A 72,089-nucleotide genomic window follows, 5' to 3' on the forward strand; every position below is an offset into this window, starting at 1 on the left:
TGAGGCTTGGTAATGAATGGGTGATCAGCATCATTTCTCCTAACCCTTTCATTTTCCTCTTCTCCAAAGCTTGCCTCCTCTTCAAGTGGATTGTCTTCATCATATTGCATTATTGTATCGAGGCATGCCACATGAACGTGTTCAAAATCACCATCCTTTCCTCCTTCTGCTGCTTGATCTTCTGTAGAATTAGAGAAAATCTTCATGTCCAGAACATGCAGGGAACTGGTAGCAAGAAGATCAAAATCGTCCAAGTTGATGAGATTTTCGAATGGACTCATCGAATCCATGAAAGCGACTCGGCGAGTCGGAGCGTATTCCTCACATCCCACTATGTTTTCTGAATCGGTCCCTTTCAGCAGCATCTCTATCTCCTCCAAGTCTTTGTCAACATCATCAATTCCTCCAGAAGATAGCAAAAACTTACTTGGATCTTCCTCTTGAAAGAGTGCATGTTCTTTTTGTAGTATTTCATCATCCAAATTAATGAATGAGACTTCTTCTTTTCTTCCTTCTTCTTGCTTAATCTCTGGAAGAGCTTTAAACATTGCTGACTCATCTCCTACCCTCAATGTTAGTGTGGACTCGCATACATCTATCAATGCGCATGTGGTATTCAAAAATGATCCCCCCAAAATAATTGGAATTTCGGGGTCTTCTTCCATATCAAGTACCACAAAGTCCACGGGGAATATAAATTTATCCACCTTAATGAGGAGATCTTCACAAACACCTCTTGGACTAATAATTGTCTTATCCGCCAAATGGATCTTCATATTCACAGGCCTTGGCTTCGGTAAATTCAGCTTCTTGAAGAAAGAAAAAGGTATTAAGTTAATACTTGCACCCGAATCGCTCAACGCTTGAGTAGCAAGTACATTTCCAAATTGACAAGGAATTATGATGCTTCCCGGATCGCCCTTCTTTTCAGGTAGCTCACTCATTACTATCTCTTCGAGTTCAGCTAAATCTTTTCTAGTAGCAAAGAGACCCTTTAGCAAGTTAAAATACCTGAGTATTTGAAGCATTGTTTCCACAAATGGAATGTTGACTTGAAGGGCTCTAACATGCTCCATGAAAGCTCTGTATGCTTTAACCTTTTCAGCGGGTATGGCTCTGATCAAGAATGGCAGAGGAGGGTTGTAAGGCCTTAAGGAAACAGCAGATTTGTCATCAGGGCATGGACTCGTCGAGTCCATTAGACGGACTCGGCGAGTCTGGTCGGGTTTAGCTGGACCCGACTCTTCTGTCTTTTCTGTATGCACCTTGGAAATCTTCTGTGCAGGGGTGAAAATTTCTCCATGGCTGGAGGTCACAGCATTCACATTCTCCATTCTCGGATTATTCTCGGTTTTACTTGGAAGTTGACCCGGTCTTCTCTCGTTCACTTGATGTGCAAGTTGTCCTAGCTGTTTCTTAATGTTGAGAATAGATGCTTGTTGATTCCTTAGCATAATCTGGTCTCTTGTATTGCAGCATCATGATCATTGTGTCTTTTCTCGGATGCGGCTACAAATCTAGTGAACATTTCTTCTAAATCGGCCTTCTTTTCCATAACCGGTTCTTCCTTTTGATAAAACCCCTCTCCTTCTGCTTATATTTATCCTCCTTCGCCTTTTTGTATTCTTCATACGGGAGCCATTCTTTCTTCGGTTTCTGCCAATTCTCATCGTATCGATCGCCGCTTGAGTAGAACACTTGCGCCTTCTTGTTTCCATTTTCATCCAAGTCACAATCCTTTGTGAGATGAGGCCCTCTACAGTTCTCGCATCCAACTCGAATAGCATGGATTGTTTGATCCATTTTTGTCATCCTTCTATCTAAACTATCGAGCTTATCCATCATCGCCGCCATGCCATCATTGGCCGAGTTCACTACCCCCCGACTTACTTCATTTCTTGGGTTGTGGTATTCACTAGAATGCCTAGAGAATTCTTCAATTAATTCCTTGATTACTGGGGGTGCCTTCTTTGTGAGTGGGCCTTGCGAGTCGAGCAATTGCCTTGTGGTGACATTGACTCCATCATAGAAGATGGAGACCTCTTGTTGGCTATTAAGGTCATGATGTGGGCAATTTCTGAGAAGACCTTTGTTGGCTATTAAGGTCATGATGTACCTTTCACACGCCTCATAAAGAGACTCTCTGGGTTGTTGCTCGAAGTTGGCAATGGCTTTCTTCAACTTGGCTATTTTGGAAGGCGGGCAAAAATGGTCTATGAACTCTTCTTTCATTTTAGCCCATGTGGTGACCGACCCAGGAGGAATTGACTTGAGCCAATCCTTTGCAACACCCTTGAATGTGACTACAAGCATACGAAGTAGCTGGGTCTTGTGTGGCACATTTGGTACATTGAAGTAGTCAACCACATCATTTACTTCATCCAAGTGCTTGTAGGCGTCTTCATGGTCTTTTCCATAGTAGGGAATCTCCTTGAGTTGAGCGAGGATATGACCCTTAAGCTAAAAAGTAGAAGTTGCGGGAATTGCGGGCTGCACAAGTCCCGGGCCAATGTCATCGCGCATCGTCTTCTTCCATTCCCCCATGGGGACTTCATCGATATTAGCCATAGTGATAGCTAAATCGTCCTCAAACTCGGATTTGTGCTCGTATGTAGTTTCTTCTTCTTCCTCGGTTTCATACTAGGTGTCTTCTTTAATCGGGTCTTCAATTGTCAAAGAAGCGTTGGATGCTCCTGATTTGCTGCACTTCTTTTTTCTGAAAACGAACTTGAGGTTCTTTAGTGGCGAATTCTTTGAAGAAATGGATTCTCCAACGGCTTTTCCTTTGGTCCTCCTTATTGCGGATTCCGGATCTTTGAGAGGAGTGACTAGAGGTGTATCAGATCCTTGGGTCATGAAACAACTGTAAATAAAACAAGAAAAACGCGTTAAAAGAACAAAAATAAAATAAAAATTAAAACTGTGAACAGCGATGGACTCGCCGAGTTGTCACGAGTGCACTCGGCGAGTTCAAGGTAAAAACAGAAAAACTTTTTATTAAAAATTATACTAATTATTAAATTACCTATGAATTAACTTTGTGTAAGAGAAATCTTACACAAAGGATCGATAAAAATAGAATTTAATGCTAATTTAGAACCGTTCCCCGGCAACGGCGCCAAAAACTTGATGTGTGTAAACTCACATAATTTTAAACCTACTTTTTAATTAGAAAATGAACACACAAAGGCAGTGGACCTATCAATTGTGGTATAGAAAAATAAGTAGGGTATCGAACACAGGGAACGGTAAATTAGAACTAAAGACTAATTTTATCTAAATTAATTAATAAGTAGGGGTTTTCTCTAGCTTTACAAGACTAGAAACTTACTAACTATCACTTAAACAAAAAACTAGAAAAACAAAGATTTAACTAAATTCAATAATGGGAAGGACTTCTGTTTAGTTCAACTGAATTGATCCTATGGTTGATATTAAGGTAATAGTGCAATGGATTAATTCTTCTATTGGTTACCGATTCAAGTGATTAGATTCACGTTCGCTGCACTAATCCTTAGAGAACAAACTAACTCAAACAGTGATCAGTTGTCTAATTTAATTTAATTCACTAGATTATTTATTCGGGTTAATTTAGACTTGTAATGGCTAACTAATTTTTTCCTTTAGTTAACTTCTTGTTGATGGTCATCACAGAAGCTCATACATGAATTTACCCATTTTTCTTATTAATTCTAGTTTCATATTCATTAATCCTAGTCATATGATGAAGTGGTCAGATAAGCATATGAGGTTGACAATTAAAAGATGTTCATACTATTTAATTATCTTCCAATTAATAGAAAAATAGTTATCATTCACACACAAGGTTCTTTGACAAGCTAAAATCAATAAAATCACCAACGTTGAATTAATCCTACCATAAATCAAACCATAGTATCAATATTGTATCCCCAAACAGAAGTTTAAGAGTTTTAGCTCATGATTAAGGTAGTTAATAGCAATAAAACGAATTCTAATTGTCTAGCCATAATGGAAAACAAAAGATTAAGTAGAATGATTAGAATTTGCCTCAAATCTCCTTCGGGATTGAATTCTAGGTTGTATCTTTGTTCTTCAGATCTCTCCTGGCTCTGATTCGTAGCTTGCTTCTCCTCAAAGGTTCTAGAATATCAAATGGTGATCTGGGCAGTTGTTTTTATAGATGCGAAATGACTCGTCGAGTCCATTGCCGACTTGCCAAGTCCATCCCTTCATTCCCATACATGATAAGTCACGGAGTCTTTATCTTCTCGATTCTTCGATTGGACTCACCGAGTAGTCGACCCTACTCGCCGAGTAGGTGTTGTTTTTGGTGGTTTTCTTCTTTGTTCAATTCCCGAGCTCCCACCCGCTTCTCCTGCTTCCTTTTGCTTCCAAGCATCACTTTTGGACTGAAAACACAATTCAAGCATTATTAACTACCTTTTGTCCATGATATGCGATAAATTAGCTAATAAATGATAAAAATCTATACTTATTATGAGGTTAAATATGCAAATATCAATTCTTTGTCTAGTATTCCCTGTTATAGTATTCTCTGTTATAGTATTTATATATGATAGTATTCTCCTAAACTATACCTATTATAGTTTACTAGTAATTCCTGTAGTTTGAATGAATAAATGTATACCTTTGCTACCCAAAGGTACTGAACTAATTGAATAGTACTTTTATATCTACATATATATAGATAATGAATAACTAGTATTTAGACGACCTTCGGACAAATAACAGATACCCTAAGTCCATATTCAAATAAGGAAAAGGAAGTAAAGCGAGTTATCAATCGTAAGCCCTTTAAACACTACTTATATAACTATACATATATAGACATGCTTTTGGACAATTTATAAGTTTAAAATAAGTTTAATAATAAATTTGAAGAGTAAAACAGTTTGAAGAATTATTGACGACTTGATGTCAGTTTAAAAAAGGATTTGAAAACAATTGTTTGATAACACAGTTTGAAATATATGAAATCCTTTTTTTGAAACACAGTTATAAATCACATGTGATTGATTATATAACTACATGTTTTCTACTTGTATTCGCCCCCCCCCCCCCCCTTCCCCTTTAGTAAAAGCATTTAGAATAATTTAAAAGATAGATTAAGGGGTATGAACTCACCTGTAGTGAGTGACGCGAATGTATGATCGGTAACGGATGCTAATTGTCAAGTGAAGACTTGAGCACACACGGATCCTATTTAACATATAATGACACATATATGTATCTAATTAGTGTTTATAACAACAAACTATGAAACGGAACAACCTTAGGGCCTAGGAAACGCTTGTAATGATGTGTTAAACCACATAGGGTTGCATATAAGGGGTGTAGGGCCACACATTGGTATTTATGGCCCAATGGTAAGTCCCCCATGAGTTTACGGCCCATGGGTTTATGGCCCAATGAGTTTACGGTCGTAAACACATGGTAAATTGTGCTTAAGTGTGTTTTAAATATATACAATCGAGAAGGAAGGTGTTCTAGCCTTAAGTCCAAGCCTTAGGAAGAAGTTAGGGCTCATTTGCACCACTAACTAGGGTTTACGGCCAAGCGAGATGCTCTTGGCTGTAAACACACCTTTTGTTCTTGTTTTTTGGATGATTTCTAAGTGTTTAACTTGTGATCCAAGCATATATCAAGATAAGGAAGGAGTACTTACAATATAGAAGCTTGAAAGGGTGTTTAAGGTCCAAAAACACTAGTGTGTTCTTGATGATCTTGGTGTTTCTTGAAGATCTAGCCAAAATGGATGATTTCATGGATGAAATCAAAGGGATGTACTAGATAAAGCATTGTATCAACTAATCAAATAGAAAGCATTCTTACATTATTGAAGATCAAGGTGAAGATCCTATGATACTTGAGAGAGAAATCAGGTTCTTTGGCTTGGTATTGTAAGAAATGACTAGAAATGAACAAGACACTCATATATGGGCATGAGTTTACGGACCAATGAGTTTACGGCCATAAACTCATTGACATGGTGGCCGTAAACTCCATATAATGAGGTTAAGGCATGATTTGTGCACTATGGTCTCAAACAGATAGTTCCTAACACCCGGTTCTTGAATGCACTATGCTTAGAACACTCTAACAGACTCTAAACAGTGCTAAATGATAGCAGAAGTAAGATTGACTTTGATTGAATTGAATGGTTGTAAGATAGAAATTTTGGGTTGTCACATCATCCCCCAGTTACAGAGAATTTTGTCCCGAAATTAGAGTTTAAGCAAAAGTAGTTACACATAACTAAGAAAACGGATGAGGATATTTCAATTTCATTTGATCCTCGCGCTCCCAAGTGAATACATGTCCTCGCTTGGCATTCCAGTGAACCTTTACTATTGGGATACGGTTTTTCTTCGTTCGATTGACTTCACTAGGATGATAACTCTTCCTGGTCGAATGTGTGTTGAATGTGTTAGTGTTTTGCAGTGATGGCGCTTTCTGTTCCATATAGGTAGCATCTTCCGATCTTCCGAGCAATTACTACTACTCTTAACCCAAGATCCGGTGCGATGAAATTGACTTCGTGCGTATTAAGTTGGTGTGAGGCGTAGGTGATGACCTTTCCTCTTCGCTTAAGAACACAACCAATACCTTGGTTAGATTTCATCGTCATACATGGCGATACCTTCTATCCCTTCTGGGAGAAATAACATCGGTGCGGTGTTCAAGTTTTGTTTCTATGTTTGGAACGTCTTTTCTTGTTTCTCATCCCAATCGAAGGTCACACCTTTCTGGGTCAATATTGTAAGTGGCTTCATGATCTTTCATAAGTTCTGAATAACCTACGATAGTATTCAGCGAGACCTAGAAATTGACGAATTCATGTAGGTGTCTACGGTGTTGACCAGCTCTCAATAGCCTTGATTTTGGAAGGGTCCACGTGAATTCCTGCTTCGCTAACAACGTGACCCAAGAATTCGACTCCTCGAATCCAAAATAATAGCCCAAACGATACTTATATTACTATTATACCACTTGAGTTTAGTCTATTATGCGTCGAGACTAATTAATAGTCTAGCTATTATTACTATTATATAAGCGTCAAACAATACTTATATAACCCATAATAATAGCCCAAGTACTTATTATAAGTTCTTAATAACGTTACTATAATTAAATAAACGATATATTAAAAATAGCATAGGCGTAGCTCACTTACAGCGGGTTGTATAGAAAATCGGGCTTTTCTTGGAGAAGCGTTCCCGAGCCGAAAAGCTCTTCTTCTCGGAGCCGTCGAGCACTATGGGGCTTCCGCCTTGTGCTAGGGAGGTTCCCTAGGCTTTTCGGAGGGTTTCGGGGGGTTTCGGGCTAGAGAGAGGTTCTAGAGAGAGAGTAAAGAGAAGAAAGAATGAGAAAGGTGTGAAGAAAATGAGGATGGGTGAGGTTCTATTTATAGGGTGAAAATTGGCTGATCTTGGTGCCACATGTCACCATCTAGTGGCAAGACTTGGGGAAAAAGGAATGGCCAAGATTGTGGCTTAAAGTCTTCCCCAAGGTATTCCACCAACGTATTCCACCAACGTATTCCACCAAGATTGTGGCTTAAAGTCTTCCCCAAGGTATTCCACCATTGGCCAAGATTGCAGGGGCTCGTTGGGGCTTAAAGTCTTCCCCAAGGTATTCCACCAACGTATAGCGCCTCCTCGAAACTGACGCACTGCAAACGTGGTCTGTAGTTTTCCTCTGCAACCGCACGTCATGAAAGATAACTCCATCTCCGAGATCCAATCCATGATGCCGATCGGATCTTCTTTTCAAGTGAAAGTCGATGGCTTGCAAGTCAGAAAATCCTTGTACTTGCATCCATTTCTCTCGACTCCGTCATCTTGGTTGTTTTGTTGAACTATTGGTGGGTTGACTTGACCAACGGTTCCACTGTAGTTTCCCTCCTCAGTCTGCTCTTCGTTCAACTCAGGCTGTTCGATTTGTATGGTCGCTTCCTCTCGATTTGGCTGGAGCAAACGTCTGGCTTCCTCCATTTGACGATCCAACAAAGCATGGATCATCGCTTGCACTCCGGCCATCGTTATTGGCTCAGCAACGGCTTCCACAACCGGTATTTGCTCAACCACTAGGGGTTGGTTTCTGTTTCCATTTGTATTCACATTTCCGCTACGGGTCCTTGCCATCTTGATCTATACACCGAATAAGGTGAATTTAGATCTTTATTTAAGAGTGATGTTCAAATCATCATTATCTCTCCGAAATGTTTACATGCTAGTTCTAATATCGTAGTCGTACGTTTAGAATCCTAAACACATAAGGTTTCCAGATCCGGTCGGCAACAGACCATAGATCCGAATAATTAATAGCATATAAGGCAAAAAGCATTTAGCACATAAAAGCATTTTAGGCATAATTCCTAAAATAAGCTAGTGCTCACTTCTCACAATCATCGCTTAGCATTCTAAGTTTAAGTCTAGAAATCCTACAAATTCCTAGTTCGCTTAAACTAATGCTCTGATACCAACTGTGACATCCCCATTTTCATTGCCAGAAAAGACTGATTTTGTTTATGCTTTGTTTAAAAATCAGAGTAACATTTTAAATAAAAGTGTTGCGGAATTTGTCCCAAAACAAAATATGATAAAGATTTATCAAAAGCATTTCCGGAGAAATGTATTTCATTAAAAAGACTCGGGATGTCATGTTCGATACATATCATAAGCATAAACAATACAACATAGACCTTACTACATTATTCCGTATTTACAGGCCTAAAATTTCTTAATCTCTCATCCCAATACATCACATCTATGCTCATGCGCCATTACCTGTAATACAAGAAAATGAGTGGGTCAGGCTTGGGAGCCTGGTGAGCACATAGGGTTTTCAACCCACAATAAATAAGTTTATTAACTTTATCAAACCAAACAACCCGATTACCCGTTCCCGTTATCCTCACTTTACATCCCTAAAACATCTAACACAAGGGACCTAGTCTAAGGACTTTCATCGGGATGGACACTACTGCTAAGGGGATTCCTCAGCAATAAATGTCCTTAAGGCAACCATGTGGGGGATGGAGTACACTTGGTGAGCACACAGTTCAAATAGAAACACAGTTCAAATAAACACCTACAGGTTGTGAGTCTGCTAGCGTTCCACTGGACTATCTAGAATAGTCCGTGGTCGTCATCTATACTCCGCTAGATGACTAGATCATCAATAACATCTATAACGAGGCCTCTCATTATTTATTTTGTCACATAGCAACTATTACATCTACCCATGTTTTACCCAACACATTTTGTAGATATAAAATACATATACAGTTTATATCATTTTAAAAAAATGTATAAAATACTTCACAGCATGTAATTTATATAAAATACTTCATATCTATGTGTAAGCTGAAAGTAACTATGCACTCACCTGAAAAGGTGGTGAATCCGAACTCAGACAGCGTTTCGCTTATTAAAAATAATTTCCTTCGGCAAATCCTAGTATTATTACCACTAGACTTTAGTCTATTATTCGCCGAGACTAATTAATAGTCTAGCTATTATTACTATTATATAAGCGTCAAACAATACTTATATAACCCATAATAATAACCCAAGTACTTATTATAAGTTCCTAATAACGTTACTATAATTAAATAAACGATATATAAAAAATAGCGTAGGTGTTGCTCACTTACAGCGGGTTTTATAGAAAATCGGGCTTCACTTGGAGCGGCGGTCCCGAGCCGAAAACCTCTCCTTCTCGGAGCCTTCGAGCACTCCGGGGCTTCCGCTTTGTGCTAGGAGGTTCCCTAGGCTTTTCGGGGGGGGGTCTAGAGAGAGGTTCTAGAGAGATTAAAGAAAAGAAAGAATGAGAAATGTGTGAAGAAAATGAGGGTGGGTGAGGTTCTATTTATAGGGTGAAAATTGGCTGATCTTGGTGCCACATGTCACCATCTAGTGGCAAGACTTAGGGAGAAAGCAATGGCCAAGATTGTGCCACATCACCCATTTTCACACAACACACTTCCGAATTCTAAAATCCGTAACTTTCACATACGACCTACGTTTTTTACGTTCTTTATATCCACGTGTAGTTAAAAATAATATCTACAACTTTCATTTTGACTCCGTCGGCTAATTCTCGACCAATCTTAAATTTAACAGTACAAGGAGATTATACTATTAAACGTCTGCGTAAAATTCATAACTTCTACATACGGACTCTGTTTTTGTCTGTATTTTTACCGTTCAGTTCCTATTAATGAGATCTTCAACTCTCATTTAGGTCGCATAAGCCAAAACCCACTCGAACTAAAATTCGAGTTTTCGGGTCTTGCACTACTAAGTCGAATCTTAGAAAAATCATAAGTTCCTCATACAAAGTCAGATTTGGGCGTTCTTTTTATGGATGTTCTCGGTTTAACATATACTACAAATTTTGTTTAGATCATTAAGGCTAAAAATTCATCCATCATAAATTCATTATTTACTTCTCCCGGTGACGTGCCGGTTTTGCCGTAAAGATCTAGGACTTATCTCACACTTTAATTTTGACGCTTATTTTTATTCTTTATTAACTATATATTTATAAGACACATAATTCACATAAAATTCAAATATTTTATCTTTATTACTTCAAAAAGAGTTACAATAGTTGACCTAGTCTATTACATCGTCCAAAAATGCTAAGCCCTGAAACCCGGGCGTTACAATTGTCTCCCTCATAGGATGATTCCGTCCCGGAATCATGCATCAACAAGCAGATGTGGGTCGCGACTCATCATGTCACTTTCTGTTTCCCAAGTAAGATTCGGCCCATTCGAATGTTTCCATCGGACTAGCACTAAGTTGACCATCTTGCATCGTAACTTGTTAGTCTTACGGTCAACAATTGCCTCAGGCTCTTCGATCAGCCTCTTATTCTCATCCATTCTTAACTCTGAGATTGGAATTATATCGGGAACTTCTCCTGTGAATTTCCTCAAATAACACACATGAAAAGTCTTATGAATACCATCGAGTTCTTCAGGCAATTCCAGTTTGTAAGCTTTGTTCCCAATATTCTGAAGAACTTTGAACGGTCCAATAAACCTTGGACTCAACTTTCCTCGTTTCCCGAATCTTATAAGTCCCTTCCATGGTGAGACTTTAAGCAAAACTGAATCCCCAACTTCAAAATTCATTGGTCGTCTTTTCTTGTCAGCATAGCTCTTCTGACGATCCTGAGTTGCTAACAACCTTTCCCTAATCACTTTCAACTTCTCAACAGTCTCATGGACTATCTCGGGGCCCATAAACTGCTTCTCTCCGGCTTCAAGCCAACAAGACAGCGTACGACACTTCTGTCCATACAAGGCTTGATAAGGTACCATCTTGATGCTCGAGTGGAAACTATTGTTGTAGGAGAATTCTACCAGAGGTAAGTGCTCGTCCCAGTTCCCTTGGAACTCAAGGGTACATGCTTTCAGTATATCTTCCAGTGTTTGAATCGTTCTTTCGCTCTGACCATCAGTTTGCGGATGGTAAGCAGTACTCAAACAAAACTTTGTACCCAACTCCTCTTGTAGACTCCTCCAAAACCTCGACGTGAAACGACTATCACGATCTGACACGATTGTAAGAGGAACACCATGAAGTCTTACAATTTCCTTCACGTAAGCATTTGTGAGCTTATCCATAGACCACTTCTCGTTGGCTGCTATAAAGTGTGCACTCTTGGTGAAACGATCCATGACTACCCAAATCATGTCGTGTCCAGTCTTCGTCTTAGGCAGTTTAGTCACAAAATCCATGGTGATGTCTTCCCATTTACCCATGGGTACAGGTAAAGGTTCTAAACTCCCATACGATTTCTGATGTTGTGCCTTAACTCTTGCACATGTCACGCACTCGGCCACATACTTTGCAACATCGAGCTTCATCGTCGGCCACCAGCAGTAGGGTTTTAGGTCCCTATACATTTTAGTGCTACCGGGATGAATCGAATACATGGTCTTGTGTGCTTCTTCCATCAAAAGATCACATATTCCTCCTGTCTTAGGTACCCAAATCCGATCTTGGAATACCTTCAGTCCTCGAGTGTTTGTACCGAACACTAACATTTTGCCTAAACGTTCTTCCTTTTGGTCATTCTTCTCTAAAGCTTCTTCTTGGGCTTTCCTGATACTTTCCACAATTGTCAAGACGACTTCAATTCTCAACGCTCTTGGCCTTTTCCTTTCAAGGTTGACTTTCCGACTTAGAGCATCAGCAACAACATTTGCTTTACCGGGGTGGTAAAGTATCTCACAGTGTTAGTCCTTAAGTAACTATAGCCAGCGTCGTTACCTCATGTTCAATTCTTTCTGATTAAAGAGATATTGGAGGCTCTTATGATCAGTGAAAAGCATGCACTTCGTGCCATAGAGATAATGCCTCCATATTTTTAAGGCAAATACTACCGCTCCCAACTCTAGATCATGAATGGGGTAGTTCTTTTCGTGCTCTTTCAATTGTCGAGATGCGTATGCTATCACCTTTTCACTTTGGGTTAGAACACAACCCAACCCGACTCCAGATGCGTCACTGTATACTGCGAAGTCTTCAACTCCATCGGGTAGAGAAAGTATCGGTGCTTCACATAACTTCTTGTTTAGCTTCTCAAATACCTCATCGTGTTGCTCTCTCCACGTATATGTAGCTCCTTTGTGGGTCAATGCTGTCAATGGAGCAGCTATCAAAGAAAAGCATTGGATAAATCGTCGGTAATACCCGGCTAATCCTAGAAAGCCTCGGATCTCCGTGGGACTTTTCGGACGTTCCCACTTCATCACAGCCTCGATCTTTGCGGGGTCAACCATTATCCCTTCTTGGTTAACCACGTGACCCAAGAACTGGACTTTTCGTATCCAAAAGTCGCATTTGGAGAACTTGGCGTAAAGCTTCTCCTTCTTTAACACTTCCAACACTTCCCGTTGGTGCTTGCCATGCTCCTCTTGGCTCTTCGAGTAGATCAGAATGTCGTCGACGAACACTATCACGAATTTATTGAGGAATGGTTTACAAACCCTATTCATCAAATCCATGAATGCTGCTGGAACATTGGTTAGTCCAAATGACATAACCAAGAACTCGTATTGTACATATCTCATTCTAAATGCAGTCTTCTAAATATCCTGCTCTCTTACCTTCAGCTGATGATATCCTGACCTAAGATCGATCTTTGAGAAGTAGCTCGAACCTTGCAGCTGATCAAATAGGTCATCAATCCTCGGTAATGGATACTTGTTCTTCATCGTTGCCTTATTCAACTCTCGTTAGTCTATACACATTCTCATACTTCCATCCTATTTCTTCACGAATAACACCGGAGCTCCCCAGGGTGATGAACTAGGTCGAATGAAACCGTTGTCCAACAGCTCTTGAAGTTGCGTCATAAGCTCCTTCATCTCCGTCGGTGCTAATCGGTAAGGTTCCTTTGCTATCGGTGTTGTACCTGGTAACAAGTCTATCCGAAACTCCACTTGCCTATCAGGCGGTAATCCGGGAAGATCTTCGGGAAAGACTTCTGCATAATCACACACAACCGGTATATTATGCACCTCTTTCTTTTCCTTCTTAGCATCGATTACGAATGCCATGTACAATGCACATCCTTTGGACAAACATTTCCTGGCTTTCATCAGGGAGATGATTCCAGAATTCACTCTGCGTTTGTCCCCATACACCATAAATGATTCCTTTCCGGGTGGGTTTACCCTTACTATCTTCTTTCGGCATGGAATCTTAGCATCGTTGGCGCTAAGCCAATCCATACCCAAAACAATGTCGAAACAATTTAACTCTATGGGTAATAGCTCCTCATGGAATTTGTTTCCATTTAGGTCAATGACTACGTTCTTAATACGATTACTAACAGGTACAAACTTGCCACTGGCAACTTCTACAATCAGGGCATTATCAAGTTTTTCTACAGGTAATGCTAGTTTTCTACCAAATTTACACGGCACAAAGGATTAGTTGGCTCCAGAATCAAATAGTATATTGGCAGGCAAACCATTTACAAGAAAGGTACCTGAAGCGACGTCTGCTGCCTCCTTTGCAGCCTCGAGCGTCATCTGCAAGGCTCTCACCTTCGGCTTTGGTGGAATGTTGGGCCTTACCGTATCTTTCTTCTTTGGGCAATCCTTAGCAATATTCCCTTCTTCACGGCACTCGTAGCACACCCTCTTGTTGATGGTGCACTCATTGGCATAGTGCCTCGTTTTCCAACACTTGTAGCAGGTTACTTCCTCGCTACATTTTCCCGAGTGCTTCTTCTTGAACTTCTCGCACCATTTCAATTCATTTCCTCCTCCCACGAACTTCTTTGAACCGAACTTGGTCTTATTTTTGTTGGGTTTAGCAAACCCTTCAGATTTCCTCTTCTCGCCAACCTCAACCTTACTGGTAGCTCTTCCCTTAATCATATCCTCCACAGAATTGGCAGCCCAGATACCTGCCTCTTGAGTATGTGCCTGACGCACTGGCACCATGTACTCCCATGGAAGTCCACTTGCGTACTTATCGATTTTCATCAGCTCATCCGGAATAAGACATAAGGCAAACTGCATCTTTTCTGTGAAGTTGTTCGTGTATTCATCGATTGACATGCTTCCCTTCTTCAGGTTTAGGAACTGGTTCTCTAGCTCGAGCATATTTTGAGCTGAGCAGTACTTTCATTTGAATTGCACCTGAAATTCTGTCCATATCAGTTGCAGGGGCTCGTTGGGGCTTAAAGTCTTCCCCAAGGTATTCCACCAACGTATAGCGCCTCCTCGAAACTGACGCACTGCAAACGTGGTCTGTAGTTTTCCTCTGCAACCGCACGACATGAAAGATAACTCCATCTCCGAGATCCAATCCATGATGCCGATCGGATCTTCTTTTCAAGTGAAAGTCGATGGCTTGCAAGTCAGAAAATCCTTGTACTTGCATCCATTTCTCTCGACTCCGTCATCTTGGTTGTTTTGTTGAACTATTGGTGGGTTGACTTGACCAACGGTTCCACTGTAGTTTCCCTCCTCAGTCTGCTCTTCGTTCAACTCAGGCTGTTCGATTTGTATGGTCGCTTCCTCTCGATTTGGCTGGAGCAAACGTCTGGCTTCCTCCATTTGACGATCCAACAAAGCATGGATCATCGCTTGCACTCCGGCCATCGTTATTGGCTCAGCAACGGCTTCCACAACCGGTATTTGCTCAACCACTAGGGGTTGGTTTCTGTTTCCATTTGTATTCACATTTCCGCTATGGGTCCTTGCCATCTTGATCTATACACCGAATAAGGTGAATTTAGATCTTTATTTAAGAGTGATGTTCAAATCATCCTTATCTCTCCGAAATGTTTACATGCTAGTTCTAATATCGTAGTCGTACGTTTAGAATCCTAAACACATAAGGTTTCCAGATCCGGTCGGCAACAGACCATAGATCCGAATAATTAATAGCATATAAGGCAAAAAGCATTTAGCACATAAAAGCATTTTAGGCATAATTCCTAAAATAAGCTAGTGCTCACTTCTCACAATCATCGCTTAGCATTCTAAGTTTAAGTCTAGAAATCCTACAAATTCCTAGTTCGCTTAAACTAATGCTCTGATACCAACTGTGACATCCCCATTTTCATTGCCAGAAAAGACTGATTTTGTTTATGCTTTGTTTAAAAATCAGAGTAACATTTTAAATAAAAGTGTTGCGGAATTTGTCCCAAAACAAAATATGATAAAGATTTATCAAAAGCATTTCCGGAGAAATGTATTTCATTAAAAAGACTCGGGATGTCATGTTCGATACAGATCATAAGCATAAACAATACAACATAGACCTTACTACATTATTCCGTATTTACAGGCCTAAAATTTCTTAATCTCTCATCCCAATACATCACATCTATGCTCATGCGCCATTACCTGTAATACAAGAAAATGAGTGGGTCAGGCTTGGGAGCCTGGTGAGCACATAGGGTTTTCAACCCACAATAAATAAGTTTATTAACTTTATCAAACCAAACAACCCGATTACCCGTTCCCGTTATCCTCACTTTACATCCCTAAAACATCTAACACAAGGGACCTAGTCTAAGGACTTTCATCGGGATGGACACTACTGCTAAGGGGATTCCTCAGCAATAAATGTCCTTAAGGCAACCATGTGGGGGATGGAGTACACTTGGTGAGCACACAGTTCAAATAGAAACACAGTTCAAATAAACACCTACAGGTTGTGAGTCTGCTAGCGTTCCACTGGACTATCTAGAATAGTCCGTGGTCGTCATCTATACTCCGCTAGATGACTAGATCATCAATAACATCTATAACGAGGCCTCTCATTATTTATTTTGTCACATAGCAACTATTACATCTACCCATGTTTTACCCAACACATTTTGTAGATATAAAATACATATACAGTTTATATCATTTTAAAAAAATGTATAAAATACTTCACAGCATGTAATTTATATAAAATACTTCATATCTATGTGTAAGCTGAAAGTAACTATGCACTCACCTGAAAAGGTGGTGAATCCGAACTCAGACAGCGTTTCGCTTATTAAAAATAATTTCCTTCGGCAAATCCTAGTATTATTACCACTAGACTTTAGTCTATTATTCGCCGAGACTAATTAATAGTCTAGCTATTATTACTATTATATAAGCGTCAAACAATACTTATATAACCCATAATAATAACCCAAGTACTTATTATAAGTTCCTAATAACGTTACTATAATTAAATAAACGATATATAAAAAATAGCGTAGGTGTTGCTCACTTACAGCGGGTTTTATAGAAAATCGGGCTTCACTTGGAGCGGCGGTCCCGAGCCGAAAAGCTCTTCTTCTCGGAGCCTTCGAGCACTCCGGGGCTTCCGCTTTGTGCTAGGATGTTCCCTAGGCTTTTCGGGGGGGGGGGGGGGGGGGGGTCTAGAGAGAGGTTCTAGAGAGATTAAAGAAAAGAAAGAATGAGAAATGTGTGAAGAAAATGAGGGTGGGTGAGGTTCTATTTATAGGGTGAAAATTGGCTGATCTTGGTGCCACATGTCACCATCTAGTGGCAAGACTTAGGGAGAAAGCAATGGCCAAGATTGTGCCACATCACCCATTTTCACACAACACACTTCCGAATTCTAAAATCCGTAACTTTCACATACGACCTACGTTTTTTACGTTCTTTATATCCACGTGTAGTTAAAAATAATATCTACAACTTTCATTTTGACTCCGTCGGCTAATTCTCGACCAATCTTAAATTTAACAGTACAAGGAGATTATACTGTTAAACGTCTGCGTAAAATTCATAACTTCTACATACGGACTCTGTTTTTGTCTGTATTTTTACCGTTCAGTTCCTATTAATGAGATCTTCAACTCTCATTTAGGTCGCATAAGCCAAAACCCACTCGAACTAAAATTCGAGTTTTCGGGTCTTGCACTACTAAGTCGAATCTTAGAAAAATCATAAGTTCCTCATACAAAGTCAGATTTGGGCGTTCTTTTTATGGATGTTCTCGGTTTAACATATACTACAAATTTTGTTTAGATCATTAAGGCTAAAAATTCATCCATCATAAATTCATTATTTACTTCTCCCGGTGACGTGCCGGTTTTGCCGTAAAGATCTAGGACTTATCTCACACTTTAATTTTGACGCTTATTTTTATTCTTTATTAACTATATATTTATAAGACACATAATTCACATAAAATTCAAATATTTTATCTTTATTACTTCAAAAAGAGTTACAATAGTTGACCTAGTCTATTACATCGTCCAAAAATGCTAAGCCCTGAAACCCGGGCGTTACAATTGTCTCCCTCATAGGATGATTCCGTCCCGGAATCATGCATCAACAAGCAGATGTGGGTCGCGACTCATCATGTCACTTTCTGTTTCCCAAGTAAGATTCGGCCCATTCGAATGTTTCCATCGGACTAGCACTAAGTTGACCATCTTGCATCGTAACTTCTTAGTCTTACGGTCAACAATTGCCTCAGGCTCTTCGATCAGCCTCTTATTCTCATCCATTCTTAACTCTGAGATTGGAATTATATCGGGAACTTCTCCTGTGAATTTCCTCAAATAACACACATGAAAAGTCTTATGAATACCATCGAGTTCTTCAGGCAATTCCAGTTTGTAAGCTTTGTTCCCAATATTCTGAAGAACTTTGAACGGTCCAATAAACCTTGGACTCAACTTTCCTCGTTTCCCGAATCTTATAAGTCCCTTCCATGGTGAGACTTTAAGCAAAACTGAATCCCCAACTTCAAAATTCATTGGTCGTCTTTTCTTGTCAGCATAGCTCTTCTGACGATCCTGAGTTGCTAACAACCTTTCCCTAATCACTTTCAACTTCTCAACAGTCTCATGGACTATCTCGGGGCCCATAAACTGCTTCTCTCCGGCTTCAAGCCAACAAGACAGCGTACGACACTTCTGTCCATACAAGGCTTGATAAGGTACCATCTTGATGCTCGAGTGGAAACTATTGTTGTAGGAGAATTCTACCAGAGGTAAGTGCTCGTCCCAGTTCCCTTGGAACTCAAGGGTACATGCTTTCAGTATATCTTCCAGTGTTTGAATCGTTCTTTCGCTCTGACCATCAGTTTGCGGATGGTAAGCAGTACTCAAACAAAACTTTGTACCCAACTCCTCTTGTAGACTCCTCCAAAACCTCGACGTGAAACGACTATCACGATCTGACACGATTGTAAGAGGAACACCATGAAGTCTTACAATTTCCTTCACGTAAGCATTTGTGAGCTTATCCATAGACCACTTCTCGTTGGCTGCTATAAAGTGTGCACTCTTGGTGAAACGATCCATGACTACCCAAATCATGTCGTGTCCAGTCTTCGTCTTAGGCAGTTTAGTCACAAAATCCATGGTGATGTCTTCCCATTTACCCATGGGTACAGGTAAAGGTTCTAAACTCCCATACGATTTCTGATGTTGTGCCTTAACTCTTGCACATGTCACGCACTCGGCCACATACTTTGCAACATAGAGCTTCATCGTCGGCCACCAGCAGTAGGGTTTTAGGTCCCTATACATTTTAGTGCTACCGGGATGAATCGAATACATGGTCTTGTGTGCTTCTTCCATCAAAAGATCACATATTCCTCCTGTCTTAGGTACCCAAATCTGATCTTGGAATACCTTCAGTCCTCGAGTGTTTGTACCGAACACTAACATTTTGCCTAAACGTTCTTCCTTTCGGTCATTCTTCTCTAAAGCTTCTTCTTGGGCTTTCCTGATACTTTCCACAATTGTCAAGACGACTTCAATTCTCAACGCTCTTGGCCTTTTCCTTTCAAGGTTGACTTTCCGACTTAGAGCATCAGCAACAACATTTGCTTTACCGGGGTGGTAAAGTATCTCACAGTGTTAGTCCTTAAGTAACTATAGCCAGCGTCGTTACCTCATGTTCAATTCTTTCTGATTAAAGAGATACTGGAGGCTCTTATGATCAGTGAAAAGCATGCACTTCGTGCCATAGAGATAATGCCTCCATATTTTTAAGGCAAATACTACCGCTCCCAACTCTAGATCATGAATGGGGTAGTTCTTTTCGTGCTCTTTCAATTGTCGAGATGCGTATGCTATCACCTTTTCTCTTTGGGTCAGAACACAACCCAACCCGACTCCAGATGCGTCATTGTATACTGCGAAGTCTTCAACTCCATCGGGTAGAGAAAATATCGGTGCTTCACATAACTTCTTGTTTAGCTTCTCAAATACCTCATCGTGTTGCTCTCTCCACGTATATGTAGCTCCTTTGTGGGTCAATGCTGTCAATGGAGCAGCTATCAAAGAAAAGCATTGGATAAATCGTCGGTAATACCCGGCTAATCCTAGAAAGCCTCGGATCTCCGTGGGACTTTTCGGACGTTCCCACTTCATCACAGCCTCGATCTTTGCGGGGTCAACCATTATCCCTTCTTGGTTAATCACGTGACCCAAGAACTGGACTTTTCGTATCCAAAAGTCGCATTTGGAGAACTTGGCGTAAAGCTTCTCCTTCTTTAACACTTCCAACACTTCCCGTTGGTGCTTGCCATGCTCCTCTTGGCTCTTCGAGTAGATCAGAATGTCGTCGACGAACACTATCACGAATTTATTGAGGAATGGTTTACAAACCCTATTCATCAAATCCATGAATGCTGCTGGAACATTGGTTAGTCCAAATGACATAACCAAGAACTCGTATTGTACATATCTCATTCTAAATGCAGTCTTCTAAATATCCTGCTCTCTTACCTTCAGCTGATGATATCCTGACCTAAGATCGATCTTTGAGAAGTAGCTCGAACCTTGCAGTTGATCAAATAGGTCATCAATCCTCGGTAATGGATACTTGTTCTTCATCGTTGCCTTATTCAACTCTCGTTAGTCTATACACATTCTCATACTTCCATCCTATTTCTTCACGAATAACACCGGAGCTCCCCAGGGTGATGAACTAGGTCGAATGAAACCGTTGTCCAACAGCTCTTGAAGTTGCGTCATAAGCTCCTTCATCTCCGTCGGTGCTAATCGGTAAGGTTCCTTTGCTATCGGTGTTGTACCTGGTAACAAGTCTATCCGAAACTCCACTTGCCTATCAGGCGGTAATCCGGGAAGATCTTCGGGAAAGACTTCTGCATAATCACACACAACCGGTATATTATGCACCTCTTTCTTTTCCTTCTTAGCATCGATTACGAATGCCATGTACAATGCACATCCTTTGGACAAACATTTCCTGGCTTTCATCAGGGAGATGATTCCAGAATTCACTCTGCGTTTGTCCCCATACACCATAAATGATTCCTTTCCGGGTGGGTTTACCCTTACTATCTTCTTTCGGCATGGAATCTTAGCATCGTTGGCGCTAAGCCAATCCATACCCAAAACGATGTCGAAACAATTTAACTCTATGGGTAATAGCTCCTCATGGAATTTGTTTCCATTTAGGTCAATGACTACGTTCTTAATACGATTACTAACAGGTACAAACTTGCCACTGGCAACTTCTACAATCAGGGCATTATCAAGTTTTTCTACAGGTAATGCTAGTTTTCTACCAAATTTACACGGCACAAAGGATTAGTTGGCTCCAGAATCAAATAGTATATTGGCAGGCAAACCATTTACAAGAAAGGTACCTGAAGCGACGTCTGCTGCCTCCTTTGCAGCCTCGAGCGTCATCTGCAAGGCTCTCACCTTCGGCTTTGGTGGAATGTTGGGCCTTACCGTATCTTTCTTCTTTGGGCAATCCTTAGCAATATTCCCTTCTTCACGGCACTCGTAGCACACCCTCTTGTTGATGGTGCACTCATTGGCATAGTGCCTCGTTTTCCAACACTTGTAGCAGGTTACTTCCTCGCTACATTTTCCCGAGTGCTTCTTCTTGAACTTCTCGCACCATTTCAATTCATTTCCTCCTCCCACGAACTTCTTTGAACCGAACTTGGTCTTATTTTTGTTGGGTTTAGCAAACCCTTCAGATTTCCTCTTCTCGCCAACCTCAACCTTACTGGTAGCTCTTCCCTTAATCATATCTTCCACAGAATTGGCAGCCCAGATACCTGCCTCTTGAGTATGTGCCTGACGCACTGGCACCATGTACTCCCATGGAAGTCCACTTGCGTACTTATCGATTTTCATCAGCTCATCCGGAATAAGACATAAGGCAAACTGCATCTTTTCTGTGAAGTTGTTCGTGTATTCATCGATTGACATGCTTCCCTTCTTCAGGTTTAGGAACTGGTTCTCTAGCTCGAGCATATTTTGAGCTGAGCAGTACTTTCATTTGAATTGCACCTGAAATTCTGTCCATGTCAGTTGCAGGGGCTCGTTGGGGCTTAAAGTCTTCCCCAAGGTATTCCACCAACGTATAGCGCCTCCTCGAAACTGACGCACTGCAAACGTGGTCTGTAGTTTTCCTCTGCAACCGCACGTCATGAAAGATAACTCCATCTCCGAGATCCAATCCATGATGCCGATCGGATCTTCTTTTCAAGTGAAAGTCGATGGCTTGCAAGTCAGAAAATCCTTGTACTTGCATCCATTTCTCTCGACTCGGTCATCTTGGTTGTTTTGTTGAACTATTGGTGGGTTGACTTGACCAACGGTTCCACTGTAGTTTCCCTCCTCAGTCTGCTCTTCGTTCAACTCAGGCTGTTCGATTTGTATGGTCGCTTCCTCTCGATTTGGCTGGAGCAAACGTCTGGCATCCTCCATTTGACGATCCAACAAAGCATGGATCATCGCTTGCACTCCGGCCATCGTTATTGGCTCAGCAACGGCTTCCACAACCGGTATTTGCTCAACCACTAGGGGTTGGTTTCTGTTTCCATTTGTATTCACATTTCCGCTACGGGTCCTTGCCATCTTGATCTATACACCGAATAAGGTGAATTTAGATCTTTATTTAAGAGTGATGTTCAAATCATCCTTATCTCTCCGAAACGTTTACATGCTAGTTCTAATATCGTAGTCGTACGTTTAGAATCCTAAACACATAAGGTTTCCAGATCCGGTCGGCAACAGACCATAGATCCGAATAATTAATAGCATATAAGGCAAAAAGCATTTAGCACATAAAAGCATTTTAGGCATAATTCCTAAAATAAGCTAGTGCTCACTTCTCACAATCATCGCTTAGCATTCTAAGTTTAAGTCTAGAAATCCTACAAATTCCTAGTTCGCTTAAACTAATGTTCTGATACCAACTGTGACATCCCCATTTTCATTGCCAGAAAAGACTGATTTTGTTTATGCTTTGTTTAAAAATCAGAGTAACATTTTAAATAAAAGTGTTGCGGAATTTGTCCCAAAACAAAATATGATAAAGATTTATCAAAAGCATTTCCAGAGAAATGTATTTCATTAAAAAGACTCGGGATGTCATGTTCGATACAGATCATAAGCATAAACAATACAACATAGACCTTACTACATTATTCCGTATTTACAGGCCTAAAATTTCTTAATCTCTCATCCCAATACATCACATCTATGCTCATGCGCCATTACCTGTAATACAAGAAAATGAGTGGGTTAGGCTTGGGAGCCTGGTGAGCACATAGGGTTTTCAACCCACAATAAATAAGTTTATTAACTTTATCAAACCAAACAACCCGATTACCCGTTCCCGTTATCCTCACTTTACATCCCTAAAACATCTAACATCCCTGAAAATGAGTTACCAGCATACAATGTAGATTGCCGGTGAAATACCGTTACCTTAAAGCCATGAATTATAAGGTAACTCGGGATACTCATAACCATACTGACTAGAGTTCCAGACGCCCTACAAGCGTCTATAAGATGTGACATTTGTCACCCGTTGGCTTGGTAGGCCGGGACTGTAGCTAGCAGTCTGGGTGCGGGGTTGTCAATCCCGTATAGATCTGTACACACAATGTCCGCTCTCCCTACAGGAGACTCTGGTTACCAACTAGACGACGGAGAAGGCCGTGTCCTGAAGATGCATCCCAAATAGTGGGTAGAGACTTCCAAATAGTGGGTTTCTAATGTAAGTGCTGAACTAGAGGTAGAGACTTCCAAATAGTGGGTAGTGTGTTTCTAATGTAAGTGTAGACTAGAGGTAGAGACTCATAACTGAACTGACTAGAGAATTCCTGTATGTCTATACTCATATACATAATATATATCTAATGAATCAAACGACCTTCGGACGGCCATCCGATCCCACCAGACCACATCTCAACGAAGAAAAGGAAATAGGGCGGACGAGCCTTCCTAAGTCTTTCAATCATTACTTATATGTACCTATATAAGCACAGACATACATCTAACTACGACTGAATGTGTATCAAGTAGAAGTGATTCTTGTGAAGTAGGAGTGTCAAACAAGTGAAGTAGGAGCGGTCGCAAGTGAAGTAGGAGTGTCGAACAAGTATAAGCGTATCACGAAGTAGAGACGACAATAAGTGAAGTAAGAGCGTCTATCAGGTATAAGCGACTACAAGTATAAGTGAAATAGAGACAATAACAGGTATAAGTGATATAGAGACAATAACATGTATAAACACATCACGAAGTGAAAGCGTTATTGAGTAGGAATTTAAAATACATGAAAGCAAAGCAGTGGTATCTAACAAGTAAAAGTATACGTCGTGAAAGGGAACTTTGATGAAAAACCTTTATTCTCGGGAAAATCATAATTTGTGTTCTTTTGTAAAATATGTTTGAAAATTTTTGGAAATCTTTCATAAACTAGTTTAGAATGAAATTTGATAAATAGTATAAGTAAGAGTTTTGAAACAATTGAAAACCATTATAGTGTCCTACTCGGTAAAACAGTGTACAGTGTGGTAAAATCTTGTGCATGCGGGTTATCAATCACATGTGATTGATATGATAACTGGCATGTTTAACTTGTATTCCCCCCCTATAAAACATGTAAAAACATTTAAAAGGTTCATTCAGGGGTATGAACTCACCTGGTGAAAGTAGGTCCGACGAAGGTGCCGGTTGGGTGTTCGTTGTCACGTAAAGACTCGAACACACTCAATGACCTATTTAACATATGTTCACATACAATTAGTATATTTAATACTAATTAAACAAATATACGCACTCAAAGGAGCGGAAAACACTTTAGGTAAGTGTTTGGGTGTCCCGGGTAGCCTCTAAAGGTGTGTAGGGCTTAGGAATGGAGTTTACTCTCCAAGAGTAAACCCTTATCTCTTAGTTTACGACCCAGGGACTACTCACCATGAGTTTACGACCGTAAACTCATGGTGAAGGGTTCTAGTGTGTTTAAGGCTTCTAGCTTGTTCCTGGAATTATTCTAAGTCCAAATCCAAAAGGCATGAGTGGTTTTAGGGTCTTTAAGGGCTCTATTAGGGAGTTTACGGCCCAGGGACAACTCCTAAGGGAGTTTACGGCCGTAAACTCCTATGCCTTGAGTTAAGTGAAGTTTCAAGCCCCTAATACCCTCCTAGCATTTTATAGAAATAGTCTAAGGCCTTTTAGGGAATAAAAACCAACATTTAGGCATGTTTGAGGGGGTTTACGGCCTTGACACATGTCTAGGCCGTAAACTCCTATTGTGCCTTCATTTCATTGTGTTTAATTGTGCTAAACCACAAATACTAAGTCCCTAAATTATGTATGAAGCCTAAAGGTGTTTTAGGAGTGTTTTTGGGGCTTTTTGACATACTTAAGAGGTGTTTACGGCCTTGGCATATGCCTGGGCCGTAAACTCTCTTTTACCCCCTAAAACCATGTGTTTTAATGTTTAAACACTCCTAGGCAAATTCCTTAATTTATTTCCAAGCCATTAGGGACAAGTTTGGGTCATTTGGCCTAGTTTAAGGGGTTTACGGCCTGAGGAGCTTAGGCCGTAAACTCCTCTTCCTTAACTTCTAAGTCCGATTTTTAAGCTATAAACACGAATCAATATGTTTAGAACAAGCTAGGGTAAGCGGACTTACGATTTGGAAGCGTTTGGTTGCGGATTTGGGGCGAAAACGGGTCTAGAGAGAGAGTATAGAGAGAGAGTGTAAAAAGTCTCCAATGGACTCCACTCACCTTTATATAGGGTTTCGAGTCGGGGCTCAATGGAATTTTACCCGATACTGCCGTTAAACGGGGCTTTTGGTCGCACCCGATTTAGTGGTCGTAATAATAAAACTTAACATTTTCCAAATAAATGGAATTGTGTATTATGTGTTTTTATTTCCTTTTATCATGACTTAACGACACATTTAATGTAAACAAATGGAATGTTTATTAAGTTGACGACCTTTAATTAACAGAACTTTTATAAACTGGAATATTCCGTTAACGGTAACGGGGAAATGTAACGGAACAACTTGGGTTGTCACAGAGTGGACTCGGCGAGTCCTTTGAGTGGACTCGGCGAGTAGCATGAAGATGAGGAGGAACTCGACGAGTGGGATGAACAGATCGTCGAGTGGGATGAAGCTGGGCATGAACTCGGCGAGTTGGAAGAACAACTCGGCGAGTTGGATAAAGATTGCCTGGTACTCGGCGAGTCTGTTCTTGGACTCGGCGAGTCAGGTCGCGAAGCCCCAAACCCTTCTAGTTGAGACTCGAATCAGTGAGTCGGGTGGAGACTCAGCGAGTTGGACAGGTCAGGACTCGGAAATCGTTGGACTCGGCGAGTCATGTCGCGAATGGAAGGACCCTGAGTATATAAACTCGGCGAGTCAGTAAGTGGACTCGATGAGTAGGGTTGATCTGGAAAGGTTGACTTTGACCAGGACTTTGACTTAGACCAGAATTGACTTGGTTAACTGTCGGTGGTCAGTTAGATTAAGTGTTGCATTGATATTGATAGCTCGGGAAGCTAGTAGAGCAGGAGTTCAGTGAGTGGTCGGGCAGCAGCTAGCGGGATCATCAGCAAGTTCAGCCAGTGCAGGTGAGTTTCCCTTTGTGTGAATGGGTCTAAGGCCATAATGCCGGCCTATGTAGCTATGAGTAGAAGACCTGGGGGTTAGCCCTAGACACAGTATGCTAGTATGATATTCAGGACGAGGTCCAATGATAGTGGGCGGGTGCCCAAGGATTTGTTTATATGATAATTTATACTTGTTGTCTGTGTGATATGTGTATGTGCTTGGTAGGGAGGTGAGTGTGGGCGAGGTCCCGTATCTCACCAATAGCAGAGTGTGGATGGTGTTCCACATCTCATTAGCAGCAGAGTGTGGATGGTGTTCCACATCTCATTAGCAGCAGAGTAGGGGCGAGGCCCAAGTTAGGGAAGGAGTGAGTGTGGGCTGGGCCCGTATCTCACTATCAGTAGGAGCATAGGCGGGGTTCCATGTCTCGTCAGTAGCAGGACAAGGGCGAGGCCTGGGATAGGCGAGGCCTTAGGACATGATCCATTGTATATGTTTAGCTTATGTTTTGCAGTATGAATATGTGCTATTATAAGTTAGCGGGCGAGGCCCTGTGACAGGCGAGGCCTAAGTGAAACAGATCTGTATCCGAGCGGGGCTCGAAGCTAGGCGGGGCCTGGAGCGGCGGGGCCGTTGTATCAGGCGAGGCCCGAGGTAGCAGGCGTGGCCCAGTATGTGCAGTATGTGTTATGCATGGTATGTGGTAGGGTGGGGAACTCACTAAGCTTCGTGCTTACGGTTTTCTGTTTTGGTTTCAGGTACTTCTGGTAGCGGAGGGAAGAGCTCGGGGTGATCGCATGGCACACACCATAGATTAGACAGCCTGGGAATGTTTACTCTGATAATGAACACGTGTTTTGAAAACTTATACTCAGATTATGTTTTGGAATGATGTCCTTGCTTAAAGTAATGTTTTATTAAAAGAAATTTTTGGTCTTGAATTTTGGGTCGTTACAGAAATCTAAGTACACCATCCTTCGATTCTAATTGTTTCCAAGTTTCTAGTAGGTTATAGCTTAGCTTCTAGTCACTAAGTCTAGTATGTGTCGTGCCTATATGTGCAACTAAGTTTATTCAAATCTAGAACTAACTCGAATATTGACGGTTGTCACATTTTGTGACAAGCATGCTTCACTAACCCACCAAAGACTGCTGCTTTATGGGTTTCTAGGCCAAGACAACCCTAGATCCGAAGTTCTCTTTGCTCACAAAGGCACAATACACGAATTGGCTTTGGAAATGGCCCAAAATGACAAAATCTAACTAGGAAAGGGGATCTAAATAAATAACAACCAAGGTATGAGCTTCATACCTTTCTAGGATCTGAAATGACACACCAACACAGAGTCCACTACTACTTCTTGAATCACCCAAAGTCTTCCTTCTTCCTTAAAGCTTTAAATCACTCAAAAAAAATGGCAAGAGAAGCTCACTGACACTCAATGACTGCTTAGGGTTTCGAGTGAAGGTAGAGGGAGTGATGGAGGCTGGGGTGAAGGCCTGAAATGATGCTTAAATAGGGCACTAAGCCCGGAAATTAGGGTTTTCCAACCCAGACCTGACTCGCCTAGTCGGTCCCTCCGACTCGCCGAGTCAGTCACTTAAACCCCGACACGGGTCCCGTTCCAACTCGCCGAGTTCACCCATGGACTCGACGAGTTGACCCCTTTTACTTAGGGTTTTTCTTTCCTTTCTTGGTCTTTCTGATTCTGGGTGTTACATTGATCTTCTGTTAAATTATATTATGATTTATCGCTTTATGTTTCCGGCTTCATCAACTTGTTCATTTTTTTAATCTACTAAATCCATGGCCTCCCTGGCCCAAGAGAAATGTTGGAGGTGGGATGAGCTACGACCATACCTGAGAATGAGAGAAAAGGGGATGTGGACGTTATAAGGAGAGAAAAGGGAATGGAGGGTATTTGTCTCAGTCGACTATATTTTTCTTATTGACCGAATTAGATGATTTTCAATGACCGAATCAGAAGTATGGACCTGATAAGAGGCTTTGAGTGTTGTTATCAAACATCCTGACCGGACCTAGTCAGCCAAAGAGTCTGACCATACCCAATCAGTAAGAAATCAAACAGAGCCTTACTCTTTGATACTATTGTTAAGACTTAAAACAAAAACATATTTTGAAAAGTGGACTGTTTTGTAGTATTTATAAGTTACAGGAGGCAATATTATAAATTTCTTAATCTTACACAACACTCCCCTGTAAACATGTAACTCCTATATCTCTCTACTCTCCATCATCATTCTTTCTCTCTCTAAAACACCTTCATATGCTTCTGAATTCTGGAGTGAGAGATTCGTATGAAAAGAAGCACGCATATAGTATGTTGTACTGTGTGTAACTCTTTCTTGGCAACTGCACCCACAACATAATAATCATCTTCCACCGGTGATTACCTTTGAAATTCGAATCTAGACACGTTTATGTAATTTGATGGCGAAAAGTGAGGTGTTTGAAGGGGATCAGAGCGTGGCGGTGGCGAAGGTTACGACGGAGTTGAAGAAGGAATTGAATAGACTTGTGAAAGCGATTATTGAAGATTCATCATCGGAGGATGAAAATGGATTTGGATGTTTCGAGAGAGCGAATCAGACTTTGCAAGCTTTGAAAGAATCGAAAGAGGGAGGAGGGAAACAACGATCGTCTTCGATTAAACGACTCAATGATAATAATCGTAATAACAATGAAAGTTCGACGTCGGTTTGGGCTTCTTGTTATCCTCTATACTTGTCAGGTAGTTTTTTCTATTCAATTTCTCTCTTCCGTTGAAGGATTTCTTGCCGTGGACGTGTTGATTAATGTCTATTTTATGATAACATTCTTATTACACTGAAATTCGACTAAATTTCATGGGTTTATCAATTTGAAGAATATGAACTTTCATATACATGATTTAGCTCTGCTAATTTACTGAATTCTGATCATTTTGGTGATAATTTGCAGACATACGATAGGCCCTTTATCAACTCTCGACTCCAATAAGTCGTTAATTGGACAAAAAGGTGCTTTGAAACCACTTATTGATCTTTTGGAAGAAGGGCATCCATTAGCAATGAAAGATGTTGCGTCTGCTATCTTTAATTCAAGTATCACCCATGAAAATAAAGCCATTCTTGCGATGCTTTCAAGCAACCAAAAAGCTGTTGAAGAAATGGGGGATCTTGGAGCTGTTTCTTGTTTGCTTTCTTTTCTTTAATAAAGAAAACTGTATTGCTGCTTTTCCTTTACTTTACCTTTTTTTTCACCCTCTGCATACAAATCCAGTAAAAATATCACTCAAAGATTGCTAGAAGCCATTATACATCAAGTGATGAATTGAATTTGTAATATTGTTGTAATCATGCAGATGATGTATTACTTATGAAGAGACTATTATATGCTAGAGAAGCAAAGATTGGATGAGTTTCTATCTAATATAAACAATGGAAAAAATGTAATTGTATCTCTTTCACCTCAGTCAAGGGCTTCCATTGCGGGGCATTATGGTCATTTTCCACTTCAGGTAAACTCCATTATATTACCACTCTTCCTATTTCTTCATCAATCAATATTCAATGAGATGCCTTTCTTTAATGTTTATGTTAATGTAAATGATCTTACTAGGAATATGGTTTCATACACGATTTGATGATATGTTCATAAATAAATTTCATAGTGCTTATAGTAAATATGAACTTATATTTGTTTGTGAACTTATGTTAGTTTATTAACATATTTTTATAAATGAATATATGCAGAGCGGCCCTGTGCATTTTTATTAATTTTCGGCTCTAATACTAGTGAAATTCTAAAAAAATATAAATTTTTATATATATTTCATATTTTTTATTTCATCTCTTAATGTAATGATAAAATTCTTTAGTAGGAAATCTTATAACCTCACAAACATTTTACCAAGATCAGAAGATCTCAGGGAGATATATACTCCTCCAAGTGATTATGTTGAAATACATTTGAAAATCTCATCAAATTAAACTAAAACATTTCTCCGTGAACACAATTGAGTTCTCATCCACTCTCTCCCTCCCCCTCTCTCTCTCTCTCTCTCTCTCTCTCTCTCTATATATATATATATATATATATATATATATATATATATAAGTGAGGACTCAAAAATAAGTGAGGACTCCCATGACAAATCTTTGCGGTATGAATGAAAAAAAATAAAATGTGGATATTTGATTTTATTTATCGTCAATATCTCGCGAGATGATATGACAGTTTTTGTAATTATGTGCGAGATTTTAACATTTCACAGCAAAGGTTAATAGTTTGGAGGTTAAATGGGTAAAAGGAGAGAGGAAAAAAAAAAGAAAAAAACAACTCCTCCCGAATGTGCATTTCCGCCCTACCTCACACCCTCCTATTTTCTCTTTATGCCACATGTCAAGCCATCTTAAAAAAAAAAAAAACAAAGTTCTTAAAATTTAATTTTCTACTTAATATACTAGTAACTTTGTAAGAAAAATTTTTCAAAATAAGTTTCTGAAGCATTTTTTTTTAAATTTAAAAAGTATTTGTTTTTTTTTAAATGTTGAACATAATGTGATCTAAAATGTGTTGATTCAAAATACATATGATTCCAAAAAACAAAAAAAAAAAAAGCTTTTGATTAAACATGTTTATGGTCCTTAGCTTGTTATGATTTAAAATTATTTATAGTTAAATATTTTAGAATTCTTAATTATATCTTTTATGATTCAAAATTAAATGATTCAAAATATATGATGATCCATAAATTTTTTGAACAAAAATTATATTTACTTGAATATATTATTGATCCAAAATCATATGATTCAAAATAATTTAATTCAAAATTATATGATCCAAAAATAATATGATTAAAAAAATATGAACGGAAAATATTATGATCCTTAATATTCTTCTTATTTAAAATTTTATAAGTGTTAAACATTAAAAAATTAAACCGATATTTAGTTCAAAAAATAAAAAAATAAGAAAATAAAAATAAAAAGCAAAAAAAGAAAACACTAGTATCTTCAAATATGTAGTAAAGATATGAAAAAACAACGAAAAAAATACAAAAACATAATTAAAAAATAAATAAATAAAAAAACAGAAAATAAATAAAAAAACGCTAAAACCAAGCATATATCCGTGTAATTTCTTTAAAAATTTTTTAATGAAAAAAATAATAAAAAAACGAAAAAACCAAAATAACTGAAAATAAGTAATAAAACTCACTTAAATGACGTTTCATGGATGTTTGCCGCATATGATTAAATCGTCGAGTCCGTAGTTTTTTACCACGGACGTAGGCCGCATGCGAACGCACCATGTCCAAATATTGGGTTAGCCCTTGACGAAATGGGTGGTGGTGAACTGTTCTCACAGTCCTCACCAATTTTTTAGTCCTCACAGGAACCGGACCCCATATATATATATATATATATATATATATATATATATATATATATATATATATATATATATATATATATATATTTCTAATAAACGACTCCTAAACCAGCACATGTCCCCGTATTAAACCCCCTTCAATCCACGTGTCAGTCCTGCAACTCTATTCTCAAGTCTTTTCCCACCTATTGCTTACTTTTGGAATCTATATCATCTCCTACCGCAACACTCTCCAAATTTATATTATAAATCCCCTTGTAAACATAATGGAAGGAAATTAGAAAACTATGTTTCTTTTGACTTAATATGGTAAAAAACAAATTACCATGACTTGACAAGTGGAGTAAAGACCATATCTGACACCATTGGTTGACCGAGACTCAAAAGCTGACCTCCATCAGCAAGATAATAAGAGGATGCATTAGGTGCAAGCCCTTGTGAGGAAAGTTGGGAAATTATAGATAAACTGTGTTGAGAAAATCAAAAAATCTCATCAACTAGTCGGTCAGTTTCAATCAAGCGCCTAGTTAAAAAGGTACTACGACTATAGAAGAGACGATTTCTAGAGCAAGTTACATTCTCTCCTCTCTCTCATATTCATCCTTTCACTCTTGTGTGTTTGTGAGCCATTAGAGGTACTACATTTGTGGTACTTGTTCTCAAGAGCAAAGGAACTTCAAGATTTAGTTATTATTGCTATATAGCAACAAAGGTATGTATTCTAATCACTTATGTTTGTAATTTTAGAAATATTAGATGCATGCTAGGGTTTCATTGTGTGTTTATTTGTTGTATGTCTAATAGTGAAAACATAGATCCAAATCTAGGGTTGCATGCACACATAGGATTGTTTGTATAAAACCCAACACTGGTATCAAAGCCTTTCGCTTTTGTTTTCAATAGGATTTGATACAAAAGTATGTACTTGACAAATTATGGTTTATAGCAAATAAACCCTAGGGCTTGGATTTTCGAAATTAGGGTTAAAAAGCCCTAGTTTTAGAATTTTGTTAGGGTTTCTTGAACCCTTTCCTTTGGCATCAAATTTTCGATTTTAGGGTTATCTAACCTTAGGGTTTTCGAAAATGCCTTATCCCTAAGATTAGATTCCAAGATTTTAGGGATTAGGATAATGCCAACTTTTGTAATTATCCTTTTAATTGTTTAAATAGATAATTAATGATTTTGAATTATCCCATCCCAAATTTTTGAATTTAGGGGATAAAGAGATTAGGTTAAATTAATTGTTTAAATTTAATGGATAATCCTTCAAGATTTAATAATTTAAATTAATTTTTTAATTTTGGATAATTAATAAATCAAAAGTTTAATATTTAAGATTTTAAAACTAAAATGTATTTATTTTCGAAAATTTTAAATTTGATTAAAACCCTAGTATTTTGAAATGTTTAAAATACACCCTTATACTATTATTGTATTATAAGATTAATAATTATATATATATATATATATATATATATATATATATATATATATATATATATATATATATGTATAAAATAAGCTAGTTTTACCGTTACTAGGCCTCATTCACGAAGTTGTTCTATAAGGGTGTTTAATGAAGCGGCCTATAAAATGACCGTCATTGGGTATCCATTCTTACCCACTGCACTCTTGACTAGTGGAGGGTCGTTAGCCGAACGGGTAGGATAGAGCAACTAATTCCTCATTAATAACTATAATGATCTATAAAGTAACTAAAAGTTTTATAAATTCCCAATCTTAGTTACTTTAGGTAAAATGTGAAATAGATGCTAATCGATGAAATTACACTTTGCACCTTGCCGAGACGTTAGTGGAGCGTGTGTGGTTAACCGACACACTAATTTGGGTCTGCCAGGGTGGCAAAGGGTAACTCGATGTTTGTCATAGATCAATGGAGGGTGTGTGGCTAACCGACACATTGATTAGGTGATAGTATGAAAGACCCCTTTCATACATAACATTATTACTCCAAACATGCTGCATGCATATTCATAAACATATTTTACATAGATGGTCTTATTACAAAAGACTTGATACAAACCGACTAACGAGGTTTTTACAATATATATATATATATATATATATATATATATATATATATATATATATATATATATATATATATATATATATATATACACCCACACACTAGCCGTTTACCCGCGCTAAGCGACGGGTGCGAATACTTTCATTCAGAAATTAGTTGTAGAGGCGATTTTAACGAACATAACATTCAAAGGTTGTTCGTGAACCGCTCGACGGAAAGTTTGTTTATGTTCATTTATTTAATAAACAATCGAACATAAACAACCATCGTTCGTGTTCATTCGATTTCTTACGGCCTTAGGTGTTGTCATCAATATATTATTGCATAAATAGTTTACACATGTAACGCACCAATTCAATCGACTGAAATTGAGGGATTGTTAGGTTCAATTTTGACGGTTCATAAATGTTGGTTGAAGGTTAGGAATACTTGCTAAAATTTGAATCGGTCAACTCTTATCTAGAATTTTTCAACCGTAGATGGATAACATCTTATTTTTCTACATGCATAAATTCATTGTAAATATTGCATAAAGTCTTATACCTCTTAAAATTCAGCAAAACATGGTAAATACTTATCAAGGTATATATATATATATATATATATATATATATATATATATATATATATATATATATATATTACATAACTACCTAGGAATTTATATGAGGTTTGAGATGGTGGTCAACTCTATATTCGATGAAATGAATCTCAAAATGTTCTCGACATATATCATTGTTCGTGTGTTCCAGATCTAACACGAATGGAACAACATGTTTTATCTTGGTTGTAGATATGGGTTTGTCGGATATATTTTCGACATTATGAGGGTAATGAGATTGAGACTAAAATATCAAAAAGAAGAAAATAAGGAGATCAATAGGGGAGAAGATTATCAACCGCAATTGAGCCGTTGACTACAGTTTTAGAACGATCCTAGAAAATAGGAAGCTCTACTACCATGAAATCATCTTTATTTTCCTATGGATCGATACATCAATAGATACCCTTGATATACACAATATATACAAGATGAAAAAATAATCAATAAAGGGTCAAACACTTGGGTTCGACTATAAATAATAATACAAATATATATACAAATAATCTGCTAACATAAGGATGCAATCTACATCCGCCGCCAATAATATGACTGATGTTTTATTTTATTTGATAACTTGCAAATGAATAAAAACATAATTTAATATTTTATTTTATTTTATATTAACTATAACTTATTCACTTTCTTCTTTATAAACATACAGTTAGACTCTGCCCACCCGATTTGTTGACCATTCAAATCGTATATGACAGTCTTGTCTTTAACTGCTAGTTCTAAATCACCAAATAAAATATTAAAAGTCAAGAAAAGCGAAAAAATAAATCTAATTTATAGGGTTTTCATGTTTCCATTGTTAAAATTCATACATCCTAAAATAGTCAATCCTCGCTTCAGGCTCGTCTGAATACCCATACAATATATCTCAGACCCATTCTATTGTGCTTTAACAACCAAATTAAGAGTCATGTAAATACAATTTAATTAGGCTACATTTGTTACACAGGAATGGACAAGTTATAAAGTCGTAATACATACCGTGGAGAATTGGCGTATAAGATAGTCCTGGGTTTAAAGTGCATTGAAGCTCCACCAGCAAAATTGAACCGTACTATGGGAAATATGCCGGTATAAAAATAACTGAAAGAACAATAGAAGATAATTATTTAAAAAAAATATTATCATTTACCATATCGAATGATAAAACACAGTACACAGATTATTTTGGACGCAAACCTTGAATTGAATCAATAACAAAAATTTTCACTTGACATAAGTGGCTGTATGAAGTTTGAAGCTGCATGTTTTATCTGCACCAGTAAAAGTAACATTTAGATTAACAAACCACTAGTTAAGTTATGGTTTGATGTTGTACTTACAACATCCACAACGGGGGTGTAAGCCTCTTCAGTAATGTATACCAAAGTTGTTCCGGAATCAATTATTATTCCCGGTTGGTGATCACTTAATGCAAATACAGAATGATCAATTGTCAATGTTTGAACAATGATTGATATGCTTTCCAAATTTACATTGTAATGCCACCTGTAAATGTATATGGAAGGAAATTAGAAACAGAAGGTGTTCTTTTGATTTAGCATGGTAAAAGATATATACATGTTTCCTTTTAATATAATAAATAAATAAAAAGAAAATAAAAACTTACGCTAATTTGACAAGTGGAGTGAATACTACATCTGGCATGATGGGTGTACCAAAAGCCAGAATCCTACCTCCATCACCACCAGCCAGGCAATGTGAAAAGGAATTGGGTGCAATCCCTTGAGATGAAAGCTAGGAAATCACATACATACTTTGTCTGCCCAATCCCATAATCTCATCAACTGTTTTGTCAGTTTGACTCAGCCGTCTTGTTTTGGACGGGCTACATCTGTTCATGCATAATTCACTAAATCAACCATCTTATTTAAAGAGAATGAAAGAAGGAAGAGAAATGAAATTCTATAGTTGATGATAAATGAGAACTTAGCCAAATAAAACCGAAGCTGAAGTGTTCAAGAAATATGACTTGCCAACAACTATTTTAAAATGCATCAAGTCGAATACATAATAACCTAATGTTCCACTACCATCTCCATAGTGGAGATCATAGGTGCATTGGTTATTTGGACATGAGTTGGATTTTGGAGAACATCTTTCGTCTGAATATAAGATAGGAGAAGATGTAGAGGAGCTTGTAGGATCATAGATAGTAATAGGAATCTGTTCAAAGAAAGAAAAATCATACATATAGTACCAATACTAGTTAATTAAAAAGTCACACTTTATAAGAAATGATCAGAACATACTTGTTGTGTGGATGATGTAGGGCAAGATTGGAAGGGTTTGCAACCTACCCATAACAAGTCGCTTCCTTTATCAAATACTACATAGTATTCTTTTGGGGGGAATCCTAGCTTGATTTTTGTGTAGTACAAGCTACAAGTTAACCAAATTACACGATGTTAAGGAATTGAAGAACAGGTGACTAAGAACTGGAAAAATTGACTTGTTCACAAAGTCTTTCAAGTATAACTAAAACATATGCAAGAATAGAACAAGTGCATGTCTTTTTTAAAAAAAAAAAACCTATAAAGCAAAACATGAACTAGAATTGAAAAAACAACTAAGAGATTAATCCAATTTATACTAATCATGAAAGAAGTCTAATGAAATATGGTTATTGACAAATAGAATCCTAAACAAATACCAAGAATTTCAAATATGACAGTTTTTCCCAAAATATCCCTGACTATTTTTGTCCCAGATTTTGTGTTTTCTTGGTATTTGTTTAGGATTCTATTTATCAATAACCGTATTGCATTAGGTTTCTTTCATGATTAGTATAAATTGGATTAATCTCTTAGTTGTTTTTTTCAATTCTTGTTCACGTTTTGCTTTATAGTTTTTGATGAACAAAGACCTGCACTTGTTCTATTCTTGCATATGTTTTAGTTATACTTGAAAGACTTTGTGAACAAGTCAATTTTTCCAGGTCTTAATCACATGTTCTACAATTCCTTAACATCTTGTAATTTAGTTAACTTGTAGCTTGTACTACACAAAAATCAAGCTAGGATTCCCCCCAAAAGGATACTATGTAGTATTTGATATAGGAAGCGACTTGTTGTGGGTAGGTTGCAAACCCTGCCAATCTTTCCCTACATCATCCACACAACAAGTATGTTCGGATCATTTCTTATAAAGTGTGACTTTTTAATTAACTAGTATTGGTACTATATGTATGATTTTTCCTTCTTTGAACAGATTCCTATTACTATCTATGATCCTACAAGCTCCTCCACATCTTCTCCTATCTTATATTCGGACGAAAGATGTTCTCCAAAATCCAACTCATGTCCAAATAACCAATGCACCTATGATCTCCACTATGGAGATGGTAGTGGAACATTAGGTTATTATGTATTCGACTTGATGCATTTTAAAATAGTTGTTGGCAAGTCATATTTCTTGAACACTTCAGCTTCGGTTTTATTTGGCTAAGTTCTCATTTATCATCAACTATAGAATTTCATTTCTCTTCCTTCTTTCATTCTCTTTAAATAACATGGTTGATTTAGTGAATTATGCATGAACAGATGTAGCCCGTCCAAAACAGGACGGCTGAGTCAAACTGACAAAACACTTGATGAGATTATGGGATTGGGCAGACAAAGTATGTATGTGATTTCCCAGCTTTCATCTCAAGGGATTGCACCCAATTCCTTTTCACATTGCCTGGCTGGTGGTGATGGTGGTGGGATTGTGGCTTTTGGTACATCCGTCATGGCAAATGTAGTATTCACTCCACTTGTCAAATCAGCGTAAGTTTTTATTTTCTTTTTATTTATTTATTATGTTAAAAGGAAACATGTATATATCTTTTACCATACTAAATCAAAAGAAGCACCATCTGTTTCTAATATCCTTCCATATACATATGCAGGTGGCATTACAATGTAAATTTGGAAAGCATATCAGTCATTGTTGAAACATTGACAATTGATCATTCTGTATTTGCATTAAGTGATCACCAACCGGGAATAATAATTGATTCCGGAACAACTTTGGTATACATTACTGAAGAGGCTTACACCCCCGTTGTGGATGCTGTAAATACAACATCAAACCATAACTTAACTAGTGGTTTGTGAATCTAAATGTTACTTTTACTGGTGCAGATAAAACATGCAGCTTCAAACTTCATACAGCCACTTATGTCAAGTGAAAATTTTTGTTATTCATTCAATTCAAGGTTTGCATCCAAAATAATCTGTGTAATGTGTTTTATCATTCAATATGGTAAATGATAATATTTTTTTTTAAATAATTATCTTCTATTGTTCTTTCAGTTATTTTTATACCGGCATATTTCCCATAGTACGGTTCAATTTTACTGGTGGTGCTTCAATGGACTTTAAACCCAGGACTATCTTATACGCTAATTCTCCATGGTATGTATTACGACTTTATAACTTGTCCATTCATGTGTAACAAATGTAGCCTAGTTAACTTGTATTTACATGAATCTTAATTTGGTTGTTAAAACACAATAGAATGGGTATGAGATATATTGTATGGGTATTCAGACGAGCCCGAAGCGAGGATTGACTATTTTAGGATGTATAAATTTTAACAATGGAAACATGAAAACCCTATAAATTAGATTTCTTTTTTCGCTTTTCTTGACTTTTAATATATTATTTGGTGATTTAGAAGTAGCAGTTAAAGACAAGACTGTCATATACGATTTGGATGGTCAACAAATTGGGTGGGCAGAGTCTAACTGTATGTTTATAAAGAAGAAAGTGAATAAGATATAGTTAATATAAAATAAAATAAAATATTAAATTATGTTTTTATTCATTTGCAGGTTATCAGATAAAATAAAACATCAGTCATATTATTGGCGGCGGGTGTAGATTGCATCCTTCTGTTAGCATATTATTTGTATATATATTTGTATTATTATTTATAGTCGGACCCAAGTGTTTGACCCTTTACTGATTATTCTTTCATCTTATATATATTGTGTATATCGAGGTTATCCATTGAAGTATCGATTCATAGGAAAATAAAGAGGATTTCATGGTAGTAGAGCTTCGTACTTTCTAGGATCGTTCTAAAACTATAGTCAACGGCTCCATTGCGGTTGAGCATCTTCTCCCCTATTGATCTCCTTCTTATTTTCTTCTTTTTGATATTTCAGAGTCAATCTCATTACCCTCATAATGTCGAAAATATATCCGACAAACCGTTATCTACAACCAAAATGAAACATGTTGTTCCATTCGTGTTAGATCTGGAACACACGAACTATGATATGGCGAGAACATTTTGAGATTCATTGCATCAAATATAGAGTTGATCCACCATCTCAAGCCTCATATAAATTCCTGGGTAGTTATGTAATATATTACAAGTAAGTTTTCTTATAGAATTTTAAAGCAAAATTAATTAAATATGAGTAAATTTTCAGGCATACTATCCAAAAAATATATTCCTGGTAAAAATATCAACAATAAACAAGATAATGATAATAATTAAATAAATTCTATTGAAGAAACCGTTAATAACATACAACAAAGTTTGAATAATTGGACAATACCTAAAACTAATATTAATACAATATATAGAATAAGAACTTTTGATTATTTTCAAGGTTATTCTATTAAAATGACAGAACAAACTTTGTCTATTGGTCAAAACCAACAAAATTTACATTTGTTATCATTACGATCTATTCTAGAGTATAGAACGAAATATAAATTTTTACATGTCGGTTTAGTCCAAATTGCTATCAAGCCTCTATTTAGAATTGGAATAGATGCCCCTGTTCTCCTTATTTTAAGAGACAAGAGACATAAAGATTTTCAAAATTCTATTTTAGCTATGGCTGAAACAAATATTGCTAACAGACCTATTTATTTCAATTGTTATCCAAATTTCTCTGTAGGATTATTTGATAAAAATATTTTAGATACTTTGGTTTTAACTATAGAAACAAAAAATTTAGAATTTAAAAATGATACAAAGCCTTTAGCAATAATTTATCGTGTTTGTTACAAAACTATGACAACTACACTTGAACCAAAAACACGTTTATCAAGTCCTCGAAATGAAACAATTATTTTTGAAGCGAATACTAACCATACCAAAGTTCACACACCAAAAAGATTAAAATGGTCTGATATAACTCAATCATGTAATTGGAACTTACAAAATGTTATTGATCCAAAACCATTAGACTCTTCAAAAGAAATCTCAAATATTATTGAATATAATGATGGTTATGTAGATATAATTTTTCTTCCTTAAATATTTCATCATCCAGATTATCAACTTCTTTTATCCCAGAAACAGGCTCTTCAAAATCTTCGTTATTAAAGTCGAGATCTTTAAAACTAAAAACTGTTGACTATACTAATTCTATTCCCAAACCATTATATCAAGATGATCAAAATAGTGAAAATAGTCTTCCTAGTCCTACTAAATTAGATTTTATTGATGAACTTCAAAATTTTAAACAACAATTATGAGTTCTAAAATACAAATTAATTGTTCACAAAATAATAAGCTTTGGGCTGATATGTTAAAAAGGCATTGGGAGATAAATTCTAATATATGCAAAACCATTCAACATTTAGAAGAAACTAGAACTCATGAAAATTATACAAAATACCTCCATATACTAATAAATATAATAAACGAATAGAAAAAATTTCTAGGCTAAAGATAGGAATAAAAAAATACGAAAAATCAAGAAGTCATAATTTAGAACCAATAAAACATATTTCTTCAATCCTAACAAAAACAACATGTTAAAATGAATTTCTCGAACTTAGAATATCAAGTTGATTTTGATTACATAAAAGATATTGAGTATTAAAAAGATTATAACAATAAAAAAAGAGCTTGGCACAAAGAAAATTTTTCATACTACTTAAGATTTCTCCATTTAGGCCTTTGGGAAGATTATGTTTTATCAAATAAAATTCATTCTCCTTTTTTTCAATGGTTTGAATTAATTTATGCCCCTAAACATAAAATAAATTACCCATTTAAAAATGATTCTATCACTCCCATTTTAGAGAAAAAATATAAAGATATTATTTCTAATAAAGAAATTATTGCTAATTTTCCACCAAAAGGAGAAATTATTATTAACGATATGTTTATTGCAACTCCTTTAGTTCAAGCCCCAAATCAATTAACTACTGAAAAGGGTCTTCAAAAAATTATTTACCAAAATAATTATGCAAATGAAACCTTATCTAGTATTACTGAGCATTTAGTTAAAATTGAAGAAAAAATTTTCAAAGATAAAAACGTTAATAAGCAAGATATGGCAAGAACTAGTAATTTAAGTTTTGTTCCTTGCCAAATCGATGGTAATTTTAATCTAGGAAATACAGATTTAATTAACGAATTAGAAAAAAGACTTTCAAAACTTCATATCTCAAACACTAATAATATTAATACTCTTACAAATGAAGAATCTGAAAATAGTGATATTAATAGTGAAACAAATTTTGAAACTCTTGCTCAACAATTTGATATAAATGACGATATTAATCAACTCACTAATGACTTTTCAAATCTTAATATAATTCATCAATCAAAGCAAAGCACTTTCGGAAAAAATCCAAAACCAACTATAAGAAATTTTTGGGATAGACCCTCTCTTCCAGATGTTCAACTTGAAGAACAAACTTTTCAATTTGATCGTTCTCAATATGATGGTAATTCTGTTTATGAATGGAATATTGATGGCCATTCTGAACATCAAATTATGAATATTGTACAAGAAATGACTATGGCTGATAATGCTTATAAAGCTCATAATAATACCCAACTCTAAATTGTTAATATTATTACTTCTGGTTTTACTGGTAGTCTTAAAGGTTGGTGGGATTTTTATATTTCACAGGAAGAAAAAGATTATATTTTATCTGCTAAGAAAACTATTATAAAACAAGAAAATAATCAACAAATACAAACGTTTGAAGATGATATGGTTAACACTTTAAATTTTGCTATTATCAAAAACTTTGTAGGAGATCCTACTACTTTTCAAGAAAAAACTTCAAAAATTTTAATGAATTTACATTGCAGAAAACTTACTGATTTTAGATGGTATAAAGATAATTATATTGTTAAAGTTTTTTAAAGACCTGATTGTAAAGAATCTTATTGGAAAGAACGTTTTATTGCTGACCTTCCAAAACTCTTTGCAGAAAGAGTTAGACAAAAATTAAGAGAAACTTTTAATAATACCATCCCTTATCAAAATTTAACTTATGGAGATTTAATAAACTATATTAATAAAGAGGGATTAGCAGTTTGTGCTGGTCTTAGGTTTAAAGAAAAACTCAAAAAAGATAGAAATAACAGTAAAAATGAATTGGGAATTTTTTGCCAACAATACGGTTATCAGCCCTTGAATGGTCCGTCTACTTCAAAATCTAAAGTATTTAAGAAAAGATCTTCAAAATATTTCAGGAAAAAGAAATATAATCTTCCAGAAAATTATAAAACGGACAAAGATTACGCTTCGAAATCTAAAAAACCTTATAAACCAAATTATAAAAAATCTAAAAGAAAATCAAAAGATATTATTATTTGTCATAAATGTGGGCGTAATGGTCATACAGCTAATAATTGTTATGCTAAGACAAAAATAAATGAGTTAAATGTCTCTGAAGATTTGAAAGAACAAATAAGAAAAATTATTTTAAATACTGATTCAGATTCCGATGAAAGTATTTCTGATTTTCAAACAAATGATTTAAATATTCTCGAAAATACTACTTCAAGTTCAGAAGATTCTAATATTTGCGAGTGTATTGGTAAATGTCACTGTAATAATTTAATCAATGTAATTACTAGTAGTTCCATTAATGTTCTTTCACAAGATGATAAAGATCTTTTAAGCTCTCTTGATTCTATAAAAGATAAAACTATCCAAGAATTATTAATAAAACAGATGCTTAATAAAACTAATAGCATAACTCCTGCTAATAATGAAAATTTTAATATATATATGAAAGATTTACTGAAGCAAAACCAATCTCTATGCAAGAGCTTCAAGAAGAATTAAAAATAGTAAAACAAGAAATAAAAAATAAAATTTTAATTTTAGAAAAGGAAAAACCTTCTACTTTTAAAAACAAAAATATAGAAATTAATAACGAAGAAGAAAATAAAATTGAAAATGTAACTATTGGTAAACTTATAAATAATCAAGTTTCTCAAAAATGGAACACTCTAATTACTTTAGTCAAAGATAATTTTAAAATCAACCTAACTGCTTTAATTGATAGTGGTGCTGATATGAATTGTATTCAAAAAGGAATTTTTCCTACACAATTTTATGAAAAAACTGCATCTAGACTTACTGGTGCCGGAGGTACAAAATTAATTGTAAATTATAAAGTTTCCGATGTTTATATTTGTAATGACCAAGATTACTGTTATAAAACTCACCTAATTTTAGTAAAAGATCTCTATTCTCCTTTAATTCTAGGAACGCTTTTAATTACAAAACTATATCCTTTTATGGTTCATGATGATGGTATAAGAACCAATGTTTTTGGAAAGGAAATTATATTTAAATTTTGTGAATCTCCTTTATATTCAACGATTAATGTCCTTAATTATAAAACGCAACAAGCCAAGTATCTTATTAACGAAATAAATAATGTTCAAATAACTAAGCAATTAAATGATAATAATATTCAAAATAAAATAACAAGTTTAAAATTAAAATTTGAAAAAAAATGTTTGTTCTAATATTCCTAATGCCTTTTGGAATAGAAAGCAATATATTGTAAAACTACCATATATAAATTCTTTTAATGAAAAGGATATTCCTTCAAAATCTAGAGTCGTTCACATGAATAATGAATTAGAAAGTCATTGTAAAAATGAAATTTAGGATTTAATAAATAAAAAACTCATAAGACCTAAATCACCGTGGTCTTGTTCAGCATTGTATGTTATGAATGCCGTAGAATTAGAAAGAGGATCACCAAGATTAGTTATCAATTATAAACCTTTAAACAAAGTTTTAGAATGGATTCGTTATCCTATTCCTAATAAAAGAAATTTGCTAAAAAAGCTTTATGATTCAAAAATATTTTCAAAGTTTGATATGAAATTAGGATTTTGGCAAATACAACTTCATGAGGAAGATAAATACAAAACTGGTTTTAATGTTTCCTTTGGGCATTTTGAATGGATGCCTTTTGGATTAAAAAATGATCCTTCTGAATTCCAAAATATTATGAATGATATCATAACTCCTATAAGTAGTTTTGCTATTGCTTATATTGACGATGTCCTAATTTTTTCAAAATCAATTGATCAACATTTTAAACATTTAAATCAATTTCATGATTTAATTTATCAAAATGGTTTAGCTGTCTCTGCAGCAAAAATGCATTTATTTAAAAATGAAATTCGTTTTTTAGGACATGATATTGTCAAAAACACTATTAGACCTATTACAACTAGCTTGCAATTTTCTACTAAATTTCCTGATGAAATTAAAGATAAAAAGCAACTTCAAAGATTTTTAGGATGCTTAAATTATATCCATGATTTTTTCAAAGATTTAGGGATCATATGTAAACCGCTTTATAATAGATTAAAAGACAATCCTGAACCATGGACTCAAAAACATACATATATAATTAAATATATAAATAAAAAAGGTCCCTATTTTGCCATGTTTAAATTTACCTCATCCCGATGCCAAAATCATAGTTGAAATCGATGCTGGTGATAGTGGATTCGGAGGAATTTTAAAATAAAAATTTGTTAACTCAACTGAAGAGCAATTGGTTCGATACTACTCTGGTGCATGGAATGATATATAGAAAAATTATTCAACTGTCATAAAGGAAATTTTAAGCATTGTTTTATGTATTAAGAAATTTGAAGATGATTTATTTATGAAATTTTTTTTATTAAGAATAGATTGTCAATCTGCAAAAACTATTTTAGAAAAAGATGTAAAAAATATTATTTCCAAGCAAATTTTTACTCATTGGCAAGCCCTCTTAGGTAACTTTGATTTCGAAATAGAATTTATAAAGGGAGAAAATAATTCGCTTCCTGACTTTCTTTCCCGAGAATTTTTCAAGGGAAAATGAGTTCGTCGTCCTCTTCCAGACATGATGACAAGAAGCCAGTCTCTCAAAATCTTGTTCCAGTCTCTCAAAAGCTAGTTCCATTTCAAAATCAAAATCGTTTTTCTCCTTTAACTCCTACTTCTAAAAATTCACAACTTTATTCTAATATCCTTCAGTCAAAACTTGTTAATCCAAAAGTTACTTCGTCCGACACAATAAGCCCGTTTGCAAAACCTGTCACTCCTTAAACTCAAAAATCTGTTATTCCTAGCCCTTCTACAAAAACTCCTTATGTTCTTAATCCAAATTTCCTAAGAGTTCAAATTCTTGAAAATTTTCAAATCCATAACTTACATCAAGGTTTTCATATTCTCACAAATCATCTCATTGGACAAGGGAAAACCTTTTATGTTGATTCATATAAAACCCGAGAATATTATCAAACTATTCTGCAAGAATCTGATTCAGTCAATTTTGTTCATCGTTCTAATTCAAAAGAGGGAAACATTGATTTTAGCAAAGCTCATATTATCAAAATCATTTCTCCAGAAAGTTGGGTTCCAAACCTTCACTCTAAAAAACCTCTTATAAGTTATCCTGCTTATCCTAGATTTTCTTACTATGATTATCAAGACGCCTGAACCAAGGCATTCTTTATTCGGAATTATTCACACTCATGGTTTATCTTCTTTGATTTGAACTTCAATTGTGAATATCCAACATGGTTTATCAATTGGTACAAATATATGGGAATTCTTCCAAATTGTTTACCAAAAGAAATTTACGCTGGATATCTCAAATTTAAAGAATTGTTTATTCAACAAATTCCGGAATTTGAATACATGTTACAATTCACCATGATATTTAAAGTTCCATGGATAATGTCTTGGACTTTTCATTATCAAGAAGCAAAGGATTCCTCTCCTCCTTGGCTTAATTGCCAATTTCGGTCAAAATGGTGGGATAAAATGAAGATTTCTCAAGCTAGTGAACAAGCAGTAATTAAATATTATCAAGAAATATATATATATATATATATATATATATATATATATATATATATATATACTGTGTATGTATTCATGTATTTATGAAGAATAAGAAATCATTATCCATAAATTTTGATGTAATACCTTAAATGTAGTAATTTCGTTTCTTCTCTTATCAAAATTTCGTTTTTCAAATACGAATGCATATATACTGTGTATGTATTCATGTATTTATGTATAAACAATTATTATCAAATCTATAATCAATGATGATATGAAGACAAAAAACTTTAGAAGATGCTCTATAATGGGTTGCTTTATCAAAAGAAGATGGTCATTGATTACAAACGACAATTGCTTCAAAAGATGAATGACAACAACTTTCAAGGACAACCACTTACAAGTAATTATTTATATTGATTGGCCATGGGTTCTTACGGCGAAAATATCACTAGATGATTTCAAGACTTTGAGGACTCCAAGATGATTATAAATAGAGACTATCCTTTAGTTGAAGACACATGAAAAAATTCATTCTCAAAAAATGTTCATCCCATGTCTAAAAAATCTCCAAGAGTCTCTCTTTCTACTAGTAGATGTTCAAAGTCTTTAGATTTTCAAATAATTCTTTCTCCAGAAGTATGTACTGATTGTAATTCAAGTTTAATTCAAGAAGGTACTATCTAAAATATTTTATCATTGTATTTATTTCTCCATGATAATTTCATTTCGAGTTATTCTAACTATTAATTCTATAATATTTGAAATTTTTGTTAAAATAGTACTCGTTTTTAATAATCAAATTAACCAAATTCATGCTTAAATCATTTAATTATGTCTAACAAAATCTTGATGAATTGTATTCCTAATAGAAATATTCTTTTAAAAATATAGCAAATCCAAGAATCTATAAATAACTTTGAGCAAAATCTTAAAGATTCTTATAAACCTACTAATCTAGGTACAATTTTAAACAATAATCATATTCATGATGCAAGATGACTTATAAGAGCAAGTATTAAAATTCGTTACAAACAGATACATTATCTAAAAACAAAACTATTTGTTTTCTAAAAATTCTATTGATCATTACTCTTGAAAATGGTATCAGAGCTACCTTAATAAGTATTTACCATATTTTGCTGAATTTTAAGAGGTATAAAACTTTATTCAATATTTACAATGAATTTATGCATGTAGAAAAATAAGATGTTATCCATCTACGGTTGAAAATTTCTAGATAAGAGTTGACCGATTCAACTTTTAGCAAGTATTCCTAACCTTTAACATTTATGAATCCGTCAAAATTGAACCTAACAATCCCTCAATTTCAGTTGATTGAATAGGTCAAAATCAGTTGAATCTTATATAACATCTCTCTCCGTACGAAAATATGCTAGCCACCACCACTCATACTCTACCTCATTAAAACGCTAACCCCTCACAACCAAGTTCTCTGTCACTCCTTATCATCATCTCGACCCTGTATGCGATTTCAAGATAGGAAACGATAAGGTACCCTCCCAAGTTGTTGTCATCACCACCATCATACACCCACTTTCGCTCACTACTGTCACCACCACCTTCCACATTAGACATCGTCACTTAGCTTCTCCCTCTTCTTTGTTTCCACTATATTCATTGATACGGTGTTTGAGGTAACATGATTTTTAATATTTGTTGTTTTTGTGTCTTTGGTTGCTTTGATTTGATGTCAGGGTTTCGTTTTGTAGCTTTAATATACATATCCATAAGGAAGTTATCTATTTTTAGACGAGGGGGAGGAAGAAGCTTCGATTTGCTGTAAAGATATAATTTTGTTCATTTCATTTTCATGCTTCTGTTTCCCTTTTCAAAAGTTATCTTATGTTGCTTCACAAATATACGTTTGATTTTTTGGTTTAATTTTATCTTTTGCAGTTCTCCTTTTCATTATTTGATTTTTTGGTTTAATTTTATCTTTTGCAGTTCTCCTTTTCATTTTTGAAGGTTTCGTTCTACATCTAGGATCAATGATAGGTATGAAATTACTTCTGGAGAAATTATTTCTTTTTGTTGATTTTCATCTAAAATACCCGACTTCATTTAATCGTCAAGTCAATAACTGATCTGATGATTACTCACAAATGCATATGATTTAGTTTATTTTATTTTATTTTCCATATCTTGAAATGCTTAAAGGATACTTAAGTGAAAGTTCTTCATTACATAAAACTGTAAACCGAGTATAGTTAGATATTAAGTGATGGATGTTCTAGGTCAAGGTTCAGGAAAGACAGTGGTAAGTTATTTTATGCCATGTTGTCCCTAAATCCATTCTTTAGTTAACAACATGATGAATAATTTTTTTGTGTTCCTTTTGAGCCACTCTTAACAGTAAATGTTGGTGCTCAAGCTCAAGGAAGGGATGTAAAAGGGGCGAGGACCACCATTTGGTCAAACTGGATGTAATATCCTTTCATGTAATTCTTTTATGCTCATTTTTTATATTTCTTTATGGTTTTAATGGTTAGATTTAGGAGTCCTTTCGTTGTTTATTTATTTAGTTTTTGTTTATTCTTATAGAGCAAGATGGGAATTTAGTGCTTGGATTTTGAAAATTATGTTTCTAATGTGTTGTGGATTAATTAAATTGTAGGAGAATGAACCACCATTGACATAGTATGAAGCAAGTATATTTTTGTTCAATAAACTAAAAATATTTTACATGTTGCTAGTCATTGTTATGGTTCTTTAAGAAAAATCTTGAAGTATAATATCTTTAAATCTTGAGAGAATAAACTGATGTTATCTCAATTTGTAGACCCTGTTGACGTTGCTGTTGAAAAAAAAAAACAAAAAAATTAGATGGATGGTCAAATCGTAGAAGTTAGTCTTATATTTATTGAGGTAATGCAGTTGTGAAAAGTTTACTCCTAATTGGAAAGAGTAATTTATTTGTAGTATTTTAATATAATTCAGTAATTAAAATTCAAAAAAGCATGTCTTGAAAATTAGTTATACAATCTATTATGCTTAGGTTTCATTCAAATCATTTAATAGGTCTTTGGATTCTTGGCCCTTTGCGTTGACGCTATCATGTACCATTTTACCCCCTGAAAGTAGACTGGCCAATTACTGAAGTTGTTCATTGCTTACTACATATAGAGTGTGCTAAAGTGTAATCTACAAAGTTTTGGTTAAATGGAATACTCCCTTGTTTGAAGGACTTTCTCCACTTATTGACGGTTTTACCCTTGCCCCAATTCACCCCTGATATGGGCAATTTCACTATGCATATGTTAATTTCAGAAAATTGGATTTTTAGTAGTTTTCCAAAAATGAAAATTACTAATACAACTTTAAAAAATCTCCCCACAAAATAACTTTTGACTTTAAGAAAAACAGATTTTTTGGCATATTTTTCCCATAAAAGGAAAATTGGCAAGAAAATTGATTATGGTGGTCACAATCTCTTGGTGCTGCTTTGGGTACCTATAAATAGGTTGTTATAAGTGGTGTTACAGCCTTACATGGTTGCCATTATTAGCTTTGGTGATGTTTTTTTTTTTTTTTTTTATCTTAGTCTGTACATTTTATGGTTTCTTAGTTGTGTGTTGTTTTTTTTTATTTTTTTATTTTTTATGTGACTTTTATACACTATGTAATTAAACGAGTAGTAGTATTTGTATTGTAATCTTTAATTAAAATTGTATTGTGGAGAGTGTTTTATACACTATTAAGTGTATTATGCATATTGTTTAGGTGCAAATTTTGAGAAAGTTTTAGAACGCTAATGTTATTTGTATGTATTTGGTGATGCCATAGCAAGCTAATGCCAATAGAACATATTAGTGTTTGTATTATAATTTCCAATTAAGATTTTAAAGATTTTAAATATTTTGAAGATTATGAATAATATTTTAATTTCTATTTAAAATTAAAAAAGATTTTTTTTTGAAGGAAAACAACTTAAAAACTCATGCAACCAACAAAATTCAAAAATTATGCTTACTTTCACTATCTTTCAATAACCAATGTAAATATGCTAAATATAATCAATAAAAATTAGTTAGTTTTTATTATTTTTAGAATATAGCTTCATTAAGTTTTGGATCACCATATTTAAAAAAAAATAATAAGGAATAGAAATATAAACATTCAATACTATTCCATATAAATTGGAAAATAAAATACCAATAATCTATTCATATTTATTTGAATATGTAATCATTTATTTGATTATAAGATTAAGTAAAACCGATTAAAATAACATCAAAATCAATGTTATCGTCACTTAAATGTTTTTTTAAATTAGTCTTTATTATTACCAAAGAAAAGAGAAATTGTATCCTTTTACTTTAAAGCTACATCTCAAACTGTAATCCCTAAGTTTTAAACTATAACCCGTAAGCCTTAGCTTCTAAACCCTAAACCATTATCCATAGACACTATACATATATACCTTAAACCCTAATACTCAAAACAAAATAGTTTATTGAAATATATTTTTTTTTGTTGGTGGGTTACATGTGTAAACTATTTATGCAATAACATATTGATGACAACACCTAAGGCCGTAACAAATCGAACGAACACGAACGATGGTTGTTTATGTTCGATTGTTTATTAAATAAATGAACATAAACAAACTTTCCGTTGAACGGTTCACGAACAATCATTTGAATGTTAGATTCGTTAAAATCGCCTCTACAATTAATTTCCGAATGAAAGTATTCGCACCCGTCGCTTAGCGCGGGTAAACGGCTAGTGTATATATATATATATATATATATATATATATATATATATATATATATATATATATATATATATATATATATATATAGACGCTTAAATTTCAAACCTAATTTTTTAGACTAACCGAGTGTTGATGCTCTGTTTTATCGATCGATATAATAAATGTTTTTATTATTTAATAATTAGCTTTTATTCTTATTTCAATTATATGAATGTCTCATAAAATAACAATGGAATTATTTCAGGAGAGTATTTAACTTTTCCAAGTTGACACTACTTCATTATTATCAACAGTTCACATAAAGGTCTCCGGTTCAACGAACGTTTGAGGTGAGCACTTCGACAGGTATATCTTCCGGTGAACTTTCGTAGATTTTTTCTTCTCATAGAGATATTAGGCTTTTGTATTTTCTCAATGAATTAAAAAGTTCTGTATTTCATTTGTTATTTGATTTTTTATAGAGTTATTACCAAGTTTCATAATTTATTTTGGTGCTCTGATTTTTTGTGGAGTTTGAAACTTGTAAGATTAGTTTTCTAATCTTTTGAAGTTACTTAGATGTATATACTTGAATATCAACGTATTGGTATGTAAAAATCTGGGGGGCATTGCCTCCCGACCCTTTAGGGATTTTTACATTCTGCTCATGTTAATTTAATGAGAATGGCTGAGGTGTAGATTATGTGATATCTTACCAAGAGTAATCATGATTAAAACCCTTTTTGACTGTTTTAACTTTTATAATTAATCTTGTCCTTTATAACGAGCTTCCATACTTTGCAAGAGCATCACCATTCTTTCTCAAAATGGCTTCGGTTAATAGCCATATCCTTCTCTTACACCTCCTGTCACTGTTGCTATGTTTCTGTACAAGAAGAGAATAGAAGAAACAAAAGTTTTAGGGTAATTTCTTTTTTATTCCACTTGATAAAAGACTACAACATGAAAGTTTAAATACTTTAAAAAAAACTCCAGTAAAGTAGGACCACTACTCCCACAATTCCACTAACGAACGAGCTTCTTTAGTGTCCTACTATTCATCCCCAATAGAATTTGTGTTTCTTTACTTGACTCCTTAAATAAATGAGGATGTAATGACCCCATATCCATCGAAAATACTATAAGTTAGTGGCTTATAAGTCTAGGTGTCCACTTCTCCTCCAAGTTGACTTTTGGAAATGAGTTATACACATGGCCTTATTGCATGGTACGGGCTTAGTATAATATTAGACGAATGCCCGCGCGTTGCGTAGAAACACCTACATAGTTGAAGTCTTTACAAATATATTATTTTTTAAATATAACAATAACGTTTTTGTTAAATTTGATATAATAATTTGTATATACTAAATTGATATAATATATTGATTATTTTGAATTATATGATAATATATACATGTATTATAACTTCATAATCTCAATCGTTTGAATGACTTCTACCCGTGAGTTACACATGAATAAAATTAAATATAATATATGATTTCATGTTATCATGTATCTAAAAAGCGCGCCATTGCACGCCTCAAGGCGTGCCATGGCGCAAGGCGTGCTGTAGCCGTTACGAAAACGTCCAAGGCGGGTTTGTTAAGCGTGTCGCCCAAATAACGTGTCAAGGCGTGCCTTATCGCGTTATGGCGTGACTTTTTTTTCAAGGCATGGGTTTTTTCGAGTTTTTTTGTTTTTTTTTGTCGGGCCTAAAATAATTGAGTTTTTGTTAACTTTTTTATATTAAATATTAATATAACACTTCTAAAAACTCCATATATTTGATACAATTCAATAATTATATGATTTATCTCTTTTAATGTATATAAAATAGTCACGCCTTGAAAAACGTCATGCCTCGCCAATGCTTGACATAACTTAACTTTGACATCGTTGTCAAGTCACGCCTTGCGTTTTTTAGAACCTTGGATGTTATTTATTGTTAATATAACATTAAAGTTGTTGTTAAATTTGATATAATAATTCGTATATTAATTTGATATAATATATTGATTATTTTGAATTATATGATAATATATAAATCTATTATAACATTATAATTTCAATCATTTGAATGACTTCTACTCACGAGTTACACATCAATAAATTTAAATATTATATACGGTTTAATATTATTTATAGTTGTGGTTTTTAACTAATTTTTTAAATTTTATTTGCTTAATGTTTTAATTTCTATCATTATAATTATTTAAAACATCAAACATTATATTTTGATTTTAAAGGTAACAATATAATCACTTATATAGAGTTATTTTTAACTATTGTTATTATAAGTTATTTTAAGCTACTTATTTGAAATTTTTTAAAGATTATATAAATATATTTAGGAAATATTTTACTTAAACTAATATTACAATATAGTTTTTCCATTTATCACTATAATTTATCACTTTTAACTATTTACAAAATATTATTTGGTTTTTTAGTGGAACTGAAATTTATATTTAAGTTGACACTGTAATGTTATATTTAAATTAACAACTTAAGTATTTTGTCCAAACTGTTCAAAAATTATAGCTTTAAACTGATAATGGTTTATATGCAACAATATTTTAAATCTAATAAATTAAGTATAATATGTTAAAATTTAAAGACATAACTTTATAAATAGAAGTAAAGATATTATTTTAAAATTGAAAATTAGTCTATTTATGATTACACTTTAGTTTTGATATTTATTTAGCCTTATTAACCAACTTACAATCATTATTAGAAAGACACTACAATTTATCACTTTTAACTATTTATAAAATAATATTTGGCTTTTTTAAGTTAAATAAAATTTATATTTAAGTTGAGGCTATAATGTTATATTTTAATTAATAATTTAAGTATTTTATACAAATTATTCAAAAATTATACCTTTAAAATGAGAATGGTTTACATCCAACAATATATTAAAACTAATAAATTAAGTATAATATGTTAAAAGTTAATAAAACATCATTTTATAAGTAGAATTAAAGATATTATTTTAATATTAAAATTTAGTTTATATATGAATATACTTTAAATTTGATATTTATTTAACCTAATTACCAAATTATAATTATTATTATAAAGAAATTGAAAAGTCATGGGAGTTTCAAATGAATGTGGTGAAAGGAAAAAAGAATGGGGGTTTCAAATGCATGAGATTGAAGAAAAAATGCTAGCTTTATAAGTATGTATGATGGGTGCGCATCAGAGGACTAAATCAAAATACCAAGAGACTACGAAAGAAAAGGACCATTTTTTCTACGCTTAACTTAATTTCCAACATGGCTTCGAACCCATTGACTTGTAAAAAAACCCTTAACCGAGAAATTATTAAAATAACCCCTAATAAATACCAAATATTTAATTCTAGCTTAAGTTTCAACACTCATTTTCTTCATTCCTTGCTTTTCCTTCACCGATTTTGATATATTCACAAATCTTGAAGCCCATGAAATAACTAGTGTCATACCCATCCATTGGACAGACTCACATTTATTCTTTAAGTAATACTTCCAACTTTTTATGCAATACATGGAACTCAATGCTCTTCAGAATTTATTGACATAAAATACCCATTATGCCCTTTCTTCTTGAAATCATCCTATCAACAAATTTGTCCTAGTTTGCTACCATCCTTACATTTTTCCAATTCCATATTCTTAAAAATGATCATGTTGATAAGAAATTCCTCAATTATCCATGGACTTGCACAACCTATCAAGAAAATATCACCATCAATCAAAAAGCTTGCAATTTGTTACCATACATTATACAATGACAAATACACCAAAATAATTAACTTATAATAGGAAAAAAAACATTAAAACACAATAAAATAAAAAGAATAGCAAGTGTCATACTGAACAAAAGAAAGAGAATACATATTACATAAAAAAATACATCTTGTTGCTTTTGCAATAACCACAAGCACTCTCTATTCAACAATGACACATATGCACACACCTACACATCTCATACACCTATGTACTTTATCATACAATCGAACACATGAAGACAACCAAAAATAAGCATAGAGTTAGGGAGAGTTTGTGGTGGGCGGATAGATGGATGACGTTTTGCCTAAAGGATTTCCAATGTTTGTCTAATTACTAAAACACCCTTTGTGAGGTTTGCTTATATTTGGTTCTCTTTGACACTCCAATCATTTTTATAATTTCAAGCAAGTTTAAGTTTCAACCTAATTTATTGCTCGATGATTTTGTAAATCCAAAATTAGTATATATTATATATTTACAAAACTCTAAATCAAATATAACTTGTGTATAGAGTGCCTACCTTGCTGTGCAAATTACATATGGTATAGATGAAAGTTTAGTTTTTATGTGGAAATGTTGCAGAATATTTCAATAACATCTAGTCTGACAACCTAAAGTGTTGTTAAAATCAATTTAGGAAGCCAATTCGGTGCCTAGACGTTAGGCGGTCTCCAACCGTTTATGATTGGTACTTATCAGTCGGTCTTGGTCTCCTAAGCGGCTCTAATCGGTTTTAATCAGCCCTAATTGCTCTTAATCGGTCAACAAAATTAAAAGGTCAAAATTAATAAAATGGTAAGAAGAATAAGTTAACGATTAGTCCGACCCGATCATACTTTTAACCACTAGTGCCCCCATGATGATAAATCCTAGATCCGCCATTGGTTTTGGGTCAGGGTTCAGTGAAGCTTTCATCCCCGATGCCCCACCCATTGGTTTTGGGTCAGGGTTCAGTGAAGCTTTCAGCCCCGATGCCCCCCCCCCCCCCTAAGATACCCAGATAAGATACCCATCAGGGATGGAAACAATTTTCAATTTCTTACGACAAATTGGAGAAAACGTTTGCATCAAAAAAGGACTAAAAATATCATTTAATATAAAAGTTGAAATAAGTGTGTGTGTGTGTGTGTGTGTTTTTTTTTTGTGGCACAATAAGATCTAATCATCCATGTTACTTTCCAAACACAAGTTGATATTCAAAGGCATATAAGAACTTCTAAAATCAACTACAACTCAAGTAATTTTTCCAGAACCTAATTTCCCCTATGAAAACACAAATAAGTGATAAAAAATACTTAGAAGAGAAAAAAACAAATACATTCTAGAAAATATTTGATCAATCTATACATTGTTCAAGCATAGCCACTCCCACCTACTTTTATTTATTCTCTTTAATCAACTACAACTAAAATGTTAATGCATGAGTTAAAAAAAAAGTTATTGTTTTTTTATATTAAAAGTACAATACCTTAGTAACAACTTTTTTTTATTAATAGCTATAAATATCTTGATAACTTTATGTCAATAATTTAAACTACCTGGTGTAGCCTTCAAGTGAGATTGATGCAGTTGGTAGGTGCAACCAAACAACTATGAACCCATGTGATGCGAATTCTTCAACCTTCTCTTGTAGTTATCCATACCATATTCTAGACTTGTTAGACTCCCATTTAATTCCATGAAGCAAAATCTCAAATCTTGAAGCAGTTGTTGAACTTACTTTTATAGGTGGTTCCATTTCCATAGCTTCAAACCCATCAATCACGCGTCACACTTGAGGAGCCCTAAAACACATTGAAAATAGGTAGAACCTAAGGATAAGAAGGGCTTATAAATAAATTCAATGTAAAGCAAGATGAACTGATTAAATGAACTGATTAGCAATGCTTTATTCTTTGTAAAACCAAAACACAAGCAAGCATAGCTTAATGAAGAATTTCATATCAATAAGTTTAACATTAAGTGAAGTTTTAACATAAAAATAGTTGAATTCTATGAAAGCATTTTTTATCAAGTCAAACATAGATAATTAGATATAGACACAAAAACTTTTCGTAGTTTCTCCCTTGACCTACTTATAGTTATCAACTAAGAAGATCACTTCCAATCAATATGAAGTAATCTATTAACTTAGAACTCGGAGGCAAATCAGACAACACCCGTGTATTGTTCTCAAGAATTGATGGCATTTCATCATACATTGCTTCCTTCCAAAAGGCACTATCATGAGACTCCATGGCCTCTTGATAAGTCTTAGGATCATCTTCAATACTATAGTAATAAGAGTATTCAAGATTAATTTCATCCCTTGAACCTTCCACCAAGTACAGCTGGAAGTCGGATCTGAAATTTTTCGCAATTTGACCTCTTTTTCTTCTATGAATTTCTTGTGGTTCTTGCATGATACCACCATCTTGACTTTCTGAATTTTGCTCTTTATTAGCATTAAAAGTCAGATCCTTAGGCCTTTGAATCGATGAAAACCTCATCTCATCAAAAATTGCGTCCCGCAATTCGATAACAGTGTTAATTGAAACCGAATCATTAGGTTCTGTTACATAAAACCTATATGCCTTGGAATGTTTAGCATATCCAATGAATATGCAATAAATTCCACGTTCTCCCAAAATTTTCTTTTTGGGCTCTGTAAGCTTTACAACTGCCCGACATCCCTAAACCTGAAAATAACTCAAATTCGGCTTTTTCTTGAACCAAAGTTCATATGGGACTGTTTTGTTCGTTTTATTTGGAACCCTATTTAACAAATTGCAGGCCGTTAACATGGCCTCTCCCCATAATCCTTCACTCAATCCCGAGTAAGACAAAATCGAGTTTACGATTTCCTTTAAAACTCGATTTTTGCGTTCTACAATGGCATGTAAGGTGTCATGGTCTCATGAATGATACCCACCGATTGGAAGTTTATGCGATCCATATATTCACCTCCCCTATCAGTCCTGAGACATTTAGCCGGAATGCCCAATTGCAATTCCACCTCGGTTTTGTATATTTTGAATTTATCTAAGGCTTCATGCTTAGAGTGCAACAAATACACATAGCAAAACCGAGTGCAGTCATCAATAAAAGTGACTACATACTTTTTATTCACCAAAGAAGAGGTGGAATGAAAATCACATAGGTCACTATGTACAAGTTCCAAAACAGCTGAATTTCTAGTGACACTAGGAAAGGGCTGTTTTGTCACTTTTATAAGCATGCATGTTTTACATTTATCAGATGTCATATCAAAGGCTGGAATTAATCCATCTTTTGACATCTCATGCATCCTTCTAAAGTTGACATGATCTAATCTTACATGCCAAAGCATAGATTTATCAACATTAGAAGCAGAAGATACAAATGCAAAATTCTGAACAGGTAATAATTTGTCAACAATATTCAAACAAAACATTCTATTATTTAAATATCCAAAGCCAACAAACATTCCACCCTTAGACAAAACAAACTTATCCGACTCAATAACTTGTTTAAAACCATCAGAATTCAAACAACTAGAGCTAACAAGATTCTTGCGAATCTTGGGAACAAACAAAACATCAAATAACCTAATTGTCTTTCCAAAAGTAAATTAACGACACACGACATCTAAACCACAAATAGGAATAAAAGAATCGACTCCCATTTTCAGCACCAACCCATCTTCAAGCGGAGTTAATGTTTCAAACATCTGTTTATCCTTGCATACATGGTTCGTTGCTCCGGAGTCAATCCACCAAGCAACATCATCATCCTGCACATAGAATGATTCAGGGATAAATGAAACATAATAAACATAATTCTGATTAGAATTACCAAAGTTAGTCAAAAACTGACGTCCTTTAACTTGAGCCGAAGAACCGTTCACTTTCCCATTGGCTCCACTGTTTCCAGCATCATTGTTGCCCAAAGTCACACGACAATCACGCTTGCAATGCCCAACTTGATTGAACCTCAAACAAACCGAATCCTATCTCCTTTTGTTGGAGTTGCTGGGGACATGTTCCTGCTTACGTTTGCCATGTCCTTTGTGGTTCTGGTTCCTTGGTTTGTTTTCAACCATATGAACCGAGGGCTGTCTATGTTCAACTTTTCCCTTGGGTTTTTCAGATTTGTCACTTTCCTTCGCACGAAGAGATTCTTCAATACGAATGTGACTAGCAAGTTGAACCAATGAAAGTTCCTCCTTTTGATGTTTCAAGTTATGTTTGAAGTCTTTCCAGGATGGAGGCATTTTGTCAGTGACAGTGGACACAGCTATGGATTCATCCATATTCATTTTGTGCAGTTTAAATTGTCCGTATATGCCAAGGAGTTCATTGTACTGTTCAGTGATAGACCTTGAATCTTCCATCTTATAATTATTATAGTCACTGACCAAAAACTTCTATCTAGAAGCATCCTCAGTAATGTATTTCAGTTCACGGGTATCCCACAACTCCTTAGCACACAAGGCTTCATTATGGATATCAAATAAAGCATCAGACGTATCGTTCAGAATATGATCTTTGTAGATGTAGTCATCATTGTCCCTCTTCTGTCTCTTTCTTGTCTCTTCAGCCGTCTCAACAACACCTTCTGCAGGCTCTGCTGGTCTTGGAGTAGTCAGCACGTATGCTGCTTTCAGAGTGTTCAGCATGAAGTGCATCTTTTTGTTCCAGCGCCTGAAATCGACGCCTTCAAACTTCTCCAACTTGGGAAACTTAGTGGTCATCTCGCGGATTGAGTCACCCATCTCCAGAAACAGGAAATATCAGTTCGATTGTAGGTAAATTTAGGGTTTGTGGTGGAGATCTGGATACCAACTTGGATCATGATATCATTTTCCGAACTGATAGTTATACCCTATGTCTGGGTTACAAGAAATTCAGCCTAGGATAATCCAAGTGGACACTTACGTTTCTTGGCACAGAAAACATAAGTTAATATGCTAGAGGATTCTGTGAATGTATGATGAAAAACGAGAGCTTAAGATCGTAACCCTCTTCTGTAGAGGAAGACCTGTTTATATATATTAAACAACATTAGGGTTTCATTAGGGTTGGGTGGTCATTAGTTGCTTTGGAAGCAAGTAATGTGAATCCGGATTAGGGTTACCAAAACTAACGAGTTTCATTAGTTTTCCCATAATCACCCTCAGCGGGACCCCAGCCAAGGGCTCTGCCCCTTGGACCCCACTAGGGGCGCTACCCCTAGACCCCGCCAAAGGGGCGCTACCCCTTTTGAAACCCCAGACCTGGGGGCGCTGCCCCCGGACCCCCGACTAGTCGTTGAACCGGTTTCTAATTCGATCTTATACATGCGTGCACTCCGCACAACTCCATACATATATTATGGTGCAAATTATGAAGCCCCTTAGCTCACATGTTAGTTCCAGCTACTTAAAATGACATGGTGACACTAAAATCACCAAACATCTCCCACGATGTTCTTCATGTAATATTATTTATCTCTCTTTCTTTCTCATCTTCTAAGAATTCTCATCATGTTCTTCATATTTTATATTTCCTATACACGATTATTTTCAAGATATTATTTCTTCGGCATCCACCGTTCATTATAAAATTGGGTTCCTATGAATTGGTATCATAGCCGTACCTTGAAGATCTCATGATTATTTCAAGGGAACGACTCCCGTTCGGTGTTTATCTTGAAGTTTTTTTTTTCATTTTTTTGCAAGAATTTTCGGGTCTCTAACCGGAAATTTATGATGAGTTTTCAATTCTTTCTGGGGTGATTCTTTCTTAGTATAATAAATATGTTGCTGCTACTCACAAATTCGCTGCTAGAAATTTTTATGTTCTTCATGTTCTTATTATTATGATGTTGGCGTTATGAAGAAAACGGGAAGAAAATTATTTTCGTGGTCTCCAAATATTGAAGAATTTTTCTCCAGAAGATGTTATGATCTTGGATATGAAGAGACAAAAATAATGGGCTTTTATTGAAGACAGTGGTGTTCTTTTTCTTACCTAGGAGCTTGTAAATCCTCATGAGGTATGAAGTTCTTTTATCCTCATTTTTCTTGTTGTGGATCTTGAATTTGAAGAAATTTGGACGTGATAATTTGTTTGCAAAAAGTCAAATGTCCTTTTACTCTTTTGGGTAAAGAGTAACCCAGCTACTTTTGTCTTCCCAAGTAAAAATCATGTGACTATGTCCAATCCCATCACCTTTTTGTCATCTGAAACCTCCTGCACACTACTATTTTTGCCTTCCCAAGACCAACTTTTTGACTTAAAATGCTCTATAAAAGATTCCCTTATTAAATACGAATATATGGTCTTTACGGTGCCATTTTTCATGAAAAAATAGCATTTTTTGTCACCTGTTCAGCCCTTCTCGCCCCCTCGAACCACAACAAAAACCTGCCTACCAGAGCCTCCTAAGAAGCCTCCCCGCAGCCCTTCTAAGCCTTAATCCGAAGTCCTCTCAGACCCCTATCCGCAGCCTCAGTCAGCGGCATAGGTTCGGACCACGGGCTTCTTTCCCACCTTGGATCGTAGCCTGCCTTGAGTGACGTCTCAGACCGCAGCCTCGGATGCCTCGGTTCGGACCGCAACGAGATGACTGAAGTCTAGGAGCGCAGTCGTGCGCTCCATCCACACCCTCTTAGATCCGAAGCCAAAGCTGATCCGCCTTCCCCTTTGCATCTGCGCCCAAGCCTCCATCCGCATCCAACACGTCCTTGACATCGGTACAGCTCGTTCTTCAGCCCCTCTCCTCTCTAACTTCGGCCAGACCTCCCCCTCTCTTCTTCCTTCCTTCTCCTCCTCCCTCCTCCTTTCATCCTCCTTGTTTTTCCTCCCCTCTCATTAGCCGCCCCCCTCCTCCCCCCACCCCCCCCCCCACACACACACACACTTTTTTTTAACTCTTTATTTTCTTTTCTATTTTTCTTTTCAGCCTTTTTTTCTATTTATTTTTTTTAATTATTTTTTTAGCCAATTTAAAAAAACACCCATTTTTATTTAGCCATTTTTTTATTATAACCAATTTTTTTATTAAAACCAATTTTTTCTAACATGAATTTTTGCCACAACCGAACCAAGGATTGTCACATTGGTTTACTTCATGCCAATTATTTTTGGAAGAATACTCCTACCGCAATTGAACTTCATATCATTCTTTGTGATGCTTGCACCGCAACGACGACTGATCAACAAAGTTGTTTCGCATTCCTCACTTCATGGGATTTTATGACTTGTGGCTCATGATTTTTGGTTGATGAATCATGTATCTTTAGCATGTGGAATTTATTTTTCTATTGAAGACCACCTCGAGAGTTTCGGAACCGCAGTTTGTGTATTTTGGCATATTTTCGGCACAACAAAGACATTTTCCTTGCAGTGATTCTTCGTTCTATGCACGCTTCAACAACTTTATCACCCAGCTTCTCATGACGACAACGTGTGTATCGAAACCCTTCATACCTCTAGGGAGAGCTCTCTTAGCTCTTGGTATCCGACACTCTCCATCCGATGATTTGTTGATTTTTGATATCCTTGGTTATCAAAAATAGGGAGAGAATATCACGCGGATATGGTTATTATAATTGTTTGAGTTTGGATTTATTGAAGACTTCTGAAGACGATTATTTATTTAGTGATGCGATGTGATACTGATGTTTGATCTTCACGGATCAAATTCTTGGCATTACTCGATGTTTACCGGCTCCAGATTATTAATTATTCAGACTCTACCATAGGATGATTTTGTGATTGCATCCGGTTCAGATTCTATGATTTCTCAAGTTTGGATTTGTGATATTTTGAAGACGAAGATTATTTGGCGATGTGACGTGGCACTAATTTTTGATTCTTGGATCAAAATTTTGGCATTGTTGGACCATGTCTTTGGACTCACATTATTTTTATCCGGACTTCATTTTATTGATGATTCACATTTTTAGTAGTTTATTCTTTTGGTGTATTATGATTCGAGAACTCGAGATGTTTTTCAGACTTTTGAAGCCGAAGTGTTTCTTTTATTGGATCTTCTACTTGCTCATGATGATCTTCTTCTTCCGGTGATTATGACTAGTTTGAAGATTTGGATCTTATCTTTTCTGCCTCATTGGTGGTGCGTTGAAGCCGATGACCTTCATGTTAGATATTCATGACCAGTTTCAGACTTCACAGACACTTTAGAGTTTGAGAGATATTTCAGCACTTGGTTCTCATTATGTTTCATTTTATTACCATGCTTGCTAGTCAGATTACTGTATTATAGCCTTGTATCACTTATTGTATATCTCATCATTTGTAAGCATTTAGGGAGAGATTGTTGGAGCATGGAAATGCTCTACAAATATTGAGTGATAGTTAGGTTATTTATTTCCCTTTATTGTATTTTAGGTGTATTTTATCTCTCCCTTCTATATAAAGGGAGAGGTTGTCACTTTTTATTACTACTTACTTTTTCTCACAATGTAATCCTAGAGAGAGATTTGGTGGGTTCTCCCCACCTAGGGAGAGTTTCTCTTTCCCACCATGTTCTTTATGTAATATTATTTATCTCTCCTTCTTTCTCATCTTCTAAGAATTCTCATCATGTTCTTCATATTTATATTTCTTATACACGATCATTTTCAAGATATTATTTCATCCACATCCACCGTTCCTTATAAATTTGGGTTCCTATCACCCTCCATTTATACATTTGTTTATTCATTTCCATTTTTGCAAACTTTACAGTTGGGTTGTTAAATTTGACATCCATGGACCAAATAGGACCACTGGGACTAAGAAATAATAAATATATTCATTTTTAACAAAGAAAGATGTTAAATATATAGATGTAAAATTGTCATTTTGACCTCAATTTATGTTTATTTTAGTAATGATCATTTCCAGCTTCCTTTATCATTTTCCTTGGATACACAAGATCTTCCATGGTCGTCAAGTTTGCATGACTTGATATCTTTATTGTCTGATTCATAATCATAATCATAAGTATAATATTTTTGGTGTGTAATTTGAATATTTGACTAATAATCAATCTTTATGAAATCTTATATGATCATTGCGGTTCTTTGTGGATTTAATGTGTTGATAGGAGCTGTTTGCATTTCTTCACATGTACTGTAAATGTGTATTAGAGAAAGAAAAGACCCAACAACCATCTACAAAAAAAAAAGATTAAAGATTTGAATACCCAAATGAGAATAACATTTTCAGTGTGTTTGCAAGATATAAAAGATTGTACTTTCCTTCCATTGATGAACAAACTGTAGAAACTAACTGAATCCTTACATCCAATCCAAGAACATTAAACACAGTAGAAATTGCCTCTCCTTTTGCGTATAAGTCACTAAGATTCCCGTCTTTTGCAAATGAAGAATAAATTGCCAATATTGTTGCCCTTACAACAACCATGGTCATTTCTTGTTAAATTACAAAAAGGTTATAAATCTAACTCTTACAAGGAAAATGATTAAACACCAATTTAGTATTTAGTATTTACCTTTTCAAAATTTCCAAGTCCAACCATTTCAAGAAACAGTTGTGGACATAATGGGGAAAGAACTTCCAAACCAGAGCCAAAGCCATATAACATATCAACTACAAATCAAAAGGTTCATCAGTCCATCTTAAATTGAATTTTAATGATAATTTAAAACAAAATTGAAAAGGTTCAAAATTCAAACCAAAAATTCGCCATCATTTAGGTTCAGAATCCATTTTTACACCTAACTTGCTGCACATCAGCTTTCCCACATGCTGCATTCCATCCTTAAGTATCTGTTCAACACCAATATAATTAATTAATTTTTTTTCCCTAAAGCAGTTATGGTTCATATGCATTAAATTGCTACATCTTGGCATTTTTTAAAAGGTGCTTCTTACCCAACTGGCTAGGGTTGCTTATGCTGGTGTAGGTCTTAATCCTGAAGAATATAACAGTGACGACAAACGAGTAAGATCAATTATGTAACGACAAAAAATTCCAACAAATTTAAAACATTTTATTTCATTACAAAACCATTAAGTTCATACATCTTGTTTTCAAAATAGTTTAAACATCAGAGTATCCCCAGAACCATATCACATAAATCATAAAACATGAAGAGCGGTACGATTACGCCTTCGCCTTGCCACGATCTCCTAAAGTACCTGAAACAATAAACTACAACTGTAAGCCCAAAAGCTTAGTGAGTTCCCCCAAAGTACCCATACACACATAAATATACATACATCAAACAACAACATACTATGGGTCCAATCAACCTTCCGGTTGGAATACCCGTGGCCCTCAACCTTCGGGTTGGAATGCCAACATGCTACGAGCCTAATCATCTTACCAGGATGGAATACTCTCGGCCTACAACCATCGGGTTGGAATGCCCATACACCTATACATACTACTACAACTACTATGGGTCCAATCATCTCGCAAGATGGAAGACCCCAGGCCCCTCAACCATCGGGTTGAAATACCAACCTACTATGACTCCAATCATCCTACCGGGATGGAATACTCCTGGCCCACAACCATCGGGTTGGAATGCCCCACCTCCTAACATACAATAACAACTACTATGGCTCCAATCATGTAACATCCAGAATTTTGGGTATGATTCAATTTTAATTATTTATTCAAGATAGAGGAGGGACTCGACGAGTTGATGCCACGACTCGTCGAGTAGGTGAGGAAGTTTCCGCGAATCCCCGCGACCAGACTCGACGATTCGGGCATATGACTCGTCGAGTGTGTGCTTGCAATTGAAACCCTAATTCTCGGGTTTTAGAGCCTATTTAAGGGAACTCATAACCTCCCATTGTGGCTACCAGTCCCTTGAGAGAAACCCTAAGTGAGCTAAATCGTTTGTTACGAAGGAGAGGCCATATTTGATCTTTCTATCATTGGTTTAGCAAGAAGAAGGTGATCATGATCAAGAGGAGGCTGAGGGAGGTGCTATTTGGAGAAATTCTGAGTTCAGGAGTGCTTATTTGATGTATAATCTCGATCCATCTTCTGTTTTGGTGATTGTTTATAGAGTTAGGGTTTTGTAGACCCTTTGATAGATGGTTTTGTTGAGTATATGGTTCCTTTTCGTATTATGGTCTTGGATCTGGATCCATAAAGGTCCAAAGACCTTACTCCTTTGAGCTTTTTGAGGATTTTTGGTGAATATGAACTTAGGATGCCATATTAGAGGTCATTTCTTCAAATAGAACCTTGGAGCCTTTGCATGGGCATCAAGCTTCGAACTTTACGTGATTCTTGGGACTAGAAAGGATATATCTATTGAGTAGAGTAACAGATCTGACCTCAGGAAGCCATTTGAAGTTAAGCATGGATTGGACTTGCCGAGTGCATGAACAGACTCGACGAGTCAAGTCGAGTTGTCCCGAGACTGTGAACCTAGAGAGTGACCCGCCGAGTTAAGTAAGTGAATCGGTGAGTCAAAAGAGAATCAGAAGAGTAAAGTTCACGACTGGAATCGTCGTGTCGTTGAGACAACTCGAGGAGTCGGGTCAAGGTTGACCGTTGACATTGTTGACTTTTAGGATTTTGGTCAACAATTGTACTTTTGGATCAGGAAGGGGTAAAATGGTCTTTTATCGTTCTGTGGGTTTGTAGAAAAGGGGTGTAGGCTATCCTTGAGAGCCGTTAATGATTGAAATAATTACTTTATGTGATTAGGCGGGGCTAGGTCATTGTTTCAAGGTTCAAAGATACAGAGTTATGATTTTCTGAGACATTCCCGAGGTGAGTCTTCTCACTATACATTACCTAGCATGGTAACCACGAGCCGACCGGAGGGTCTTATATGTTATGTGCTATTTGTGTATATGTGTTTGTGATATATGTATGCTATGTGATATAGACTAGACGGGAGGGTCCAATGATATAGACCGGACCGGAGGGTCCAACGAGACAGACCGGGTCGGAGGGCCCAAACGGTACGGAACTGGAGGGTTCCGCTGAGACACACCGACCAGAGGGTCATATTGTAGCCTTGAGTGGCTTATGTGCTGTATGCAGTATTTTAGGGAAATCACTAAGCATTTATGCTTACCATGTTGTGTGAAATGTGTTTCAGGTACCTGGGAGGATCGCGGGAAGGCGCCAGCTTAATTTTACACATTGTGGGAGTATTTTGATGAGATTATGGGGAAATGTTTTGGATACTTATATTTTGAGATGGATGTTTATGATTTGATATACATTTTGATTTTTATAATGAATTATTATGTTTTTGAAAAGTGAAAAATTGGTTGAATTTTTATGGTGTTACAAGTTGGTATCAGAGCCTTGGTTTGAGGGATTCGGATTCACCTTCGGGTGTATTTGAACTCAAACTGAGGATTTGAGAAAAATTTTATAAAACAGACAATTTTTCTAAAAGTAAAAAAATATGAAGGAGATGGAAAGAAGCAGTGTGTACAATCAGCAAGCGCCCGAACGGTGAATTCCCAAAATACCCTTACATTTTATATTATGAGATATTATGTGAGCAGTTTGTTGGATTAGTGTCTAAGTCCATAACTATTTTGGTATCTACTTGACCCGATGGTGCATGGTCCTTTTGGGTTGCCTTCACCAAAGCAACTCGATAGGATGAATTGTGGAGAGAAATGATTAAATATGATTTATTAATATATTATGGGTATAATATATTAAAGGAGAAATCATATTGTTTAACTAATATTAGTCAAGAATTAATAAGAATTAAGTTTGTGACTAAAAGAGATTAATTAAACTTAAGGGACTGGAATTGTAATAATAAGATAATTGCAATTGGGCTATGGATTGCCTTATATTATAAGGTTGGACGAATTCTATGGGGGAACCCATTGGAAATCGTCCAAGGCCTTTAATTAAAGGAGTCCATGGGTTGCTTAGGGCTTAAGCATCCAAATTAGGGTTTCCTTGTTAGATAACCCTAATAGCCTCACTATTTAAAGAGTCCTTATGCCCCAAAAACGTGGACAAGCTTCCTTCTAGGGTTTCCACACGTTTTGGGCAGCCTCCTTCTCTTCTCTTCTTCATCCTCTTGCTCTTGGTGTTTGTGAGCCGTTAGAGGAGTGACATTTGTGACTCTAAGCTTTCTAAAGTCAATACAAGAAGGAATTGAGATTGTTATTACTATATAACAATCAAGGTATGATCTAAACCCTTATTCATATGTTATATTGATTAGATTTAGGGTTTTAAGTCTTGGATTAAAAGCATGTACAATAGAGAAACCTAGATCCAAGCTTTAGGGTTTGCATGAGCACATAGGATGTCTTTTGGCAAAAACCTATCAGTGGTATCAGAGCCTAGATTGGTTTCTATTGTATGGATGCTTTATGTTGCTGAAAATCATTTTCTGGCCTTCTGTTCGACCTGAATCGGCGAGTCACTACCTGGACTCGGCGAGTCAGCCCTACTCGGCGAGTTCCAAAGTGTGACTCGGCGAGTCGGAGCGTCAGACAAAGGAAATCTCGGATTTTGTTGCTGTTTTGCTTAAGGATAATTACCATATTCATTTTAAACCTATAAAATACGAATTTTATTGTTTTTTAAAGAATATCCTTGCCAAAACACAAGATAATTACCAATTGATTAGATAATAACTTCCTTATATGACTAAAGTTGATTATTTGTATTAATTGGGTAACTTATTTTGCAAGAAATTGAATTAGGTCAAATATAGATAATGATGAAATTAATTGTTTAAATTATATTATTTGTTATTTGATCCTTGTGTTATGAAAAATTTCAATTTTCCCCTTTAGGTTTTATAGTTTAAATTTAAACTCAAAAGTTTAGTTTTGAAATTTAAATAGTTGAAACCCTAATGTTTTGAAAAAGGTTTCAAAATTTGCCCTTAAGTTCTGGAATTTAAATTTTGATTAAAAGTTTAATTTTGATGTATATTTAAATTCTAAACCCTAATGTTTTGAAAGGTTTCAAAACTTGCCCTCAGATTTTGGAATTTAAAAGTTGATTAAAAGTTTAATTTAGAAATGTTAAATTCTAAAATCCCTAGTATTGTTTTGAAAAGTTCAAATCACACCCTTATGGTTTTATTAATTAATTAAGGTGTATAATTAAAGGAGATTTAATAAATCCATATAGTTTTGGTGTATAACTTAATTAAATTAAAAGTATAATTATTAAATTTGACCACCTAGTATTTTAAAAGTGTAAAATACACCCTATACTATATATAACGTTAAAATTCTAACATTATATATATATATATATATATATATATATATATATATATATATATATATATATATATATATATGTATGAGTAAAAGTCAGTCTTACCGTTAGTAGGCCTCATTCACGAAGCTGGTCTATAAGGGGTGTTTAAGGAAATTTCCTATAAAATGACGATTGAATGGGTATCCACTCTTACCCACCGCACTCTTGACTAGTGGAGGGTCGTTAGCCGAACGGATAGGATAGGACAAAACCTTCCATTATAAGTATAATGAAGTACAGAAGTAACTAAATGTTTTACAAATTCCCAATCTTAGTTACTTAGGCAAAAGTGAATTGATGCAATTCCATGAAATTACACTTTGTGCCCTTGCGAAGACGTTAGTGGAGCGTGTGTGGTTTACCGGCACACTAAATGGTTCTAAGCAAAGGTAGCAAAGGGTGACTCAATGTTTGTCATAGTTCATTGGAGCGTGTGTGGTTTACCGGCACATCGAATATGTGACAGTAACATGTGAGGGCACCATGTAAGTTTGCATGGTTATTCACACCCGCTTTGTGATCCTCGGCATCCCAGTCACAAACAAGAGGGGCATATCGAGATTTAAACATGCCATTGAAATGTTCAATAAATCTCAAAGGATCTAGGAGTTTTCACAAATTTAAAACTTAAAATTCTTTTTCGTTTTTCGTGGTGGAAATTAGTGAATCGTCATTCACTTACCTTCAAATATTCTGCAACTAGATTACGGCATCCCTTTTCTAGGTTATAGCATATTGTGTTGGGTCCTTGCCATAGTATCTCATTTGGGTGATTTACTAAGGACTCAATAAATCAACTAACTTGAATTTGTTTTCTCCCGTTTTGTAGATGTCAAAGTTCGACAACTATGGTCTTCCCAAATTCCATGGAACAATCTTTTCACATAAAGATGATATTCCACGATTCGATCGAGGAACAAGAAATCATACTTCACTTCCTCCACCTCCTCCAATTTTTCTCCCTAACCCACAAGTTCGAAGGCTTGAAAAGTTCAAGCTCACTCAAGCCCTTTTGGCAAGTAAACATGAAGAGGGAAAGTCGGTGTGTGCACACATCCTAGGGATGAAGTCACACATTGATAGGTTAAGAATGTTGGGATCCATTGTCTGTGAGGAGATGGCTGTTGATTGGGTTCTTCAGTCACTTCCTAACTCGTATAGTGAGTTCGTAAGAGAGTACTATATGATGAACTGCGACGTGACCCTTATAGATCTCACCTATATGCTTATTGCTGCTGAATCAGCAATGCTTTGGCGCAATAGAAAAAGCAAAGTTAATTGGTGAATTTGCCTTCAAGACCTCTATGGATATAGACAATGGCAACGGAAGACATGCTATGATCGAAAAGTTTGATCATAAGAGAAAGGCAATGTCTGAACTAGTTCCATGTCCTGTTCCAAAAGAGTCAAATTGCTTGTTTATTGCCAACAGAAGGGGCATTGGAGATGAAGCTGCCCTATTTACCTAAAAGATCTAAGAGATGGGAGAGTCGAAACGTATGGCTTTACTTTAGGTAAAATCCATTGACTAACTCTTTCAAGCTCCTATTCTAGATTCTTAATACATAATGTGATAAGATTACAATTGATATTTTGTAGGATTGAAGAAAGGAGAGGAAGCTTAAGGGAAGAAGTGAGCAGAATCTAACCATGAAGAAATGGATTTCGATCGCGTTACTTGAAGATTAGATTCTTGAGCTACTACTTAGAGTTAGAATTAGATTGCTAAGAAATATGTATTAGCATAGTTTTTCAATGAATTGCATTGTAAGGACAAAATTTTTCCGCAATAAAATAAAATTTGACTTTATATTATTTATTTATCCTTGCAATGGCGTGTATGAAAAATTGATGTTTAAATGTTTCTATTATTAGCAATAATGGATTTGATTCTCAATTATGGAAATGTCGGAAATTTACAAAATAAGGAGAGTTTCTCATCACCCAAGTTTCAATTGGACAGAAACTCGGAATCATGCAACTTGGTTGCACGATGAATGAGAAATTTCATATTTGGAAATTAGACTAATTCATTGACAAAGTGTCAAGTGACGGACTAGGAGATCAAGTACACAAAGTTGCGCGTTGATCAAGTCCACCATAAGAGTAACCAAGATATTCGTCATGATTTACTAAAGGTTTAGTAAATATGATTATACTTATAAGATTAAGTGTAATTCTAAATTGATTGAAAATGTTTAAATCAATAGCAGAACGAATAAGAAGAATCAAGTAGGCAAAAAGATAAAAGTTTCTCCATTCTAAGAAGAAGGGAGAGTACCTTTTATGCTTTATGATAGGTCTTAATGATTAAGAACCATATCTCAATTGATCCTCTAAGTAAGTACAATTGTATGTCTAAAAGGAGGAATCAAGAATTGAAGAAATGGTTAAATCAAGAAGTCAATCATACTTCGTTCCAAAACAAGTATTAGAGTTAAGATTGTGACATTGAGTGATAAGTATTAAGAAGGTTTATAACATTCATCAAATATGGAAAGTTGTGATGTCTTGGATAAGACAAAGACCAACTAGGACCAATTTATGAAGTGTTTTGATAAAAACTACACTAACTCTTGAATATTTGTTTGTCAAAAAATGGTTATTGACAAGAGAATCTTATATGTCAAGGAGTCAGTGGGAGTCTTAATGGTCTTGAAGGGTTTCAAGAACAAATCAAAATAAACCTTATCGATCATCACTAGCACACAAGTTGAGGTTTACAACCTATCGTGTTGACACTATTTTGTTTCTATGCCATTCCAATTAAGTTAATTATGCATATGAGTTCTATGAGTTCTCATTTGAACGCATAAAAGGCAGGCACCTTGATAAATGAAAAGTACATTGATAGGAAAAGGTGAGCTGCTTAACTACTAGGAAGA

General features: G+C 35.4%; 2 protein-coding genes across 4 annotated transcripts; both read left to right on the top strand.

The window, feature by feature from the left end:
- The first annotated feature begins 28,577 nt into the window (after window positions 1–28,577).
- Window positions 28,578–41,040, top strand: LOC111908897 (aspartic proteinase 36). 3 transcript variants are annotated; one of them, XM_052764359.1, is made up of 9 exons: window positions 28,578–29,116; window positions 29,326–29,589; window positions 29,729–29,884; window positions 35,380–37,554; window positions 37,641–38,197; window positions 38,320–38,485; window positions 38,555–38,628; window positions 38,726–38,827; window positions 39,247–41,040. In XM_052764359.1, the coding sequence occupies exons 5-9, from the start codon at window positions 37,965–37,967 to the stop codon at window positions 39,293–39,295; spliced, it is 624 nt and encodes a 207-aa protein (XP_052620319.1). In that variant the 5' UTR covers window positions 28,578–29,116; window positions 29,326–29,589; window positions 29,729–29,884; window positions 35,380–37,554; window positions 37,641–37,964; the 3' UTR covers window positions 39,296–41,040. The 3 variants fall into 3 exon arrangements, with proteins under 3 accessions (XP_052620319.1, XP_052620320.1, XP_042754662.1); XM_052764360.1 differs by having other exon boundaries at window positions 37,425–37,554; XM_042898728.2 differs by lacking the exons at window positions 35,380–37,554; window positions 37,641–38,197.
- On the top strand, window positions 28,816–29,578 carry LOC128128080 (U-box domain-containing protein 2-like). Its single transcript, XM_052766883.1, has 2 exons — window positions 28,816–29,111; window positions 29,326–29,578. The coding sequence occupies exons 1-2, from the start codon at window positions 28,816–28,818 to the stop codon at window positions 29,576–29,578; spliced, it is 549 nt and encodes a 182-aa protein (XP_052622843.1).
- Window positions 41,041–72,089: the final 31,049 nt, after the last annotated feature.

This window comes from Lactuca sativa, chromosome 1 (genome assembly GCF_002870075.4).
Source record: "Lactuca sativa cultivar Salinas chromosome 1, Lsat_Salinas_v11, whole genome shotgun sequence".
Lineage (NCBI taxonomy): Eukaryota > Viridiplantae > Streptophyta > Magnoliopsida > Asterales > Asteraceae > Lactuca > Lactuca sativa.

What these genes read in the sequence shown, in the direction of transcription:
- LOC128128080 (XM_052766883.1), top strand. Translation starts at nt 28,816, where the DNA reads ATGGCGAAAAGTGAGGTGTTTGAAGGGGATCAGAGCGTGGCGGTGGCG. An exon ending in TCTTGTTATCCTCTATACTT is followed by an intron (nt 29,112 to 29,325) that starts GTCAGGTAGTTT and finishes GATAATTTGCAG; the next exon opens with ACATACGATAGGCCCTTTAT.
- LOC111908897 (XM_052764359.1), top strand. Translation starts at nt 37,965, where the DNA reads ATGAACAGATGTAGCCCGTCCAAAACAGGACGGCTGAGTCAAACTGAC. An exon ending in ACTCCACTTGTCAAATCAGC is followed by an intron (nt 38,198 to 38,319) that starts GTAAGTTTTTAT and finishes ATACATATGCAG; the next exon opens with GTGGCATTACAATGTAAATT. An exon ending in TGTTATTCATTCAATTCAAG is followed by an intron (nt 38,629 to 38,725) that starts GTTTGCATCCAA and finishes TTGTTCTTTCAG; the next exon opens with TTATTTTTATACCGGCATAT.